Source organism: Nansenia antarctica (assembly GCF_963989245.1).
Source record: "Nansenia antarctica genome assembly, chromosome: 16".
Lineage (NCBI taxonomy): Eukaryota > Metazoa > Chordata > Actinopteri > Argentiniformes > Microstomatidae > Nansenia > Nansenia antarctica.
In genome coordinates, this window is record NC_137686.1 from 7359951 (window position 1) to 7431396 (window position 71446).

At 46.7% G+C, this 71446-nt stretch overlaps 6 protein-coding genes across 6 annotated transcripts; 3 read left to right on the top strand and 3 right to left on the bottom strand.

The window, feature by feature from the left end:
• Positions 1-4041: 4041 nt before the first annotated feature.
• LOC308171719 (semaphorin-4E-like) lies at positions 4042-16454 on the top strand (the record flags this gene model as incomplete). The annotated part of the gene is made up of 14 exons (XM_080546591.1): positions 4042-4275; positions 5410-5555; positions 5769-5828; positions 8356-8454; positions 9808-9907; positions 10471-10581; positions 11855-12006; positions 12750-12928; positions 13301-13457; positions 13961-14183; positions 14501-14616; positions 14918-15081; positions 15565-15617; positions 15706-16454. The coding sequence occupies exons 1-14, from the start codon at positions 4167-4169 to the stop codon at positions 16452-16454; spliced, it is 2418 nt and encodes an 805-aa protein (XP_080402717.1). The 5' UTR covers positions 4042-4166.
• A 1267-nt stretch (positions 16455-17721) lies between these two features.
• On the bottom strand, positions 17722-26441 carry cactin (the record flags this gene model as incomplete). The annotated part of the gene is made up of 9 exons (XM_080546592.1): positions 17722-18658; positions 20351-20703; positions 21188-21298; positions 21623-21815; positions 23638-23752; positions 24407-24569; positions 24701-24846; positions 24990-25085; positions 26091-26441. 9 exons carry the CDS (start codon positions 26439-26441, stop codon positions 18168-18170), a joined length of 2019 nt encoding a protein of 672 aa, XP_080402718.1. The 3' UTR covers positions 17722-18167.
• Positions 26442-26732: 291 nt separating this feature from the next.
• On the bottom strand, positions 26733-27754 carry LOC308171721 (uncharacterized protein; the record flags this gene model as incomplete). The annotated part of the gene is made up of 2 exons (XM_080546593.1): positions 27478-27754; positions 26733-27072 (listed from the first exon to the last, which is right to left on the bottom strand). Coding segments are annotated over exons 1-2 (597 nt in total), but the record flags the coding sequence as incomplete, so codon positions are not given.
• A 1130-nt stretch (positions 27755-28884) lies between these two features.
• Positions 28885-33007, top strand: cdc34b (cell division cycle 34 homolog b). Its single transcript, XM_080546469.1, has 5 exons — positions 28885-29618; positions 30052-30138; positions 30264-30361; positions 31074-31208; positions 31375-33007. The coding sequence occupies exons 1-5, from the start codon at positions 29433-29435 to the stop codon at positions 31586-31588; spliced, it is 720 nt and encodes a 239-aa protein (XP_080402595.1). The 5' UTR covers positions 28885-29432; the 3' UTR covers positions 31589-33007.
• A 1958-nt stretch (positions 33008-34965) lies between these two features.
• On the top strand, positions 34966-49211 carry LOC308171722 (NAD-dependent protein deacylase sirtuin-6-like; the record flags this gene model as incomplete). The annotated part of the gene is made up of 7 exons (XM_080546594.1): positions 34966-35038; positions 40593-40775; positions 42140-42199; positions 44068-44163; positions 44793-44873; positions 46625-46748; positions 48765-49211. The coding sequence occupies exons 2-7, from the start codon at positions 40615-40617 to the stop codon at positions 49209-49211; spliced, it is 969 nt and encodes a 322-aa protein (XP_080402720.1). The 5' UTR covers positions 34966-35038; positions 40593-40614.
• Positions 49212-66598: 17387 nt separating this feature from the next.
• Positions 66599-69582, bottom strand: LOC308171723 (relaxin-3 receptor 1-like; the record flags this gene model as incomplete). The annotated part of the gene is made up of 3 exons (XM_080546595.1): positions 66599-67234; positions 67913-68353; positions 69394-69582. 3 exons carry the CDS (start codon positions 69580-69582, stop codon positions 66599-66601), a joined length of 1266 nt encoding a protein of 421 aa, XP_080402721.1.
• Between the last annotated feature and the right edge of the window lie 1864 nt (positions 69583-71446).

Here is a 71446-nt window from a genome sequence, read left to right on the forward strand (position 1 = left end):
GGCATCTGTTTGGACAGGATGAGGGATAATGTTTCACAAACCGTCCTCCACAATGTCTTCTTTTTTATATTTTTTTTATTAAAAAATTTATCGGAATTTCCAATAGACTTGAGGCCAGACTACAAACACACTGGCCCAACTGCCATCAAATAATTGTTTAATTAATCAATGAATTAGCCGACATTCCCTCAATGAATTAGCCTACATTCCCTCAATGAATTAGCCGACATTCCCTCAATGAATTAGCCGACATTCCCTCAATGAATTAGCCTACATTCCCTCAATGAATTAGCCGACATTCCCTCAATGAATTAGCCTACATTCCCTCAATGAATTAGCCTACATTCCCTCAATGAATTAGCCTACATTCCCTCAATGAATTAATTGTATGGCCATTTCACCACTAGTATCTCTATTTATGAAATACATTCCACCACATCTCTCTATCTATGAAATACATTTCACCACATTTCTCTATCTATGAAATACATTTCACCACATTTCTCTATCTATGAAATACATTTCACCACATTTCTCTATTTATGAAATACATTTCACCACTTCTCTCTATCTATGAAATACATTTCACCACTTCTCTCTATCTATGAAATACATTTCACCACATTTCTCTATCTATGAAATACTTTTAACCACATTTCTCTATTTATGAAACACATTTCACCACATTTCTCTATCTATGAAATACATTTCACCACATTTCTCTATCTATGAAATACATTTCACCACATCTCTCTATCTATGAAATACATTTCACCACATCTCTCTATCTATGAAACACATTTCACCACATCTCTCTATCTATGAAATACATTTCACCACATCTCTATATCTATGAAATACATTTCACCACATTTCTCTATCTATGAAATACATTTCACCACATTTCTCTATCTATGAAATACATTTCACCACATTTCTCTATCTATGAAATACATTTCACCACATGTCTCTATCTATGAAATACATTTCACCACACGTCTCTTATCTATGAAATACATTTCACCACATTTCTCTATCTATGAAATACATTTCACCACATTTCTCTATCTATGAAATACATTTCACCACATGTCTCTATCTATGAAATACATTTCACCACATTTCTCTATCTATGAAATACATTTCACCACATGTCTCTATCTATGAAATACATTTCACCACACGTCTCTTATCTATGAAATACATTTCACCACATGTCTCTATCTATGAAATACATTTCACCACATTTCTCTATCTATGAAATACATTTCACCACACGTCTCTTATCTCTGCCACATCTCTGTCGGGACTCGTCTGACACCTGTGTGAGCGGCGCACCTCAGCGCTTCCTGTCCCGTAGCCTGGGTACACGCACAGATCTTCCTGTCCCGTAGCCTGGGTAGACGCACAGATCTTCCTGTCCCGTAGCCTGGGTGGGTAGACGCACAGATCTGGGAGCAGCTTCCTCGCGCCTCCTCCCCAAACGGACCTTTGTCACCGGTTAGAAAGCAAAGCGCACCAACTGTCTTGAGATCAGCGCCTAGGGGCCAACTTGTTCCCCATCGCTGACAGAGGGGACAGTCTGGCGGGGCAGAGAGGATCCCGCAGCAGCAGCAGAGGTGTCTATTGAGGAGCTTCTCTGCGGGACGTTTGGCGCTTCAATGAGACCGACCACAGCTCCTTTCACCGGACCCGACAGAGCCAGAGGGGGAGCGGGACGGCCGTGACTCTTTGTGGGGGAAGCACTTTGGTGTGTTTTTGTGTTGGCGTTTGAACTAAGAGAGTCTGGAGAGGGAGGGAGAGACCTGGGGCGTTTTCTCAAGCAGAATCAAAAGGAATAGGAGATAGTTTCACTTTTCAAGGTATGTGTCTGATGATTCTTATTGAAGTGCATGTATTGACGTTTATTATGATACAACGTTTGACATGTGTGCTGTATTGGGCGGGGGGGGGGGGGGGGTATGCAAATGTTGCAAAGGTTGCATTGTATGTATGCACTTCTCTGTTTGAAAGACGCTTCACTCACGGGTGTACTATATGGGTGTGTCCACCAATGGCGGAGAAAGGTGAGTGAGTTTGAACAGGAGGTGTTTCCTGTTGTTACTCGGAGGCATGATTTATTTATTTATATGTTTATGACTAGGAAAGACCGTACCTGCAATCTAGGGAGACACTACCTCCAGGCTACGATTAGAATATTATGGTCTCTGTACTTGGTCATCTTGTCCACCACCAATCACCACTTCAGGCATAACAACAACAAAAATATTGATCTGTTTGTTGAACCTGCAGCCTTGGACTACGGACCACAACAATGCTAATAGACCAGTCCTGTGTGTGTGTGTGTGTGTGTGTGTGTGTGTGTGTGTGTGTGTGTGTGTGTGTGTGTGTGTGTGTGTGGGGGGGGGGGGGCCATGATATGTTGACTGATAGGGGCGGGGGGGCTCGCCTCGGGGCCACATAATGTGAAACATCTTATCAGAGCTGCATTCTTTGACATGTTACAGCTCATCACAACGACACACACACACACACACACACACACACACACACACACACACACACACACACACTCTCTCTCTCTCTCTCTGAGGCGACAGTTAGGCACACCCACCCAGCTGTCGTAAGACAACTCCAAAAAATGCCTCGAGCAAAAAATACCAAATTCCAATTGATTACTGTAATTAAATTAAAAAGAAAAACATTTACATTATTACAACTAGGTGTTTTCCACAACTAGGCTTTTCCGTACTAAATCTTATAGTCATTCTTATATTATTTTGTTGTTTTGTTAAAGCACTTTGAGCTGCAACGTTTGCAGGAAAAGTGCTATACAAATAAAGGTTATTATTATTATTATTATTACCAGCGGTAAAACTGATCAGGGGACAACTCACTTTGAATATGTTGCTATAGAAAACGCGTCTGTGTCCTGCTTTCTTTGGCATATTGAGTAGTTTTTATTCATACAAGGATTACTATTATTCTTCTGCAATGATAGGCGTGGTGTCTGTGGGCATTATCAAGTATCTCTGTTGAACAGAGTCTATTCTCTCTGAAATGTGGAACAGCCGCTGTTTGTCCACACACACACAGACACACACACACACAGACACACACACACACACACATACACACACACACACACACACACACACACACATACACACACAGGCTTTGGTATTCTATGTGGATCTCTTTTTGTTCGGTCGTGCAGGAGAGCTGAAGTCGACATCCCTGCGCCCCCCGCTGAAAGGCTTTCACGGCCCTCCATTACCATCACTATGGCCGTGACAGAATTACTGCTGCTCACACTGTAGCTCACTTGGCGCCCTTTATCCATCCTTCACTCTCATTCGTTCACTCTCTCGCTCTCTCTCACCACCGGTTCTCTCCTTTCTCTGTCTCTCTCTCTCTCTCTCTTTCTCTCTGCATTTTTCTCTACTCTGTTTCTCTTCTTTCTCTCTGTGTTTCTTCTTCCTGCTCTCTCTCTCTCTTTCTTTCCCTCCCTCCTATTTTCCCCCCGTCCTCTCCCTCGTCGCTCTCCTTTCTTTATACTGTACCCCTCCTCCCCCCTCTCCCCCCCACACGCCTTCCGTCCCTCTCAGAAGGGGTCGGTGAAGTTTTGTATTTCCTCTTCATGCTCACCTGTTTTTGAGAACTCTAAAGACCTCTCTCTCTCTCCCCCCGCCCCTCCTTCCCTCTTTCTCCCTCTCTCTCTCTCTCCATCGCTCTCTCTCTCTCTCTCTCTCTATCACTCTCTCTCTATCTCTCCCCCTCCTTCCCCCTCTCTCTCTCCCTCCTTTTCTCTCTCTCCTTCTCTTTCACAGAGGCCAGCAGGGCCATCCATCTTACCATGGTCTCCCCACTGAGAGAGGCCAGTGAAGGGGACAGCAGCGGCCTGTGTTGGAAACTGACTACATCACCCAGCCGTCGATCCCCCGACCTGAGATAGCCCCCGCCCCCCCCCCCCTCTTCCTGCATCTAGGACCACCTGCGTTTTACACTGGCTGGGACACACTAGACCGGACTGGATTTTGAAGAAGGTCAATGACACAGACTCTGCGGTAGCGACAGGAGGATCCTCATAGTGTTTGGAATCGGCTCAGCCCCCTCGTACGTCTACCGAGAGGGACCCCCCCCCCCCGTCGTGTTGGAACACAGCCATGCATCTCCTGGTGACCGTGTGTGTGTGTTGGCTCCTCCCCCTGGGCTCGACGCTGGAGGAGGACTCGCCGCTGGACTGTGAACCTCGAAAAACCATCCCCTATCATGGTAAGACATGTAACACCATCCCCTATCATGGTAAGACATGTAACACCATCCTCTATCATGGTAAGACATGTAACACCATCCTCTATCATGGTAAGACATGTAAAACCATCCTCTATCATGGTAAGACATGTAACACCATCCTCTATCACGGTAAGACATGTAAAAACATCCTCTATCACCTGTACCTGTCAAAACATCCCCTATTGAGTAGAACTGGTGTAAAAAGTGTGTGTACGCACGCAAAGCAAGAACATTTACGCACACCAACATTCCTTGCGCAAGTTCCACGCCTTCTTCCCTTTATAAATCACAATCAACTAAATGTTGCGCGTAATAATAGATAGGGCGGAGATATGTGCGGTGTGCACGTATATTCTTTGTGTGCATTCCTTCATATATAATAAGTGACAGGTAACATTTCGATTTATGTTGGTGGAAATGGTATCCATTTCAAGGTATCCTTCTGCCAGCGGAGTCGCAGTTGCTCATTTCTCCAGTTTCTGTGCGTACACATGGGTACCAGTGTGCGTAGAGGTGCACACAGTTTCACACCAAGTTCGTTTTTTATAAATCCCAAAATTGCAAGCTTGTAAGCAAGCTTTATAAATGAGGCCCCTGGTGTGTGGATAGAAACAGTAAACAGAACATTGGATACCTGTATTTGCGACCACAGGTGTCCTTCTGTGTCACCTCCAGTGAATAGACATAATAAATAATAATGTATTATTATTATTATTATTATTATTATTATTATTATTATTATTATAGACGTGATTGTACTACTACAGCCAGATACCAGTCAGTGTAACCGCATGTCATGTGTTATAACCGTTGTGTGACCATGGCCGTTACTCAGTGACAGTGTACCTGCGTACAGGTAGAAGAAAAAAAAGGTAAAAATTGAAAATAATTCCTTCTTCTAGTCTGTCGACTGCCAATGGCCCCTGGCCTGAGCATAGATGACTTCTTCCTACGGTGACTGGTGAATGGATGATTGATTCACTTACTTAGTCAAATGTATTTGTTGTAAGTCGCTTTGGAGTAAGGTGTCTGCTAAATGCTGATGGTTTTAACATGTAATGACAGTGAAGGTGTTGTTGCTGGGTGTAACTGGTGGCGTGTCGCTGTGTTCAGAGGACAACGGGCGTCTGTTCCGTGAGGAGGGGGTGTGGAACTACTCCACCATGCTGCTGAGAGAGGACCTGGGGCTGCTGGTGCTGGGGGCCAAGGGCAATATCTACGCTCTGGACATCAACGACATCTCCAACAAGAAGGCCGCCGTAAGACCACCTCAGACACGGGTGGGGGAGGGGAAGGGGGGGGGCTTTGTCCAATCTGTTGGAACCAAAGAACCTTTTTTTCTAAGACGGTTATGAATAAATATATATATATACTAGAACCATCCTTCTCTTTAGTCTTTCTCATGCTCCCAGTGTTCAAATGAGACCCCGTAGCTGAAGTATCGCTCTGCCATAAATGATCCTCTCTTTCAGGTGAGCTGGAAGGTGACTGATGATCAGCTGGAGGAATGCAGTTACAAAGGAAAGGACGAGGTATGTCTCATGACTCAGTGAACAGGCATTTCTTTTACATCCATTTGTCTTTGTCTTTTTTACTGATGTATTGCCATTGCCTTCAACTTGTCAGTCAATTGTTGGAACGTGGTATTTTTTGCTCTAGGCACAGAGTCAGCCATATTCGGCGCCCCTGGAGCAATTAGCGGTTAAGTGCCTTGCTCAAAGGCACATGCAGCTCGCTCCTGAGGCAGGGGGATCGAACCAGCGACCATTCCGATTGCTAGCCGGCCTCTCTAACCCTCTAGGCTACCACCGTGTACTTTTACTTTCATATGGATATCTAATGGGGCTTTTCCACTACGGTGCTGACCCGGGTCAGCCCGGGCTGGCCTGCTTCTTTGGCGCTTTTCCATTTGTCGGCCTGGGTCGGTTCGGGTCGGTTCTTTAGCTACCCTTCGATACCAGGAACCAAATTGAGACCCGGAACCTTTTTGCCAGGCTGCGTGTGACGTGTGACGCTGCACACCGTTGATTGGTCAATGGAAATCGTCACAACATCGTCATCGTTTGTGTTCACTGTACACCTCTAACCGCCATCTTTAAATACCACATTCGCTCTTGAAAAATGTCACTACAGTTTCTGTAATAGCTTATTAATAAAGATTCGAAAAATTATGCTGACCATCGTATTATCTTAGTTTAATGTCATTTCAATGCATCATAGAACTTTTATTTACAACAAGCATAACACAAAAATCGCTATTATGCACCGTCTTTGCCCGTGAATAACACCGGCTATGGAGGTGGTACAATCACAATACTCCTTTGCTAACTTCACCATTTGAGCCCTTAACCACCGCGCTGACACCCCGAGAAGTTATGCTTTTAACCTTAAACTCAATGAACCGGGAGTTCACCCGCTGCTGCAAGCGTATCTATAACGAACGCGGAGATTGAATGAGCCCCGCGTCAGTCAGCCTTTCCGTAGAAATACATCGCTCCGTTATATATCTAACGTTACATGTTTTAAGGCTGATCTGTGCATGATAGTGCTGCATTATGTTGATCTATTTATATCGATCTATTCTTGCCAATTCCTTATTACCAGTGGAAAGGGGGAAGGCTAAAACACTTTGAATGGGATAGATAGGACTTTCCGTTCAATGAAGCATTGATACTCGCGAGTTCATCTCGCTTTTCCCCCCGTTGATGTATTAAACAATCTAAGCAATCTTAATCAGAGCAGTTGTTATTATGTAATATTATTGATGGATGTGCCATTTTTGATGGACAGCAGTGAACGGATGACTTGATGTGAGCATGTATTTGACTAATGCCGATAGTAATAAATCAAGTAGAGATTCCGACCCGTGTTGAACATCCTATTTCCTTGTCAAATCGTGTATGCTGTGCACCTAATCTATCCTGAGATGACACAACGCATTTAAGATCACAATCCTCAATAGATTGATTCCATCGTTTTACCGACAAGAAGATTCTACAATCTATCAGCCTTTCCGTAGAAATACATCGCTCCCTGTATAACGATATATATATATATAACGTTACATGTTTTAAGGCTGATCTGTGCATGATGGTGCTGCATTTTGACATAATTCTTATCGCATTTCCCCCCGTTGTGTTGTGCCGTTCCATATTCCAGAGCTTCATCATCCCCCTTCACCCCTTTCTATCCCTGGCGTCATTTTATCAATGAACGTGGTATTATACATATTTACATATTACATATTTGTTGTTATTTATGGAAGTGTCCGGTTGCTGGAGGAACCAGGACGCCGGCTACACTGCACAGTTTAGCCCGAAATAGAGAGAGTGCTGTACACCCCGAGAAGTTATGCTTTTAACCGTAAACTCAATGAACCCGCTGCTGCTCGCAGCACCGCGCCAGCTGGTTGAAACTCCCGTTGACAGCGGGGGGAGAGAAAAGTTTTAACAGGGAATTCGCTCCGCGCTGTGTCAACGGTGATAGCAGTGTTGTATCGACACCATTCAAATGGTTTTGGATTCCCTGTCCTCTCCCCTATCCGGACACGTTTGAATTGTTATCCTAACCCACGGTAAACCGAAGTTATTAACCCGCAAAGGGTGCCTCCGGGCACCGTGTTTGTCTGTGAATAACACGGCACACAATGATACTACAGTTCATAAAGCAGACAAGTGAAGGCAGTGGTTTTAAGGGTTCAAAAAACATGACTTTATTATGTGTACATAGCTTCCTCTCTCTCTTTCTCTTTCTCTCCAAAAAAATCACGGTTAATAATATACCACATGCCGAGGAAAAAGTATACGATAGCTTAAAGTTCCTCCATGTTGCTATTGTTGTGGCTTTGTTGTGTCTCGTGAAAATATACGTCACCACCATGGCGCGCTTTTATGACGCGTAACTCCGCCTACTATCGCCTACTCCTCCTACTCGTTCCTGGTCTGTTGTGTATAGTGGAAAACCAGAACTGTTCAAAAGCGTGCCGAAGCGATCCGGGCCGCTGGTGGAAAAGCGCCATAAATATGCGAATGAACGGATGAATGTAACGTACTATTACAGATAGAGTGCCAGAACTACATCAGGGTGTTGCATACGATGGAGGATGGGAGGATGTACGTGTGTGGAACCAACGCCTTCAACCCCGAGTGTGACTACATGGTGAGTGTGACTACATGGTGAGTGTGACTACATGGTGAGTGTGACTACATGCTGAGTGTGACTACATGGTGAGTGTGACTACATGGTGAGTGTGACTACATGGTGAGTGTGACTACATGCTGAGTGTGACTACATGCTGAGTGTGACTACATGGTGAGTGTGACTACATGGTGAGTGTGTCTACATGGTGAGTGTGACTACATGCTGAGTGTGACTACATGGTGAGTGTGACTACATGGTGAGTGTGACTACATGCTGAGTGTGACTACATGCTGAGTGTGACTACATGCTGAGTGTGACTACATGGTGAGCGTGACTACATGGTGAGTGTGACTACATGCTGAGTGTAACTACATGGTGAGTGTGTCTACATGGTGAGTGTGACTACATGCTGAGTGCGACTACATGCTGAGTGTGACTACATGGTGAGTGTGACTACATGGTGAGTGTGACTACATGGTGAGTGTGACTACATGGTGAGTGTGACTACATGCTGAGTGTAACTACATGGTGAGTGTGTCTACATGGTGAGTGTGACTACATGGTGAGCGTGACTACATGGTGAGTGTGACTACATGCTGAGTGTAACTACATGGTGAGTGTGTCTACATGGTGAGTGTGACTACATGGTGAGTGTGACTACATGCTGAGTGTGACTACATGCTGAGTGTGACTACATGCTGAGTGTGACTACATGCTGAGTGCGACTACATGCTGAGTGTGACTACATGGTGAGTGTGACTACATGGTGAGTGTGACTACATGGTGAGTGTGACTACATGGTGAGTGTGACTACATGGTGAGTGTGACTACATGCTGAGTGTGACTACATGGTGAGTGTGACTACATGGTGAGTGTGACTACATGGTGAGTGTGACTACATGGTGAGTGTGACTACATGCTGAGTGTGACTACATGGTGAGTGTGACTACATGGTGAGTGTGACTACATGGTGAGTGTGACTACATGGTGAGTGTGACTACATGCTGAGTGAATGGATCACTGGTCTCTCACGGTTCTTCGGCTGTGCCTGAGGGCAGCAGAACCCTTTGAAGTATCATTTCGGGTTCCATGTCGAACTCTCTGTGGAAACGGTTCTGCTTTACTGGAACCCAAACAGAGTTTTCAAAGGGTTCTGCCAAAGGGACAACCAAAGAACCTTTTTTCTAAGACGGTTATGAATAAAGATATATATATATATGTATATATATATATATATATATATATATATATATATATATATATATATATATATACTAGAACCATCATAGCACTAACACTCACAACTTTATCTCCTGTCATAAACTGTAATAACCATATCATTTGTGTCTGTCCGTCTGTCCGTCTGTGCAGTCATACGCAGACGGAAAACTGACTCTGGAAAACAGAAAGGAGGACGGGAAAGGGAAGTGTCCGTTCGACCCGTTCCAGAGATACTCCTCCATCATGGTCGGTGAGGAACGTTCTGGAATCCTGATAGGAATCACAGAGGGAATAACAAACTGTCTTGGAGAAAGAAATACTATTCTTTTTTTTTTTGTGATGCTGGTGTCTTTACATGACATTGGTGGTTGTAGCCATAGGATTGGAACTGTGTAAGTGTCTGGTCTGATGGCCTGTATGTGACAGCAGCTGGCGAAAGCGGGAACAAGTTGGCAACCTAGCAAAATGTTCTGAATTTTATTCAGAAAAATGTAAATACATTTCGACATTGTTGAAAGTCAATGACACACTCGCTAGTCAAGCCAAAATACTGCAATACAATGGATTCGGTGAGTAATCCCCACTGCTACCTAGTTAACTATCACACTACTTTACATTTTTAGCTGGCTCACAAAACAAGCTGTGTTAGTTGACTAGCGATGTGTGTCATCGATTCTCAACAATGTTGATGTTTATTTAAAACTTTTCGGAATAAAAGTCTTTATTTGGTCGGTTGCCGACTTGTTCCTGCTTTCACCAGCTGCTGTCACATACTATGGCCAGCCTAACCCTCTCTACCCACAATCCTCTCAGGGGAGGACCTGTACTCCGCCACTTCCATGAACTTCCTGGGTTCTGAGCCGGTCGTCATGCGCAGCTCTCCCGTCTCCATACGGACCGAGTTCAAGAGCTCCTGGCTACATGGTACTGTGTTGTCACCCACTGCTTTCATTTTAGTATTATTTTTATTTGTGACACAGTCAGATCTTTTGGTCCGCATGTCGGCAACCAATCAAAATGTTCTGACCTGTCTTTTGAAACATGTAACTACGTTTCAACGTTGTTGAGAACTCGCTAGTAGCCAAAATGCTGCAACGCAATGGATTGGGTGAGTAATCCCCACTGCTACCTAGTTAACTAGAACACTACTTTACATTATAGCAGGATTACAGGATTACAAAACAAGCTGTGTTAGTTGACTAGCGATGTGTGTCATTGAATGTATTCACAATTTTTCTAAATAAAAGTCAGATCATTACGTCAGATCCCAACATGAGGACCAAATGAAAGTGTCACATTTAACCTTTATCTAACCAAGGAGTTCCCTTGAGATTAAAATCTCTTTTTTCGAGGGAGACCTGGCCAAGAAAGCGCACCAGTACAGACATAAGTTACAAAATTGGCGAATAAAACATAATAAATAACAGACAAGAGATAACAGATAAATATTATTAAAATATTCAATATAAAAAATATTGTGGGATCGTTCTGATAATGTAGAGTTGGCTCTCATCTGCCCTGTTCTGTTGTGATAATACAGTTAAGAGGCGAGGACTTTGCAAACATTGCAAACGGAACCTTTCTTTGTACAGAAACCTGTACCCAAGAACTGTACTCCTTGTATCCGTACATAAAAGCAATTCTGATTCAGATTCTTTGCAAACGGACTATGCGGTCGATCAGGCTGTGTTTGAATCAGAGTTAACATAATAATCTATCACCACAATCAGGGTTCCCAGTGGTCCTTGAAATCTTGAAAGTTTGTGAGAAAAAAAAAGTCAAGGTCTTAAATGTTTTTGAAAATAGACGGGTCATTGAAAGTGCTTGAATTCCCCCTCTCTCTCTCGCTCTCTCTCTAAAAAAATATCTATATTAAAAAATGTTTTACTTAGCTCGTCAACTAGTAAACAAGTCTCTGTATTGCTTAACTTTACACATATTTCACAATATATTGTTTTGCTGTGCTGTGGTAGAGAAGGCAAGAGACCATCAAGTGTTCACACTCTTTTTAATTGTCTGTGAGCGGATAGTTCCTATTATATAAATTCTCATCTAGATCTGTCTCAAACTATGCCGTGTTGGGTCCTTGAATTTGAGGGAATTGAGTCTTGAAAGGTGCTTGAATTTGAGGTTTCAGAAGGTGTGGGAACCCTGACAATGGAAACCTGACCTGTCCGTCTCTCTCTCCCCCCCCCAGAGCCGACCTTCATCTCCATGGCCCAGATGCCTGAGAGCCAGGCCAGCGGGGAGGGGGACGATGACAAGGTCTACCTGTTCTTCAGCGAGACGGCCGTGGAGTACGACTTCTACAGCAAGCTGGTGGTCTCCAGGGTGGCCCGCGTCTGCAAGGTGTGTGTGTGTGTGTGTGTGTGTCTCTGTGTGAGTGTGTGTGTGTGTGTGTGTGTGTGTGTGTGTGTGTGTGTGTGAGTGTGTGTGTGTGTGAGTGAGTGTTCGTGCCTGCGTATGTGTGTGCGTGCGTTTCTGTGTGTGTCTGTGTGCATGTGCATGTGTGCTTGTCTGTGTGCTTGTTGTAAATTTCTTTTATTAGGATAACCCCTTGAGATGAGCCATCTCGTTTTCGAGGGGGTCCTAAGTTACAACACATAAAGCATAATCATCATAATACAATAATGATGTATAATACAATACAATAATACAATACAATACAAGTATAATAATACATATTGCATAATACATAATCATTACATATTACATAAGAACAGGAGAAACAATAAAAGACACACACATGACAGAACACAGACAAACAGGAGACAAACAACAACACACATTGCCAGTTGAAAACATTGAGAACATCACAACCATAACACGACCAAAATGGATAGCAGAACAAGGGAAGGCGGATCTACATACAACAATATACATACTATACTTTACAATAAAATGTAATAGGTGAACATGTAAGTGGTGACAACTTCAAAGGAAACACGAACAATCAGTCAAAAGGTAAGACTTGTCTGTCTGTGTGTGTGTCTCTGCATGCATGAGTGTGTGTCCCGCTACAACAGTCTCACTTTCTCACATCCTTGTCCCACCGTGCCTCCCCCCCCCCCCCCCCTCCCTCCCTCCCCCAGGGGGACGTGGGCGGCCTGCGGACCCTCCAGAAGAAGTGGACGTCGTTCCTGAAGGCGCGGGTGGACTGCCCCGTGCTGGAGTCTCAGCTGCCGTACGTCATCCAGGACACCTACCGCTGGTGTGACCCGGGCCAGGCCTGGACCAGCTGCCTGTTCTACGCCGTGTTCACACCGCAGTCGTGAGTCAGGACGGACGGTCCATTACGGTCGATTGTGTGTGTGTGTGTGTGGGCTGGGGAATGGGGTGGGGGTGGGGGTGGTGGGGTGTGTGTGTGTGTGTGTGTGTGTGTGTGTGTGTGTGTCTCCATGCAAATAGGTATTAGTATCTAATACTGTGTGTGTGTGTGTGTGTGTGTGTCCATGTGTGTCCACGTGCGTGCGTGACCATGTGTGTGTGTGTGTGTGTGTGTCCACATGTGTGTGTGTGTGTGTGTGTGTGTGCATGTGTGTGTGTCCACGTGTGTGTGTGTCCGTGTGTGTGTGTGTGTCCATGTGTGTGTGTGTGTGTCCATGTGTGTGTGTGTGTGTGTCCATGTGTGTGTGTGTTCCAGGGACACGTCAGACCTGTCGGCGGTGTGTGCGTACAGCGTGGCGGACATCAGCAAGGTGTTCTCCGAGGGGAAGTACAAGACCCCCGTCACCGTGGAAACGTCCTTTGTGAAGTGGGTGATGTACAGCGGGGACGTCCCCTCCCCCCGGCCCGGCGCCGTGAGTCTGCCTGCTACTTCCTGTTTACTACATCCCTAGGATATGGTGATTCATATTCATTCATTCATTAGTAGTTATTATGATATGACTGTTGATAGCACACTACTTTTTTCTCTTCCTCTCTCTCTCTCTCCCATCCCTCCTCTTCTTCCTTCTCTCTCTCTGCCTATCCTCTCTCTCTCTCTCTTTCTCTATCTCTCTCCCTCTCTCTTTCTCTCTCTCTCCCTCCCTCTCCTCCCTCTCTCTCCCTTTCTCCCTCTCCTCTCTCCCTCCCTCTCCTCTCTCTGTCTCTCCTCTCTCTCTCCCTTTCTCTCTCTGCCTCTCCTCCCCCTTTCTCCCTCTCCCTCTCTATCTTTCTCTCCCTCCCTCTCCTCTCTGCCTCTCCTCTGCCCCTCCCTCTCTTCTCTCTCTCTCCCTCCCTCTCCTTTTCTCTCTCCCTCCCTCCCTCCCTCTCCTCTCTCCCTCCCTTCCTCCCTCTCCCTCCCTCCCTCCCTCTCCCTCAGTGTATAAATGACGAGGCTCGTGCGGAGGGCATCAATCAGTCTCTGGACCTCCCAGACCGGACCCTGCAGTTCATCAGAGACCGGCCCCTCATGGACCAGGCCGTGCTGCCCCTGGGAGAGAGACCCCTGCTGGTCAGGAGGGGCGCTGCGTTCACACGCATCGTGGTACACAGGACCCAGGCCATGGACGGAGAGAAGTACCACGTCATGTTCATAGGGACAGGTGCGTGTGTGTGTGTGTGGGTGTGTGTGAGAGAGACCATGATGTGTGTGTGGGGGGGGGTGTATGTGTGTGTGTGTGAGAGAGAGACCATGATGTGTGTGTGTGCATGTGTGTGTGTGTGTGTGTGTGTGTGAGAGAGAGACCATGATGTGTGTGTGTGTGTGTGTGTGCATGTGTGTGCGTGTGTGTGTGTGTGTGTGTGTGAGAGAGACCCCGATGTGTGTGTGTGTGTTTGTGTGTGTGTATGTGTGTATGAGTGAGAGAGTGTGACACAACTACTATGTGGTCATGTGTGCTGTGATTTGTCTCCTGGCCAGAGGGGGGCAGCGTGTTGAAAGCGGTGAACTACGACGGAGAGATGTTCATGATAGAGGAGGTGCAGCTCTTCCAGCCTCCAGAGCCAATCAAAGTCCTCCGCTTCTCCAACGCTACGGTAACACAACTGCTCTGTTCAAACTAGCGCCACTGTCACTGACTCTGTGTGTGTGTGTGTGTGTGAGAGAGAGAGAGAGAGAGAGAGAGAGAGAGAGAGAGAGAGAGAGAGAGAGAGAGAGAGGAGAGGGAGGGAGGGAGGAGATGGAGGGAGGGAGAGAGAGATAGAGAGAGGGAGAAAGGGAGAGAGAGGAGAGGGAGAGAGAGAGCGAGAGAGAGAGAGAGAGACATGTACAGTACATGTACGTATATGTGTGTATTTAATATTGTGTGTGTGTATGTGTGTGTGTGTGTGTGTGTAGGGCCAGCTGTATGCAGGCTCTGAGCACGGGGCGGTCCAGATGCCTCTGGCCAGCTGTGGACGGTCCCCCTCCTGTGTGGACTGTGTCCTGGCCCGGGACCCCTACTGTGCCTGGGACAAGACCACCGCCCTGTGTACCCCCCTGTCTGCCACCACCACACACAGGTACACACACACACACACACACACTGTCTACCACACACACACACTGTCTACCACCACCACAAACAGGTACCCTGTCTACCACCACCACACAGGTAGGTACACACACACTGGAGTTTGAGGTGGAGTTTGTCTGGAACGCAGTTGCTTCTGTAACTTGTTCAAATGTTTGTTCATGGCGAGCGGAGTTGAGAACATGGCAACAGTTTGAGGAAGCCCCGGATTGCTACAAATCTGCGTTGTGGGGTCATTTTGGTTTTGGCACTGAAGACAATGACGAGGGAACAAAAACAGTGAGCAGAAGCGTTAATTGCTTCATGTGTGTCGTATATGTGTACACACACGTACACACACACAGACTGTACTGACACTACAATGCATTCTATTGTATTTCTGACTCACCTATGGAAGGATACAGATCATATAAAACTCAATTCATATATAATAATAATTAATATATAATAAGTGTGTTTGTTTCTCCCTCAGTGAGCTGATCCAGAGTGTGAGAAATGGGGACGCCTCTCTCTGCCCAGATTCTGGTGAGTGTGTGTGTGTGTGTGTGTATATGTGTGTGGGCGTGTGCGCATGTGCGTGTGTGTGTTTCCTAACCTATCCTAACCGTTCCAGACCCCGTGAAGCCTGTGAACCGCACCCTGTGGACGGGGGGCAACCTGAAGCTCCCGTGCCCCCCCACCTCCAACCTGGCCCAGACCCGCTGGGAGCGCGACTCCCTCCCCCTGCCCCCCCACCCCCGCCTCCAGCTCCTCCGCGACGGCCTCCTGGTCCTCAACGCCACGGCCTCCGACGCCGGACGCTACCGCTGCCTCTCCCTGGAGACCTCCGCCTCGGGCGCCTACACCTCCGCCGTGGCCGACTACCGCCTGAGGATCTGGGGGGGGGCGGGCAGGGACGGGAGCTCCGGAGGGGTGGGCCTCCCCACCCTCCCCCAAGCCCAGACGGAGGGCCCGTCCGTGGGCGCGCTGCAAGCCACCGTGGGCCTCCTGGTGGTCCTTCTGGTGGTCTTGCTGGGCTGGAACTTCTACAAGGGACACCTGGCTCTGCCTCTCCCCGGGCCGTGCGAGGGTCTCAGGGGAACGGCGGCGGGGGGGAGAGGCGGGGAGAACCAGGACGCGGCGGGAGAACCAGGAGGACAGGGGGTTTCCGGGGCGGACACGGCCCACCGAGAGGCACCGGAGCCTGGGTCGACGGAGGAGGAGAGCAAGCCCCTGGTGATCGGGGCAGGGGGGAACTGCAGTGGGAACAACAACCACGCCGGGGAGGATGTGGAGGGTGGGGGGGGGGAGGAGGGGGGGGTGACCCCCCCCAAAGGGACGATCCTCTCCATGCAGGTCATCGACGACGAGTCGGAGATCTGATCGTCGTCGTCCGCCTGCGGTGACGTTACTATGGAAACGTAGCCACGAAACGGGTCGCGTCGGTGTAGCGTGTAGACGTGGAACAGTAGGTGATGTCGTTCAACAGCCAATCGCTGGACAGAACGGACCGCGGTGGAAGATTCTGCCCAGAGCACATATTTGGCCATATTCGGATCTGAACTGTGACAGTTGTGATACTTTGAGAACACGATATGATAAGAGAAGAGAAGCTTTCCACTGCTGGTCTGACCGCTCTAACAAATATAAGCTGTGTCTATTCACAAACGAATGTGAACTCGATAGCGAGGACTTTTGGCGTTTTTTTTTTTTTTTTTCAACACTGGGATATACTTTATGGATATGTTTGTTTTTCATAATGTTTGTATGATTTTATTGCCTTCTTCTTTTTCTAGTCAATCACCACTTTGGTTGTTTCCCTTAATCACTGCAACATGTAACACAGGTAACGCAACGTGTTTATGAGTTATGACGGGCCATGTCTTTATCCTTCCTAGGGGCCAGGAGTTGATCCTGACCTCACTCACTACCCACCCCACCCCCCTCCTTTCTAACCCATCTAAACCCAAGGTTTCCTCAGGAGAACTGTGAATCGTATTAGTGATTATTAAAACTCTTTTCTACCCCGACACATTTCTGACTCCTCCTCTTTGTTTGTGAAAACAATAAGCTGACAGGCTCGGCTGGTTTCAGGGGGCGAGAATAGACTTGTCAAGAATGTGACTAGTCCAGGTGACTTAACTCTTAAGACAGCTGTTGTTGCTGACAGAATGAAGATAGCTAATTTAACCGTAGTGATGACCATGATTACACTGGAACCTGAAATGTAAATACAACCGGTCATATGACCTTTTTATGAGTCTCTTACGCCGCTGTACTAAGATCTCTTTATGGTCTGTCTATTCACAAGGAAACGTCTTTTTTTTCTTTTTCGGAGTGGGGCAGTCCCACTCATATACAGTATATATATATCTTAATTTTATTATTGAGAGATACAGTGAAGATTTAGACAGGAAGGATGGGTGAAAGAGACAGGAGGGATGACATGCAGGATATGTCCCCGGACTTGGAGATATATAGATGATTACTGGAAAAGTAGAGTGGATAAAATATATCTTACATCGGACAACGACCCCATGTGTCTATTGTTTGGGTTGCCAGACAAACAACTTAAAAGTATGCATTCCAAAAGACTTCAGAAAGAAACGTCTAAGACAGCGAACACCCTGAAAAAGAAGAACAGACCAGATAGGAAAAGCATCTTTATTGTGTTCAATCGGAGAAGGTTCAATACATTGAAAAACCTTGTACATGAATGGTCACGAAAAAATTACAAATGACTGTTTGTGACAGAATGGTCGGAGGGTGTCTGGCGAAGTAGCAACATAGAAAGCGGTGTTTCCCACATTTTTGTGAGACTATGGCGAAAAATCAAAAGACAGGAACAGTAAAGAATACTTTCGTCCGTCCGCGGGACAAATGAGACTAGCCTCGTCTACGTATGGGAAACACCGAAAACATGACTCGTACGATCCAGTAGCTAAGAATCAACATCACTAGATCAACATCACTAGACATCCCTCCAGAGACGGCCCCTGCACTTGGAACATCTAGGATCTAAAAAAAACAAACCCAACAGTTGGGGGCTTGTCGTTAAACGGTCCGTCATAGGTTCCACCGCTTCTAAACCACGTTCTACCTCCTGTAGCGGTACCGCTTGAAGTGGAACCACAGCTGGAAGATCCCGTTGGCGAACTGGCATCGGAACCCGTGGCGGTGAGAGTACTCCCACTCGCGGTTGACGATCTTGAAGGCGATGTCCTCATACGGGGGTCCCGCGTGGAACCGCAGGACCCCGAAGTCCTTGTTGTCGGCACTGGGCTCCAGGAAGTACTGCGGGGTGGACCGCTTGTTGATCAGGTCCGGGTAGAAGATGTTGAACTTGTAGCCCTGGACGATCTTGGGCGGGGGGTTGTCGAAGTCGTAGTGGGTCTGGTTATACTTGTTCCACTCGAAGCCCGTGTGGACCCGGTTGAAGAAGCGGGGCTTGCGCGGCCGGTACTTGTCGGCCCACAGGTACATCTTGCCCGTCAGGGGGAGCTCCACGCTGAACTGGGCCTCGTCACCCCCCATCCCTTGCTTGGCCCGCCGCACGAAGGCGTCCTCTGCGCTCTCGCTGGTGTCACCTGGAGGGGGGAGGGTGGGGAGGGGGAGGGTGGAGGAGGGGGGGGGGAGGGATACAAGAGAAGGAGAGCATGAGTGTGACTGTGTGTGTGTGCACATGTGTGTGAGTGTGTGCGTGTGTGTGTGCAAGAGAGACACGAGAGAAAGAGAGTGTGAGTGTGTGTGTGCGCAAGAGAGAGAGAGTGTGTGTGTGCGCAAGAGAGAGACAGTGTGTGTGTGTGTGTGTGTGCCCAAGAGAGTGTTTGTGTGTGTGCATGTGAGAGAGAAAGTGTGTGTGTGTGAGAGAGAGAGAGAGAGAGAGAGAGAGAGAGAGAGAGAGAGAGAGAGTGCGAGAGAAATCGACAGATATGTATTTGGGTAGAGAGAGAGGGAGAGTAAGTATGTGTGCGTGTGTGTGTGTGGGGGAGAGGGAGAGAGAACTTGATAGTAGGGATGCACCGAAATGAAAATTCTTGGCCGAGGCCGAAGCCGAATTTAAGGAAACACTTGGCCGAATACCGAATACCGAATGTGTATCGGCAGTTTTTAATTGTATCATTGCATAAACTAAATACATTTAGCTTTTTATTCATGCTTCTCAAAGAAAGAAATTGAGATTGAAAAAAAAAACTTTTATTGAACATTCCAGCAGACATCAGTCTATACCAACAAAGCACAATAAATAAAATAAATCAGTCAAATTAAATGTTTTTGTTTTCCCTGAATAGCTGCTGAAAGAAAATCTTTGTAGGCCTACAACAAAAAAGTGCATTGGGATAAAAGTGCTTTGAGCCTACTTTTTACTAGGCTACTTCTTTTCGTAAAAGACCATATTTAACATTAGTTATATTATATATAACCATTTGCTTCAACACTGACGAAATTGTGACGTCAGCCTACACTGTGACTGTGCTACAGTACAGGCTGCAATGTGGAACGGAAGGGTGCGTTCGTAAATTCGCTTTGGAAATCTGATCAGCACTCATGGAAGGCCTCTTGTCCAATCAAATTACTTGGTCCCTTTATGACGTCGAACCCAGTGTGCGCTCCGGCGCTCTCGGGGCGAATTTACGAACGCAGCCAAAATGAGAAAGCGCGTGTCCGCTTTTATTCCGAAGTCAATTGTAGCCTATGCTATAGCACACAAGGGAAGAGGTCGGTAATAACGATTGTGGGTAAACACACACACACATATATATATATATATATATATATATATATATATATATAATACATAGTGGCCACTGGCAAGGCTGTCATAATTATAAGATGTAGCAGCATGCAGTCAATGCTCGTCTCATTCGCTGAGCAGCATGGGATGCTTACACTGTTTGATTGCGTCATCAAAACACGCCCACTATTAGGTGGTAAACATTCGGTGTTTTCACACATTCGGCCGAATACCGAATGTGCTTTATTTTGCGATATTCGGCCGAATACATTCGGTGGCCGAATGTTCGGTGCATCCCTACTTGATAGATATGTATTTGGGGGGAGAGAGAGAGAGACAGACATAGAGAGAGAGAGAGAGAAAGGGGGAAGAGGAAGGGAGGAGCAGCTTTCTCTGGTGAGAAAGTGTGAGAGAGAGAGAGAGAGAGAGAGAGAGAGAGAGAGAAAGTGTGTGTGCGCATTTCTCTTGACAGAACTCGACAGATATGTATTCGGTGCGCGCGCGCGTGTGTGTGTGTGTGTGTGTGTGTTTGTGCCCCTCCTACCCGTGTGGTGCAGCTGCCTGCGGGCGTGTTTGGTCTTCTGGGCGTCCTCCTCCGGGGTGACGGCGTGGGCCTCCAGGGGCAGCTCTGATTGGAGCAGCAGGGTGGGGCTGTAGCGCCCGGAGTCGTACTCCGCCTGGCTCTGCTGGATCAGGTCCTCCTCCGTCAGCACCGCCTCCACCACCTCCCCCTTCTCCTCCCCCTCCCCTCCCTCCTTCTCTCCGTCCTTCTTGTCTCCTTCCCCGGAGGTGGAGGGACCCGCCTCCTCGGCCCCTCCCCCGCCCTCCTCCCCCTCGGGGTGTGTGCTGGGGAGGGTGGAGGAGCCGGGGTCTTGGGTGGAGGTTTTCTCTGCAGCGCTGGGGAGGGACAGGAGGAGCAGGGTGAACATGCAGCTCTGTGTGTGTGTGTGTGTATTCAGAGGTGTGTGTGTGTGTGTGTGTGTATTCAGGTGTGTGTGTGTCTGCATTCAGGTATCTATGTGTGTGTGTGTGTGTATTCAGGTGTGTGTGTGTGTGTGTATTCAAGTACATTTGTGTATATATTCAGGTATGTGTGTGTGTGTGTGTGTATTTAGGTATGTATGTGTGTATGTGTGTGTGTATTCAGGTATGTGTGTGTGTGTGTGTGTGTGTTAACCCTGTGTGTGTGTGTGTGTGTGTGTGTGTTAACCCTATGTGTGTGTGTGTGTTAACCCTATGTGTGTGTGTGTGTGTGTGTGTGTGTGTGTATTTAGGTATGTATGTGTGTGTGTGTGTGTGTGTGTGTGTGTGTGTGTGTATTCAGGTATGTGTGTGTGTGTGTGTGTGTGTGTGTGTGTGTGTGTGTGTGTGAGAGACTCACGCAGGCTCCTCCTCCTCCTTGATGGGGAACAGCGGCTCCGTCTCCACGCCCTGCTCCTGCTTCAGCTTGAACAGCTTCTGACGCAGCACGTCCTGGTGACGCTCCCGCAGCCTAGAACACACACACACACACACACAGGGTTAACACACACACACACACACACATTTTAGTATCTTTATTTGCGTTCCCATTTTACAATAAAATTATTGAACACAAACATTAGTAGCTGCATCAGCATAGGACACTCGGTTGCTCAATGTGTTTCAGTCTGAGTCTCAGGGTACAGGTAACACCTTCTCCTCCATATGTGCCGGCTGCCAATTATTGCAGATATTGCAGATACACACACACACACACACACACACTAACTCATTCACACAATCACACACTCACTCACTCATTCATTCATTCCTCCCCCCCCCCCCCCCCACTCACCTGGCTCTGGACATGTAGACCCTGACTTGCTGCATCAGACTCTCCCAGTAGCCGATGTCCAGGTTGGAGCCCCCCGCCCGGATCTTGGTCTCGATGTTGAGGTTGAGGGCCTGCAGCTGGCTGTACGTCTTCCCCTTGAACACGATCTGCACGTCCGTGCTCACCGACGTGTTGATGCCGTCACGCCGGTCGCCTAGCAACAGAGAGGGGGGGTCAGTCAACAACACAGAAACAACCCAGTGTTTCCTCTATATGCATTTATTCGTGGCGGGCCGCCACGAATGAATTTCCTCCGCCACTAATTGATTCAGACAGTCCACTTTGATTCAGGCTGCGCAGAAAGGCAGCGAGTTATTATGACCGGAGAACAGAAAAAAAAGCAGATTGAAGCTAGATTTAGGCCGCTTCCAGACCTACATTTCGTTACGATTTAGGGCGTAGTTAGTTACAATATGTTACAATGTTGCAATTAACCTCGTCGTTTGTGTTCGCACTGCAATCGAGACTGAATCGCTCTCAACAGGCGCGCGGCGCGAGGCGACGCGCTTTCAAAACAGTTTTGTGATTGGTCCGAATTTAGCGGGACATTTGGATTTCTCTCTTCGCCCGTCGCCGGTCCCTTTAATCCCGTAAACGTATCCTAATCGAAAATGCAACATGATCAGCGACGACTGTGGGTTATTGCATTTACTGCTGTTCCCTGGTTCATGTTCTTATACCAGTGCTCAGTATAGAGTATTTTAAATGAACATTCGTAATGTATGTCTCTGATGTTCATGGTCAATTAAATCAGCCTATTTTGTGAAACAAATAATGTTCCCGCTAATGGGTTAACCGAGCATTCTCGCACCTAACGTGCAAGCACCTAGCTTCGAACTATTCATAGCAATATGCGCGGGGCAAAAATAATCTATTGCCTCTAAAATCACCACGAACAGAATGGCGGAGGTACGGGTAAGCAGGGCTCATGTTGGTGTCCTCAAAGGTAAGAGTTGGTTTTCTTTAACTCAACTGATAGCATTACTTTGCTGTTGTTGTTTACCGAATGCTCCATCTGACTGTCACACTGTGATTTTACTTGTGTAAACAGTTAATGAGTAACGTTAGCCGGTTTTGTGCGTGTACTCTCATGTAGGCCTACTTCGTATTGATCTTTCTGTGTGTGTGTGTGTGTGTGTGTGTAATGCGCGTTCCGCATGTTCCGCTGCAGCTGTCGGATATATTGGTATTTGATCACCTTCTATATAAAATCACCTGCTCGGCTTTAATGACTTAACCGCTATTTAAGAAATTATAATTGTTGCCACCCTCTAGTTTTTGGTGAAATTACGTCTTTGTTTTGAGCGCCAGTGCGCGTTTTATGCGCGAGCACGCTGAAAAAAATCGCGCACACTCTGCGCACGGAAAATGACCACTCCGCCACTAATGTGAAAAATCCTGGAGGAAACACTGCAACCGCAGGAGAAACCGAGTGATGCCGATGAGGAGGTAAGAGAAGGAGTTGGTCCCCAGCTGTCTGAAGGCCCAGTCCCATTTCTTCACCCATACCCCTCGTTTCCGAGGACCACTCGCTTTTTTTGGCTTGCCCCCTCGGAAGAGTCACAAGGGGGTTAGTGGTTGAAAATCTTATGAAACGGGACAACCCTTCGCAGGGTTCCCACACCTTCTGAAACATCAAATTCAAGCACCTGTCAAGGACTTTAAAGACTAAATTCCCTCAAATTCAAGGACCCAACACGGCATAGTTTGAGACAGATCTAGATGAGAATTTATATAATAGGAACTATTCGCTCACAGACAACAATTAAAAAGAGAGGCTTGAATGTGTGAACACTAGATGGTCACTTGCCTTCTCTACCACAGCACAGCTAAACAATATATTGAGGAGAGGAAGGGAGGGAGAGGAAGGGAGGGAGAGGAGGGAGAGGAAGGACAGCCAGTGGGAGACAGGGATACTGGAGAGGAGGCGCTATGGGAGCTGAGCCAATGAGAGAGGGCGGTGTTGCCGTAGTTACCGGGTCCTTTCTCAGACGCCTCCAGCTTGCGCAGCTTGCTGATCTCGTCCTCGGTGATGGTGGTCATGTCTCTCCAGAAGTCCACGTTCTTGCCCTGCTCCAGCTCCATGTACACCTGGACACACAGCACAGGGTCACACACACACACACACACACACACACGGCACAGGGTCACACACACGGCACAGGGTCACAGTCACACACACACACACACACACGGCATAGGGTCGCGCACACACACACACACACACACACACACACACACACACAGCACAGGGTCACACACACGGCACAGGGTCACAGTCACACACACACACACACACGGCACAGGGTCACAGTCACACACACACACACACACACACGGCATAGGGTCGCGCACACACACACACACACAGCACAGGGTCACACACACGGCACAGGGTCACAGTCACACACACACACACACACACACACACACGGCACAGGGTCACACACACACACACACACACACGGCACAGGGTCACACACGCACACGGCATAGGGTCACGCACTCGCACGCACACACACACACACACACAGCATAGGGTCACGCACACACACACACACACAGCATAGGGTCACGCACACACACACACACACACACACACACATACAGCATAGGGTCACGCACACACACACACACACACACGCACACATGGCACAGGGTCGCACGCACACGCGCATGCACACACACGCGCACTTTATTTCTGTCTCTCTCTCTTCTCTTTCTTTCTGTCTCTCCCCCCCCTACCTTGATGTCCTCCAGCAGATCGTCCATGTCGGTGGCGGTGAGCCCGTTGAGGAAGGTGTAGGGCTCGTGCATCTCCACCGCCAGGTCGTCGTCCTCGGCGCTGATGTACTTGGCCAGCAGGTCGATGGGCTTGGCCCGGCCGTCACGGATGCGGATCTTGGACCTGCAGAGAGAGACACACACACACACACACGCAGGGTTTGAGTTCGTGAATACGGAACTGTGTGTACCGGGGTGCTGAGGGGTGAGGCTGCCGGGGGGACAGTATTGGAGGACACACACACACACACACACCTGAGCTTGGCCTGGTGCAGGTGGAAGTTGTCCTCTTGCTCCGCCCACGTCTTGAAGTGCTCCGCCTCCTTCTCCCTCTGCAGCATCTCCAGCTCCGTCTCCCTCATCGCCTTCTCCCGCTCCCTCTCCAGACGCAGCTGCTTCACCTGCACACACACACACACACACACACACCGTTCTTTATCTCTCTTCTTCTCCGTTTCACTCTCTAAACGCAGATGCCGGACCTTCGTAACACACGATCACACAGCGCGCTCGCGCACACACACACACACACACACACACACACCTTCTGCAGCTCTCGGCGGTTCTCTTCCTGGATGTGTTTGTTCCTGTCCTTCAGGTCCTTCTCTCCCAGGTGACCAATCCCCTTCTTATCCAGAGCCTGAGCAGCACCACCACAACAACAACAACAACAACATTATTCAGTGTGTGGCTGCAAAAAACAAACGCACACTTATACTCTTACAGGGTTCCCACACCTTCTGAAACATCAGATTCAAGCACCTTTCAAGGACTTTCAAGACTCAATTCCCTCAAATTCAAGGACCCAACACGGCATAGTTTGAGACAGACCTAGATGAGAATTTATATAAGAGGAACTATCCGCTCACAGACAACAATTAAAGAGAGGCTTGAATGTGTGAACACTAGATGGTCTCTTGCCTTCTCTACCACAGCACAGCAAAACAATATATTGTGAAATATGTGTAAAGTTAAGCAATACAGAGACTTGTTTACTAGTTGACGAGCTAAGTAGAGAGATTTTAGAGAGAGAGAGAGAGAGAGAGAGGGGAATTCAAGCACTTTCAATGACCCATGTCTATTTTCAAAAACTTTTAAGACCTTGATTTCTTTTTCTCAAATTCACAAACTTTCAAGGATTTCAAGGCCCCGTGGGACCCCTGGCACACTTCTACTGCTCTTAATACAGAGATGACGCGACGTCGAGACAGGACCTTCGGCAGGCCGAGTTGAATCAGGTGCGTTCATGAACATTAGGGCCAAGGCAAGTAAGTCCCGATAAAAGCCAAAGGTCTAAGTTCTCAAATGTTTTTGTTGTTTCATGTTTCTATCTGCTACAGAGGCTGAGAAATCAAGGTTTTAGTGAACCTTGACAGTTCTGTCAAGTTTTTCTGGAAAAAGGTTTTAGGAGGTAGTTTACAGGTTTTAGGAGGTAGTTTACAACGACGCCTTCGGTTTTAGACGGCGTCTTTAGCGGGCGTTTGAGGTCTAAATGGGTTAATTGAAAAAGTGCTGGGCTGTAAAAAAAAAAGCATGCACATCCTATACAGTCAAAGAATGTGATGCCTTGCTTCTCTCTCTCTCTCTCTCTCTCATCTCTTCTCTCTCTCTCTCTCTCTCTTCTCTCTCATCTCCCCTCTCTTACCTTCTGCCACTTGAACGTTCCCAGGAGGTTGTTGTCTCCGAAGGGGTTGTCAGCGTTGGTGTAGCCCATGTACTCCTCGCTCCACCCCATCTTCTCCCTCTTCTTCCTCTCCTTGGCCTCCTTCTTGGCCAGCCGCCGGGCCCTCTTCTCCTCGGGCGTCTCCAGGGCCTTCAGCATGTCCCTCTGCTTCTTCTTCTGGTCCCTGGCCGTGGGCCTGGCCCCCCCGGGCCTGGCCCCGCCCCCGCCCTCGTCAGAGCTCACGGAGGACACGGAGGAGCCCGAGCGATGCCTCTTCCTCTCCCTGGGTTCCCCCCCTCTCTCTCTTCTCCCTCGCTCTCTGTCTACGCTCATCCTCCCCCCCCCTCCTCCTCGCTCTCTGTCTTCGCTCATCCTCCCCCCCCCTCCTCCTCGCTCTCTGTCTTCGCTCCTCCTCCCCCCCCCTCCTTGTTCTCTGTCTCCCCCTCCTTGTTCTCTGTCTCCCCCTCCTCCTCCTCCTCCTCGTTCTCTGTCTCCCCCTCCTCCTCCTCCTCCTCCTCCTCGTTCTCTGTCTCCCCCTCCTCCTCCTCCTCCTCCTCGTTCTCTGTCTCCCCCTCCTCCTCCTCCTCCTCTGTCTCCCCCTCCTCCTCCTCCTCCTCGTTCTCTGTCTTCCCCTCCTCCTCCTCCTCGTTCTCTGTCTTCGCTCCTCCGGCCTCGGTCCCGGCTCGTCTCCCTGTCTAGGCTCCTCTTCCTCTCCCCCCCCTCTCTCTCCCTCCTCTGTCTCTCCCCTCTCTCTCTGCTGGGGCCTCTGCTCTCTCTGTCGACGCTCTTCCGCATCCTCCTCTCTCTGTCACTGCTCCCTCCATCCCTCACTCGCCTCTGGTCCACGTCGGATCCCGAGTCGGACTGAGACGGACTCCTGCCCTTCCTCCTCTTCCCTTTGTCTTCTCTCCCTCTCTTCTTTTCCTTTTTCTTCTTCCCCTGTTTTGGATCATCCGATTCGGAACTGAGGAACGAGACATTTTGTTTAGTAGTTGTTAAGTATTTCTCTTTAATATCAATTAAAACTATTGCATGTGTTCAAACTACTTGATACCAGAAGTTCCATGGCAGAGGGGATTATTGGAGCAGTGTACTGATGAGGCCATGCAGCCACGTTCTCGTAACTACATACCCAGCCATCACCTTGTCTTGAGATGTCTTAAGATGTCTTAATTAACCAAAATAAGTTGTCTGTCAAGATGTCTTAAGTCGTCTTAAGACCGAACCTGAAGACATGCACATTGCACTCACTTAAGACATGGAGCATAAGAGCCATATTTTCTGTGTCTTGAAGACAGTGTAACTCGTCAATATCGGTACATCGGTGGTAATAAATGTGCGATCTGATCAGAACTATAATAATACATACCCGGATCGGTCTGTTGATTTGCTCTTCTGGCGGGGGGGTCCGGCCCGTTTCCTGTCGTCTTCCGATCCGCTTCGTGACCCAGGATCGGGGTCTCTCCGGCGAGGTCTGTTCCGATCCACCGATCCACTCCGGCCTCTCTTCTCATCGGGGGATCGGGGGGATCGGGGGGTTCTACTCACATGTGAACTCTGTGTGTTTCTGTCCCGGTTACGACTGCGAGAGCCAGAACGGGACCGGCGACTCTCTTTCGAAGCCATCGTCAAACTCCCTTCTCTCCCCCCTGGCCGCGAGGGTCCGATCTCTAGTCTAGTCGCGTAAATAGTACCTCGGAAATATGTTGATTTTTGGGGCAGCTCACTCACAACCATGGTCTGTTGAATTATTTAGTTAAGCGTGTATGAAATGTAAAACAGCCGCAATGACGTCGATATCACGGAAGCTCTCCTCCTCATTGTGAATGGTATATTAATTCTGTTCTTATGCTTTATTACTCAGGCACATAACAGGTCAGCAAGATCTGGGTCCTGCCACGAGTCTCGACGCAGCTTTTTAACGTCACACTGAATACGCTCGGCAGGGGGCACATAGTTATTATACAGCTGTGGGATATCGTTGACCTTAAATAAATGATATGTGTAATTAGTTACATAGCTATTAGATTAATCAATTCGAGTTTTCGTGTATTTTTTTGACTTCTAAATGTACGCTGGAGGTACTTTCCAACAACACAAACAAAGGTTAACGTTGATGGTGACGTCACATCCTTGGCTCTACTCCAAACATCCCGCTGTAGTTCTTCTCCAAACTAACTCTAACTAACTTAGATAGACCAAGTCACTCCAGCAACACCACCCTCTATTGGAATTCATAACAGTGATATATTCACAGTATCTATCAGGAGTTGAGCGAGACATTTCACGAGTTGATATCAGAATGACACGTTTGATGTTCCGATGAGAACTCCACTACCCAGGGAGCACTGCAGTCTATTGACTGTTTTTGAGAGTACAAGTTGGCCGTGCGTTCGTCAAATCCGCTCCGAGAGCGCCGGAGCGCACACTGGGTTCGACGTCACAAAGGGACCGAGCGATTTGATTGGACGAGAGGCGTTCCGCGAGTGCTGATCAGATGTCCAGAGCGAATGTACGAACGCACCCGTAGACTGTCTGCTAGAACTTCACTACCCAGGGAGCAATGCAGTCTATTGACTAGTTCTGAGAGTACAGTTGGCGTGCGTTCGTCAAATCCGCTCTGACAGCGCCGGAGCGCACGCTGGGTACGACGTCACAAAGGGACCGAGCGATTTGATTGGACGAGAGGCATTCCGTGAGTGCTGATCAGATTTCCAGAGCGAATGCACGAACGCACCCGTAGACTGTCTGTGTCTCAACACTCTGAAATCCGCCAGTGGCCAGCAGCTGTAGGGACTCGCACTCCGGGTTTATTTCCTAATTTCTCTAATTTAACTGACTCGTTATAGAATTATAAACATATATACTCTCATTCTACGCGTCGCTTAGTGAAGTTACATGTATTGAATACTTTGGGTGTCTCTGTTCCGAGCTTAGTGTGTGTGCGGATATATGTTACATCCAGGGCTAGCCTCGCTAACCACCGCTAACCACAAACACGACGATTCACTGGCAGTTTGTCCCCTTAAACGTGTCAAACTGGTCCTGACAGACACATCTGAGAGGTATTGTAGGATTCCATATCTTCACATATTTGTGTTGTGTGCGTAGCAGAAGACAGACCAGGGGGTGAGAGGCTCGTCATTGTGCTGAACAACAAAACAAAGAAAGACAGAAACACAACGGGTTCAGATCAGCTGGCTGAGCCTAGCCTCGCTGAGCTTAGTAAACAACCAGGCCTCTCTCTCTCTGCCAGACCTGCTCGTGTGAGTACATCATATCAGATCAGTTTAGCTGGTCCATCTAACCACCAGAACCGCCGCCATGGCCCAGCCCGGCCCGGCCCACGTCGCCTCCTCTCAGAAGGCTCTGATGCTGGAGATGAAGTCCCTGCAGGAGGAGCCCGTGGAGGGCTTCAGGATCACCCTGGTGGACGAGGCGGATCTGTACAACTGGGAAGTGGCCATTTTCGGACCCCCCAACACACATTACGAAGGGGGGTATTTCAAGGTAAGTCGTGGGTAAGTGTGTGGGTCAACGTGATTGATTTGCTAGGGGGGGGGGGGGGGGGGTACGTTCGTAAATTCGAACGTAGCGCCGGAGCGCACACTTGGGTTCAACGTCGCACACAGGGACCACGTCATTTGATTGGCCCAAGAGGCGTTCCGTGAGTGCTGATCAGATGTCCAGAGCGTGTTTACGAACGCACCCTAGCCTAGGACACGCTTCGTTCTCCAGTAGGCCCTGGCCTGTCCTGAGTGGTAAGAACTGCAACTCTTGTCTATCTGCCCTGTATGTCTATCAAGTAGCGCTTTGATAAGGAAGCTGGTCATGTTTTGATCAAGTCGCAACATGAGATTATCATCCAACTAGGTCAGGGGCAGAGGCTTGCAAAGAGCTTCAGACCAGTTGCTGATTGTTGTCTTATCTCTCTGTTCCCCAGGCTAGGATCAAGTTTCCTATCGACTACCCATACTCGCCACCTGCCTTCCGCTTCCTCACCAAGATGTGGCACCCCAACATCTATGAGGTAAATGGACTACTTTACTGCAGTGACACTGCAAACTATTGACTCATCTAGGCTCAAATCTGAGTGATACCTTTCGTGTTGTGTCGCACACGATTGTGATTGCAAGCCCCTCTCTCCTTTGTTAGAACGGGGATGTGTGTATCTCCATACTGCACCCCCCTGTCGATGACCCCCAGAGTGGGGAGCTGCCTTCCGAGAGATGGAACCCTACCCAGAACGTCAGGTATGTCCCGTCCCCCCCGCTTCTCTCTGTCGCTCTATGCCTCCATTTGCTTCCCTTTACCGACTCCCCAGTACATCAGGGACACATCCCATCTCCATCTGTCTCTCTGTCCCTCCTCAGATTCTCCCATTGACCGATGACGTAAAATACTCTTTCATCATCTCTCTGTCCCTCTCTCCTCCCCCCTTTCACTCTGTCCCTCTCTCCTCCCCCCTTTCACTCTGTCCCTCTCTCCTCCCCCCTTTCTCTCTGTCCCTCTTCAGTTTCTCCCATTGACCGATGACTCTTTCATCATCTTTCTGTCCCCCTCTCCTCCCCCCTTTCTCTCTGTGCCCCCTCAGTTTCTCCCATTGACCGACAACGTCAAATACTCTTTTCTACATCTCTCTGTCCCTCTCTCCCCTCCCCCTTCTCTCTCACTCTGTCCACAGTTTATTTCCCCCCCCCCCCTCCTCTTTCTTGTTTTTCCTCTCTGTCTGGCATTACCTGCTCCCTCCTTCCCCGATCAAATGACACCGGTCCTGGTTGTTTTAGTGGAACCTTTCCAGGGTTTTCCTGGAAGGGAACACATGTTCCGGATCGGTCTCCTTGTGTCTACGTCCAGTCCTATTTATGTTACGACATAGTTGATACAGCTGCTGCTTATAAAGTTTTTTTTTATGTGAATGCTTTGACGGTCTTCTGATGTTGTTGTTGATGTGGCCATGTGTAGGACCATCCTGCTGAGCGTGATCTCTCTGCTCAACGAGCCCAACACCTTCTCCCCCGCCAACGTGGATGCCTCGGTCATGTACCGCAAGTGGAGGGACAGCAAGGGCAAGGACAGGGAGTACGCTGAGATCATCAGGTAGGCAGGCTGGCACGCACACACACACATGCACACACGCACACAGAAAATAACTAGACTTGGATGACCTTTTTAATCACCCACTCTCTCTCGTTCTCCCTCTCTTTCCCCCTTTCTCTCTCACTCTCTCTCTCCCTTCCACCCTCTCTCTCTCCCTCTCTAACAGGAAGCAGGTGTTGGCCACCAAGGCGGAGGCGGAGCGCGACGGCGTGAAGGTCCCCACCACCCTGGCCGAGTACTGCATCCGCACGCGCGCCCCGCCCCCGGACGAGGGCTCGGACCTCTTCTACGACGACTACTACGACGACGAGGACCTGGAGGACGAGGACGGCGACGACTGCTGCTACGCCGAGGACGACTCCGGCACGGAGGAGTCGTGACATGGTCCGGACCTCCAGGACCACCGCAGCCGGACTGACGCATGCCACTCACGCCCTCTTTTTTTCCTTGTCAGGAGGGAGCCAGAGGGGGGGGGGGGGGCCTGACAGGACTCGGACGCAGAAAGAATTTAAAAACAAACCTCTCTCTCTCTTTTTTTTCTATCTGCCTAATTTTTGTTTTGTTTTAGTTTTTTCCTACCAGAATACAAGCACACTTTAGGTAAGGGCCTGGTAAGCTTTTACTCCAGTTTCAACAAATTTGCACCTGGTTATTCCCCCCCCCCCCCAAAAAAAAGGGAAAACAAAGGGAGAGACTTTAGTATCACTTGGCCATCGCACCGTATTCCTGCTCTTCTCCTTCTGTTTTCTCTGGGTTTTCAACATGCTAGGTTCTATCCTAACTGGGCAGAGGTGCAGTTTTTGGACCGGTTACCGAATCATGCCTATGAAGTCTCCGGTCTTGTATTATTATATTTTTTTCAATTTCCTTTCTCAGTTCTCTGCCTGTAATTGGGTCTCTTCACCTGTCGTAACCAGGTTCCCATTGACTGAAACAGGAGACAGAGGACTTCACCTGATGTTGTGTGTGAGTGATGCTGCACCATTGAGCTAACCCGCTACGCTTACATCTCCAACATGGAGGCTCTGCCTCACTTTCTCTCTCTCCTCCCTCCCTCCCATTTTTGAAGGAGGGAATCGAATCTTCGGCAAGACGTGGTGATTCTGCATGTCATGACATCTTGGAAGCGTTCCCGCCCCCCCTCCCCCTTATAGACACTGTGTTGCTCTCATCATTCTGGCTCGATCTAAGAAGAAAAGAGAAAAAAAAGAAAAAGACTTGATTTAATCATGGAAAAACGCCAGTGATTTGCATCTAGAAGACATTGCGGTGAACTCGAGGCGTTCGGGTCAAACCCCAGTGAGAACTTTTCAGCTGCGTGTCACGCTTTGGTCTTCTGGTCTGGCGATAAACTGCCTGGTTCTGATGTGTTGTGTTCCGTGGTTTGAGAGTGGAGTGTGCGTGACTCAAAGGGGCTCGCGATCATGTTGTCTGGACAGACTCTCTTCGGTGATGATGACCCCTCACGGTCCTCCACTGTGAAGCCTGATGGAACCCCAACGAGGGAAATGTTGTATTGGTTGTTTAGCTTCACAATTTTGCTCTCTTGCAAGCTTTTTCGCTGTTTTATTCGACTTCTTTGATTCGAAGTTCTGCCTGTGATTCTTTGTTCCCCGAATTATTTTTGAATGGTCTATGTTTGTTATGGGGTTAGTGGGGTTTGATGGGCAGTGGGGTCTTTTGTAGAAAGAGTGTATCTGTGTTGAACTATGTTGTCGTGGCAGTTTCAGTCAGAGAGCCTCCCGAGAAGGAAAAAGAAAATGGCCATCGCAATTTGGTTCTTACTTATTTATTTTTGTGTGTGCTGGATGAGGGTGGGAGGGTGCTAATGATGACTATCTAGGCAAGTGTGTATGGGGGTGTGTGTGTGTTTATTTTGTATCAGCAATATTGGATGTTTCATTTATTAAAATTGGGACTTAATTTAACTTAAACTCTCAGGATATTTAAAGATGAGAAATACATTGATACATTTAAGATAGTGAGTAGTATAGTCTTGGTGGGCTTCAAAGATGGTTTACAGTTTCAACATTACTGATATGCACATGTGGCTGTATGGACGATCACCTTTTTCATTTTATTTACCTGTATGTATTTTTTATGGTTTTTTGGCCTATTTAAAATGGAAAAAATAAAGATCTTTATTGAAAGAAGAGTTCTGTTTCTTCCCAATAGGCCTGCTTTCAAGTACTACGACTTTAAACCTACACTATACCAAGGAGGGCTATGCTTATGGGCAGAGATCTGTGCCACTAGAATCTGAATCTGAATTACTGACTAAGTCAGTAATTCAGATTCTAGTGGCACAGATCTCTGCGCTACACTGAATGTGATCGCAGCAAATGGCTGTTCACGAGAGATTTCCCGCACTGCGTGTTTGGTTGAATTCCACCAAGTCGCGTGTAGATGACGTAAACAGCATGGGACCAGGAACAAGCGGATATGAATGAAAGACACCAGCGGCTCAACTCCATCTGAAACCAGAGGGCTTTAGAGAACAATTTAGATTAATTCTGTTTACATTGGTTATTAAAAACCCAGTCATGTCAGTAAACTACGCCGCTGGACTCTCTCCCTATGCAGACAAAGGTGTCTGCGGGCTCCCCGAGGTAGGAACTCTGCTAACGTGATTAGCTTAATGCTAGCTAACAACAACAATAGTTATCTCCATGGACACTGCGTGACGTTAGAATTATAAGGTTCTATCTCCATTTTTGTCAAAATTGAGTTTTTTTTACATAATCTGATCCATTAGGTGTTTATTAATGCCTGTGTGGTGTTATTTTTTTTAAACGTTGACATTTTTGAGAGTAATTCATAAAATACAAAGGTTCCATCTCACAAAACATAATGGAATGTAAAAACTTTGACGCTCAATATCTCTGAACTGCCCTAAACGGAGATAGAACCTTCTCATTCTAAACGGAGATAGAACCTTCTCATTCTAAACGGAGATAGAACCGTATCATTCTAAGCTCACTATCTGTTGGTGATGATATCCAACTAGACAACATATGGAGGCTGGCCAAGGAGCCATGAGACATAACAGGGTTAGCACAGACAGTCATTGGCAGGCTGGTATTGTTTTTCCTAATATGATGGGCCTTTCATAATGTCCACTCCCTGCCTTCTCCCGTCCCACCCTCTCATCTCCTGCCCTCCCCTCTCCCCCCTCTCTCTCCCCTCTCTCCCTCCTCTCTCCCCTCTCTCTCCCCTCTCTCCCCTCTCTCTCCTCTCTCTCCCCCCTCTCTCCCCCCTCTCCCCTCTCTCCCCTCTCTCCCCCCTCTCCCCTCTCCCCCCTCTCTCCCCTCTCTCCCTCCTCTCTCCCCCCTCTCCCCTCTCTCCCTCCTCTCTCCCCTCTCTCTCCTCTCTCTCCCCTCTCTCTCTCCCTCTCTCTCCCCTCTCTCCCCTCTTCCCTCTCCCCCCTCTCTGCCCTCTCTCCCCCCTCTCTGCCCTCCCTCCCCTCTCTCTCCCCCCTCTCTCTCCCCTCTCTCTCTTCTCTCCCATCTCTCCCCTCTCTCCCCCCTCTCTCTCCCCTCTCTCTCCCCTCTCTCTCCCCTCTCTCCCCCCTCTCTCCCCCCTCTCTCCCCTCTCTCTCCCCTCTCTCCCCTCTCTCTCCCCCCTCTCTCCCCTCTCCCCCCTCTCCCCTCTCTCTCCCCCCTCTCTCCCCTCTCTCCCCCCTCTCTCTCCCCTCTCTGCCAGACGTTCAACAGCCCAGAGGAGTTGAGGGAGAAGGTGGAGGCTCTGGCTCAGATGGTGAAGGAGTCTCAGTACTTTGTGGTCCACTCGGGAGCAGGCATCAGTACCTCTGCAGGCATACCAGACTTCAGGTGAGATAGAATCCGAACCACACGAAGGAAGCTTCCCCCTCCTCATCTTCATTGAATACTGAACCGAACCTGACATTCCAATATGTAGAATAAGGTTAGGTGAGTGCAACAGACATCTCAGCAAAGTAACGCAACACAATCCTGCTCTGCTGAGCTGCAGTACCACCGTGTCAACAACGGAGGGCGATAGAGCTCTTTCAGGAAAGCACTGATAACACACGAGTCAAATTCTTTGGCTCTGGTTCCTCAGCATTGGCATTGCAGAATTCAGATATGAAATCATAGTAAATAAGTCAAATCAAAGGCATTTTTTAGCATGGCATTTCTGGAGGGGCAGTTTTGTGTCCTGTCACCATTACAAAAAAAAATAAAGGTACCTGTCTCCGGAGGCATATGCTGTTAGTGCCAGGAAACAGAAAGATTTGGAAACTGATTTCACTTCATACGCTTCAGCGCTCAGCATTGATGTTGCCTATACTGCATCAAAGATGAGACAAACACGTGTCTGTCTCAGTGCCACTGAGACTGCCAATGGCCCCTGGCCTGAGCTAGATTACTGTACTGATTAAATGTGTCTTCAATAACTTGCATGCTGCATGGCAAGGCATGCGGCACTTAACTTGTAGGAAAGTTTGATCAAGTTTTGATCATGTTGTAAATGTCAAATAATCACGGTCAGAGCAGAGGCTATAACACACTCCAAAAGCCACGTTAACATTTAGGCTAGGCTAATTAACAGAGCTATATCAATACAAAGCCTGAGCCCTGTCCATGGTTCTGAAAGCGACAAGTAACAAGTGTGCCCATCAAAGGTCTAGGGCAGGGGTCCCCAAACTACGGCCCGCGGGCCGGACACGGCCCGCCCCCACACTTGGACCGGCCCTTTGAACAACGTCGCCCCCGCACACTCTCAACAATGCCAGAAACATATTTTGAAAATTAAACTTTAAATATGTTTTAATCATATCATATCTGTATTTGATATTAAAGGTTGGCTTTCAAATAAAAATTTCCCTTAGTTATAAACTATTTTCATTAATAACATTATTAGTTCATTTCACCCGCCCACAGAATGCGGTACATTCAACGTAACGTTCCATAGTGAACGGGCACGGATCTGTAGCAGGTGCACGCGAGCTAGAACGAACATTCAGAGAGATGAAAAACGGTTGGTAAAGAGAAAAGTTGATTCAGAATGCAGGGGATTTAACCAACAGTGCACAAGTGATTATTATTGTTAAATGCAAAGAAGTTTGTCAATAAATGTATGAATGTGATCGCGGAGGAGGTGTGTCCCGCGGTGTGTCTGTCAGCAAGTAGGCACCAGATGAATTGAAACAATGGGGGATTAGATAATGTAGATGCCCAGCTGCAGGAGAAAACGAAATAATTTTACCGATATGTTCATGATCTGTGTCAAGCAGGGTTTTTCCTGCATAGAGAATTATGAGGCGGCTGCCTCCAGCTCTCAACAAAACTCTGACGGTCGTATTTTCTACAAGCGCTGCACTCGGTGGATTTCTGTCGTTTCTAACTGCAATTGCGGCATTGCACCGACGTGGTGGCGGGGGCGCTGTTTCGCAAATAAGTTAGCTTTCGTTTTTGCTAGTGAAATAGCTGATAGTTGATGTTGACTGCTCAAGGAGAATACATATTTGAAAGTACAGAATGCCTGAGAGCCTTATATTGCATTATATTACATTACATTTTGAATGGTCATCTGGTGCCTGAATATTGTGTTTTCCTTTACATAAATAATGACATGTCCACCATAAATTGATGCAGAAAGGGCACAAATTGCATCTAAATTCACCAGAATGCAAGAAATTAAGTGTTTGATGCTCGTTTAAGGACCCCCAGACAGCCCTGCTTCATGGGTCCCCCCGTGTATGATGAGGGTCCTCCCTCTAGTATCAGACTGTAAAACTGATTATATTTCATTGACATATCACTATAGGTATACATTCCATCCAAATTCAACTGTTTAGACTTTGTTTGCATCCACCAGTGCTCTCCTGCGCGCAATTGCTTTGCGCAACCGCCTCCATTCCACTCCGTTCCATATTATTTTATGTTAGAGACCGACCCAGGCCCCCCATCACAGAAAGGAAAAATGATGTGGCCCTCACAGAAAAAAGTTTGGGGACCCCTGGTCTAGGGGCATTAGTTCTACGCTTAACCGTAATCCTCCACTTTATATCACAGCCAGTAACACGTTTAAAATTACTATAAAACAGAATCAATATAGTGTACGGTGAATGGCCATTTGTCATCCATTTTTTCATCCATTTGTCATCCATGTCCAAACATACCTCACTTGAATAGGAAGGTAGCGCAGTGGTTCTTTGCGTAAGCAAATCTCTCAATGACTTTACTGTTGAAATCCATCTGTCCCTGGATCAACGGATCTTCAACAGAAAGCATGGCAAGGGCGTTTGTTCAGTCGCTGTTGTCCCATTGTGTTTGTTGCGAATGTCTTAATCCTCTTGAAACCAGCCGATGCCCAAACAGAGTCTCCATCAAAAAGCATCATGGGAAACAGAACAGCACTAGCAGTTAGCGAGGTGCTAGCAGTTAGCCATCTCTTTTTGTCAAACCATTCGTGTTTCAACGTTCACTTCATCCCCAGCCTGAAGCTGGACCAAGTCTTCTGGTCTGTGTGGCCCTAAACGTATTATCTCCAACTTCTCTTCCAAACTCAATGTCATAAATCGCCACGATTCATTGTTAGCTAGCTCGCATTAGCGACACACCTACAGTAGATCAACTGAATTGCTTTGTGATTATTTTTTTTCCTGTCACGTCAGGCCAAGTCTTTAGCGTTTAATATTTTTTCGCCACCTGTTGCTAATAGGGTTGGGCGGTTTCCAATTTTTTATACTGTTAAACAGTCCCCAAATGTTTGGGGTTTTACTGTGGGATTGAAAATCACATTGTAGGGCTTTGACGGAGCCACCAATTTCAAATGATGAATTTGTGACAGCGGCTGGGGAAAGGTGGGCCTTATTTACGTGTGTGTGAGATATGACACAATCCTGACAGCATAGCCAAAGCCCTAGCCTTTCCGCTAACCTGCTCAAACACTTTCCACAAGCAGTGCTGAAAAATGGGCTTAAAAGAAGTAAATAAAAACAGCGCTAAAAATACTTTTGGTTCGTAATGTCACTATGTCGGGACAAATGAGACTACCGGTATGTATGGCCAACACTATTCTTCTGAGGAGAGGCGGTCATGTGACGCGCGATTATGATTGCTTCTAAATCGTATTTTTTGACAGGTTAGTTATTTGACAAATTAAATTGTTTACAAAAAGTTCTGTCATCACTTTCAATGCTGAACAAACACTCTTAAGGCGTTTATTCTAGCAACCATGGGACAGAGTGCTCCACCGCCCCACAGCAGAGAGATAGGACAGGGAGCGCAGTCCGCAGCGCGAGAACACACACACCACACACACACACACACACACACACACACACACACACAAACACACACACTAGAGAAACTACTCCAAAACATCACTACTGTATAAGGATTGTGAGTCAAGTTTATTATACTTATACACACCAATTTCACCACTAAATACATTTTGTGTATTAAATGTAAAATCCATGTTGACACAATGTTCAGATGTAACGAGCATCTTGCCCCACCTGCACATAATGTAAAAAACGCCACTGAGTAAAATAAGTAGGCTAATCCTACAGTGATAAAGTGATGGTTTTAGTGGCTTCTTTAGTGCAAAAAAGCTGTGCAAAGTGAAGAATCTTCTTGTCGGTAAAATTATGTAATGGATCAATCTATAGAGGATTGGTGATCTTAAATGCGTTGTGTCATCTCAGGATAGATTAGGTGTGCAGCAGACACGATTTGACAAGGAATAGAACTTCAACACGGGTCAGAATGAGTACTATATGATTTATTAACATCATAGCTTCTTCAGCAGCGTCCAGCATTCCACATCATTATGAAATACAGACAGATTTAAATACTTTTCATGTTATCTCAGATGTTACGTTGTGAATGAGCTCACCATCCCTGGCGCTTATCACCCCCCAAGGACTTAAGATAACAACCCCAAATCTGTCTATTTGTGGCATCACTGCTAACCGTGAAGATCATGCTGACCTGGAAGAAGCAGAATGTGTGTGTGTGTGTGTGTGTCTGTGTGTGTGTGTGGGTAGGTGTGTGTGTGAGTGACATAAGCATATATGTTTTTAGAAAACCCCACCTAGATCCAACAAAAGTATGATGATGAAATACAATATAATACAGTACGGTAGGTAAGTAGTCCAGTGGTATACAAGTAATCCATTAGTGTGCAAGTAGTTCATAATGATATACTCTGTTCATTTTTGTAGTGTGCGTAGTGTTGGTTTGGGGGGTGGCAGTCTTTTGTATTCTATCAGTGTATTTCCCCAGGAGCCTGATTGCTTGGGGGAAACAGCTGTTTGACCACCTCTGGGTTATAGCCCCGAGGCCTGATACAATTTCCCCGGCGGCAATAGCTCGAACAGTTTCTGATTAGGGGTGGCTGGGGTCCCTAATACTCCTGAGGGCCTTTCTGATTCTGACACATCGGTCCTCGTCGGTGTCGCGGACGGAGGGAAGCTCGCATCGCGCCGATCTTCTCAGCTGTCCGCACTACCCTTTTGCACCCTTTCTTTATTCCTTCTCTCTGTCCGTCTCCATATCTGTCACATTCCCTCTGCCTGTGTCCGCCGCTTCAGTTTTTCTCTCTCTCTCTCTCTCTCTCTCTCTCTCTCTCTCTCTCTCTCTCTCGCTTGCGTCATCGTTCGCTCGCCCTGTTTAATGAGCCTCAGCCCTCCAGAGGGCGTCACATTCATATTTAATCAACGGTCTGTCACGAAGATAAAGCCTACCGAATCGACCGCGCACACCCACACACTCACACACACACACTCACACGCGCTACACACAAAGGAACGGCTGTCAGGGAGATTTGGCCTTGAACGGCCCACGCGTTGTCAAAATAACATGTTCCCCCCCCCCCCCCCCCCATCCCTAAATCTAATTTGCAGACATCGCAGGCTTTCATGTTCACCCGGAGCCTGTATATCAGAGAGATAAGTGCGCGCGACTACTGACGTTCCACCGACGTCTGCTGTCGGGGAGAACCGGCCTTTGAACCGGTCGTTGGTGATTGACGGGATGTCTCGCCTCGCGTCTCCCATGTATATATATACACGCGTCTCACGCCTCCATGGTCTCGCTGACTCATCATCACGCGCTGCCCCACGTAACAGCCGTGTCGTTTCGGCAAGTAGGAAACCAAACAATTTCCTTTTAAAGTTTGATTCGACGTGTGTTTTGTTTATCCTCGATTAACTTCCCCCGCTTCTTCCTGTCCCTCGAGCTCCCCGCTAAACGTTCTCCAATGAAACGTTTGTGTGTCTGTCTCTGGTGTTTATTAGCGGATGTGATACTGCGGAGTGTCCTTTAGCCCTGATGAAGACCTTAGCTAGGGGGGTTGTGTGTGTGCGTGCGTCCCTACCTCTCAACCTCATTAGCTGTCGTCTCTCTTGTTTGCCAGGGGTCCCAAGGGCGTGTGGACCATGGAGGAGAAGGGCGAGTCGCCCCGCTTCGACACCACGTTCGAGGATGCCCGGCCCAGCCTGACCCACCTGGCTCTGCTGGGCCTGCAGCGGGCCGGCTACCTTAAATACCTGGTCAGCCAGAACGTGGACGGCCTGCACGTACGCTCAGGGTTCCCCAGGTAACACCCCCCACTAGGCCCCTCCCATCCTCCAGGTAACACCCCCCACTAGGCTCCTCCCTGAGGTAACACCCCCCACTAGGCCCCTCCCCTCCCCCAGGTAACACCCCCCACTAGGCTCCTCCCCGAGGTAACACCCCCCACTAGGCCCCTCCCCTCCCCCAGGTAACACCTCCCACTAGGCCCCTCCCCCAGGTAACACCGCCCACTAGGCCCCTCCCCCAGGTAACACCCCCACTAGGCCCCTCCCCCAGGTAACACCCCCCACTAGGCCCCTCCCCCAGGTAACACCGCCCACTAGGCCCCTCCCCCAGGTAACACCCCCCACTAGGCCCCTCCCCCAGGTAACACCCCCACTAGGCCCCTCCCCCAGGTAACACCCCCCACTAGGCCCCTCCCCCAGGTAACACCGCCCACTAGGCCCCTCCCCCAGGTAACACCCCCCACTAGGCCCCTCCCCTCCCCAGGTAACACCCCCCACTAGGCCCCTCCCCTCCCCAGGTAACACCCCCCACTAGGCCCCTCCCCTCCCCAGGTAACACCCCCCACTAGGCCCCTCCCCTCCCCCAGGTAACACCCCCCACTAGGCCCCTCCCCTCCTCCAGGTAACACCCCCCCTGGACCGTTACGCCATACATTAGATATAAATCAGAGATGTGTGTCTGTCTGACGGCGTCTACGTGGATGAAATACCCAATCCGGCGCAGATACCAGCCACTAAATGTCCTCTGAATGGGGGATGTTCTCTAATTCCCTCTCTAGCTTCGCCTCATGAATACTGAATCGTGTTTCCTGGTAGCCGTTTCTCAGCTGTCCTGCCTTCCGAGCCGGGGTCATTAGCATATTAATACGTTCCTGTCCAGTCACAGAGACACCGCTGGTCTCCAGATTATAATTAGTCAGCGAGAAAGTGCCGCCAACTGAAGCGGTAGTTTCGTCTACTTCGCTCCCACCGCCCCCCCCCCCCTCCCAGCCGACCATGAATGTGTGAACATGAATGGATGGAATATTCGGCGGGAAATTAGAATTAATGAGGGTTGAAAATGAGAGGAGGTTTCAATCCCAAAGCGTAAGAGAAGTGTCTGTCTGTCTCTCTCTGTCTCTCTGTCTCTCTCTCAAAGCTTCTCTTTCTGTATATGTATTTTGCTATTGTACTGGGAACAGATTCCCCCCCCCCCCGTCTCTCTCTCTCTTTCTCTCTCTCTGTGAAATATAGACAATGCTTCTCTTTCTGTATGTATTTATGCTATTGTACCGGGAACAGATTCTCTCTCTTCCTCTCTCTCTTTCTCTCTCTCCCTCCCTCCCTCCCTCTCTCCCCCCCCCCCTCTTTCTCCCTCCCTCCCTCTGTCTCTCCCTCCCAGGGACCTGTTATCGGAGCTCCACGGGAACATGTTTGTGGAGGAGTGTGAGAAGTGTGGCAGGTGAGTGTGTCAGCCCACCTCCGCCCACACCGAGAGCCTTCCACCCCCACATGAAGAGAGGCTATAGCGTACACACGGCCGCCTTCAATAATACATCAGACTAAAATATTCCAGCAGAAACCACGCAGAATCCACAACCATAAATAAAGCAATAAAGTCATCGCACACTTGGAAGGACCTCAAACAACCTTTGGGGGAGGGTTTGTTCTTTTTACCTTGATGATGGAGTGTTCTTGTGTCGTGTACCCAATTCCCAATTCCGGCTCCCTCCCTCTTCTCTCAAAAAAGAGAAGGAAGAAGAACAGATCTTTTTTCTTCTTCTTCTTCTTCTCCTTCTTCTTCTTCTTCTTCTCCTTCTTCTCCTTCTTCTTCTTCTTCTTCTTCTTCTCCTTCTTCTTCTTCTTCTTCTTCTTCTTCTTCTCCTTCTTCTTCTTCTTCTTCTCCTTTTCTTCTCCTTCTCCTTCTTCTTCTTCTTCTTCTTCTCCTTTTCTTCTTCTTCTTCTTCTACTTCTACTCCTCCTTTTCTTTTTCTTCTTCTTCTTCTTCTACTTCTTCTTCTCCTTTTCTTCTTCTTCTTCTTCTTCTTCTTCTACTTCTTCTTCTCCTTTTCTTCTTCTTTTTCTTCTTCTTCTTCTTCTACTTCTTCTTCTCCTTTTCTTCTTCTTCTTCTTCTACTTCTACTCCTCCTTTTCTTTTTCTTCTTCTACTTCTCCTTTTCTTTTTCTTCTTCTTCTACTTCTTCTTCTTCTTCTACTTTTCTTTTTCTTCTTCTTTTTCTACTTCTTCTTCTTCTTCTTCTCCTTTTTTCCTTCTTCTTCTTCTTCTTCTTCTTCTTTTTCTGCAAGGGCATTGCACTTCAAAGCATCGTAGCCAACCTTCCACTAGCATTTTAAGAACTGCCTCAGAGCTCTACTCCCTCCTATTGGCATGACAACGGCAGTCGTTCTCATCGACCTGTCTGGACCGGTTCTAATCAAGCCCATTACGAGTGCCGTCAGGGAAACGGTACCGTAGCCTCTGGGCTAAAACCCAGAGGATGTCGAACAGCTATTTCCCACATTTTTATTCATTTTTATTTTCTCCTAGGGAAATGCACTGGCGTAAGGCAAAAGACTGTTCCCCCCCATACCCCCCCCACTGAAGAATTTGACTCTGTGTACCTGTACATTAGATGTAATGTAACTATTGTAACAGTCTCCTTTCTGGTCTTCCGAAGAAAGCTATTGGCCAGCTGCAATTAGTCCAAAATGCAGCAACGAGAGTTTTAACCAAAACAAGCAGAAGAGCTCATATAACTCCCATTTTAGAGACTCTACACTGGCTTCTTGTTAAGTTCAGAATAGATTTCAAGATCCTTCTGCTTGTTTATAAAGCTCTCACTGGCACAGCACCAGAATATCTGAAAGACCTTTTGCGTTTAGCATATCAGCCCAATAGAGCTCTCAGGTCTTCTGACGCTGGTCTTCTCTGTGTACCACATGTACAAAAGAAGAGATTTGGTGAGGCTGCATTCTCATTTTATGCACCCAAATTGGGAAATGCACTGCCAGTTTACATTAGAGATGCAACCTCAGCAAATATGTTAAGTCAAGACTAAAAACTCATATTTTTAATATTGCCTTTAAATGACTAAATAATTAAATTATGATTATATAATGATTGGAGCACTTTGAGCTGCAAAGTTTGCAGGAAAAGCGCTACACAAATAAAAGTTATTATCATTATTATTATTATTATTATTATTATTATTATTATTATTATTATTATTATTATTATTATTATTATTATTATTATTATTATTATTATTATTATTATTATTATTACATTAAATAGTAAAAGCAGTTGTGGTTGTGGTTGTGGCTCTTCAGGCAGTACGTGAGGGAGAAGGTGATCGGCGTGATGGGGCTGAAACCCACCGGGCGGTACTGTGACGTGATCCGCTCCAGAGGCCTCAGAGCCTGCAGGTGTGAAACACACACACACACACACACACACACACACTCCTGGATGGGCGCACTTGTGTGTGTGAGAGAGAGAGAGAGAGAGAGAGAGAGAGAGAGAGAGAGAGAGAGAGATGGAAAGACAGACAGAGAGAGAGTGGTGTTTCCTAAACCGTCTGTCTGTCTGTGTCTGTCTCTGTCTGTCTGTATGTCTCTCTGTCTGTCTGTGTGTGTGTGTGTCTGTCTCTCTCTCTCTGTCTGTGTGTGTCTGTCTCTCTCTGTCTGTCTTTCTGCCTGTCTCTCTTTCTGTCTGTCTCTCTGTCTGTGTGTGTGTGTGTGTGTGTGTCTGTCTCTCTCTGTCTGTCTGTGTGTGTCTGTCTCTCTCTGTCTGTCTGTCTTTCTGTCTGTCTGTATGTCTTTCTGTCTGTCTGTATGTCTCTCTCTGTCTGTCTGTATGTCTCTCTGTCTGTCTGTGTGTGTGTGTGTCTGTCTCTGTCTGTCTGTCTGTCTTTCTGTCTGTCTCTCTCTGTCTGTCTGTCTCTCTCTGTCTGTCTGTATGTCTCTCTGTCTGTGTGTGTGTGTGTGTGTCTGTCTCTCTCTGTCTGTCTCTCTGTCTGGCTCTTGTTTGACTCAGTGTTGATGTCCTCTGACAGGGGGAAGCTGATCAGCACCATCCTGGACTGGGAGGACGCCCTGCCTGACGCAGACCTCGACAGAGCAGAGGACGCCAGCAAGTAAGGGGGGAGGGGGTGTCTGTGTGTTACTGTGTGTGTGTGTGTGTGTGTGTGGGGGGGGGGGTCTGTGTGTTAGTGTGTGTGTGTGTGTGTGTGGGGGGGGGGGGGGGTTGACAGTTGTCGAGGTCTATTATGTCTCTGCCCTTGCCCTATAATCACGGTATTAACATGTGTCCATGATCGGCCTCTGAAGACGTCCTGTATCACTCTCACACACATACACGTACACACACACACACATACACGTACACACGCATATACACACTGTGTGTTCCTGTGTGGTCTAGTCATTTGGATGATTCCATTTGGCTGTTCTATGACCGCATATTAAATGTTATTGGCTGTGTGGGTGGTGTTCTGGGTCGTGGCAAGGCAAGTTTATGAGTATAGCACATTTCATACAGGGGCACTTCAAAGTGCTTTACATACAGCATTAAAAAGATACAGAAAAAGAAGGATAGTAAGAAAAAATTAAAATGGCAAGAATAGATAAATAGAGAAACATTTAACAACATAATAAGACAACAAATAAAAAGAGAGAGATAAAAGTGTTATTACTGCAACTGTATTCAAGCGCTTCTGTGTTCTGGGAGGTGTTCGGTGTTCTGTGTTCTGTGTTCTGTGTTCTGTGTTCTATGTTCTGTGTTCTGTGTTCTGTGTTCTGTGTTCTGTGTTCTGTGTTCTATGTTCTATGTTCTGTGTTCTGTGTTCTATGTTCTGTGTTCTGTGTTCTGTGTTCTGTGTTCTGTGTTCTGTGTTCTATGTTCTGTGTTCTGTGTTCTGTGTTCTGTGTTCTATGTTCTGTGTTCTATGTTCTATGTTCTATGTTCTGTGTTCTGTGTTCTATGTTCTATGTTCTATGTTCTGTGTTCTATGTTCTATGTTCTGTGTTCTGTGTTCTATGTTCTGTGTTCTGTGTTCTATGTTCTGTGTTCTGTGTTCTGTGTTCTGTGTTCTGTGTTCTGTGTTCTATGTTCTGTGTTCTATGTTCTGTGTTCTGTGTTCTGTGTTCTGTGTTCTGTGTTCTATGTTCTGTGTTCTGTGTTCTGTGTTCTATGTTCTGTGTTCTGTGTTCTGTGTTCTATGTTCTGTGTTCTATGTTCTGTGTTCTATGTTCTATGTTCTGTGTTCTGTGTTCTGTGTTCTGTGTTCTGTGTTCTATGTTCTGTGTTCTATGTTCTGTGTTCTATGTTCTGTGTTCTATGTTCTGTGTTCTGTGTTCTGTGTTCTATGTTCTGTGTTCTGTGTTCTGTGTTCTATGTTCTGTGTTCTGTGTTCTGTGTTCTGTGTTCTATGTTCTGTGTTCTGTGTTCTGTGTTCTATGTTCTGTGTTCTGTGTTCTATGTTCTGTGTTCTGTGTTCTGTGTTCTGTGTTCTGTGTTCTGTGTTCTGTGTTCTATGTTCTGTGTTCTATGTTCTGTGTTCTGTGTTCTATGTTCTGTGTTCTGTGTTCTGTGTTCTGTGTTCTGTGTTCTGTGTTCTATGTTCTGTGTTCTGTGTTCTGTGTTCTGTGTTCTGGGTGGTGTTCTGTGTTCTGTGTTCTGTGTTCTGTGTTCTGTGTTCTGTGTTCTGTGTTCTGTGTTCTGTGTTCTATGTTCTGTGTTCTGTGTTCTGGGTGGTGTTCTGGGTGGTGTTCTGTGTTCTGGGTGGTGTTCTGGGTTCTGGGTGGTGTTCTGTGTTCTGGGTGGTGTTCTGTGTTCTGGGTGGTGTTCTGTGTTCTGGTGAAGTAGTGTGGGTCTCCTCCCCCGCAGGCGAGCGGACCTGGCCCTGACCCTGGGCACGTCTCTGCAGATCCGGCCGGCCGGTAACCTGCCTCTCACCACCAAACGCCAGGGAGGCCGGCTGGCCATCATCAACCTGCAGGCCACCAAACACGTGAGTCAGGGAGACACACACACACACACACACACACACGTGAGTCAGGGAGACACACACACACACACACACACACACGTGAGTCAGGGAGACAGACACACACACACACACACACACGTGAGTCAGGGAGACACACACACACACACACACACACACACACGCACACACACACGTGAGTCAGGGAGACACACACACACACACACACACACACACACACACACACGTGAGTCAGGGAGACAGACACACACACACACACACACGTGAGTCAGGGAGACACACACACACACACACACGTGAGTCAGGGAGACACACACACACAAACACACACGTGAGTCAGGGAGACACACACACACACACACACACACACGTGAGTCAGGGAGACACACACACACACACACGTGAGTCAGGGAGACACACACACACACATACACACAAACAAACACGTGAGTCAGGGAGACACACACACACACACACACACACACAAACAAACACGTGAGTCAGGGAGACACACACAAACACACGCACACACAGACACACACACACACATCTTCATCTTGTGCCTCCGTCTATATTGTAGGGTGTCCACCCACTGGTCATAGAACGTGCGAAAACGGGGTTCTGCCAGGGTTGCGTGACCTAATCACCATAAAAAAATACATTTTTGGAAGATTCTGTCTGACATGTGTCAACATACATGTCCATATGTATTATAGTTTTAGCTCTGTGTACTTGTTTTCGATGTACTTATTGTTTTAAGACTGTAATTTCAACGTGACCGTTGCTACTCACTACCGCTTTCAGCGGCGCTGTTCTAATCCCTATCTCCGGTGATTTTCGACTATTTACAAGCTCTCTTTCTTGCAATTTCCGCGGCTCGGACCAATAGTAATCAATGTAATGGACACGTCAAATGTATGTAAGGCACCTTGACATCCTATTGGTGTACCCGCAATTCTCCTCACATCAGTTTTTTTTTCCTATGGCGATTTTAAGGAGACACTTGAAAGATACGCATCGTTATTTAAATCTGATCGTCTTTGCGGATGGTTTTCTATTAAATTCAACTTGTTTTCTATCTAGAAATATATACATATAGATACATGTTTTTCTTGTAGCCAGCGGCTTTTGATTAGAAAATGTCTCCTCCTCAAGCTCCGGTTGTAACTTCTAGCGGAGCCCCGTCTACTCTCGCCCGCTAGACGCTGTTTGTGTGAATGGTCTGGCTAACTTGTAACGTCAGCTGACTCTCTATGAATAGCGTGATCAATGTTCCCATTTGCTATTAATATAGGTCTTAAAATTCTGAAAAGAATGATATATAGGGTTGTGTAATAAAAATGTATAGTTTAAAAGATAAAGCTGAATTTCATAACTTTTTTTTCTTTTTTTTTAAATTTGTTTTTCAGATTTTATCCCTTTTTCACCCAATTTGGTATCCAATTGAACCCAACCTAGCATCCAATTATCCCCTGCCTATTGCGTAGGATCCGCCGCACGACCCCGTGGCCGGCAGCCCCAGAGGAGATCGCCAGGCAGACTAGCTGACTGGCTCCTCGAGCCCAGCACCGTTATTCCGGCACCCCGGGGGCGCTGTTGCGCGACGGATCCTTGTCCGGAAATAGTCCTATCCCGCCCTCGGGAGCGGCCGCTCAATATGCCGCTCCCTGTGTGCCTCGGCCATATCCGGGTCTGGCGAGACCGGGATTCGATCCCAGTCCCCGGTGGGCAGCTTGCACTAGTGGCTAGTGCTTAGACCGCTACGCCACCGCGGGGTTGTGCGTTCCATTTCTGCATAGCAGTGACCACTTGTTAGGTCTGGATTCTATTGAGATAAATTCCAGTAATTGGCATGTGTATGTAAAGAGGTAAACCTTGATAACTTTTGAACCACACATGATAGAACCATGGGGTTTGGACCATTGTTTTTCTCATACAATTCTCTATGTGATGATGCATTCCCTGTAATCTCAAATGAAAGCAAACACCCTATATATTGTTTTTTTTCCTCTCTGCCAGGACAAGCACGCGCACCTCCGTATCCACGGTTATGTGGACGGGATCATGAGCCAGCTGATGGAGCTGCTGGGATTGGACATTCCAAAGTGGGAGGGGCCGACCGTCTGCGAGAGCTCCACGGGCGCCACGGAGCCCGACGCCAAGCCGCCGCGCGCCGCCAAGAAAGAAGTGAAAAGGGAGGTGAAGAAGAAGGAGAGGAAGAAGAAAAGGCCGGCGGATACAAAGAAGGAAGAGGAGGAGGAGGAGGAGAAGGAGGAGGAGAAGGACATCATCGCTGTCAAGAGAGAACGGACAGAAACGCCGCCGGAAACGAAGGAGGAGAAGAAAGACCCTGGAGGTCACAGCCTGAGGGGGGGCCGGGAGAGGGGACCCCAGAACCAGCGCCCCGACTCCCCGTACCCTGAAGACTACGCCCCGTACCCTGAAGAGTACGCACAAACACCCTGAGTGGTGCAGTCACAGCAAAGACTGAGCCAATCGTCTCCTAGTGAAACACACCCACCCCACCCCCACAACCCCCCCCATCCTCTCTCAAAGTAGTCTAAAAATACCCCCCCCGCCCCACCTCTCTCCTTCCCCTCCCCCCCTCCCCTCCCTACCTTTTAAAGTTTACCTTCAGAGAACGAGTGAGAGAGAGAGAACATTTTTTGTTGTCGTTTTTTTCACTTGCGTATCTGAACCTGAAGTCGGATGAAGGGCACCCAAATCTGTCAATCACCAACCAACCGGTCTGACACGGCCAGACAGGGGTGAGACACTCACACGGCGCTGCGTTAGTTGATAGTCTTGTCACCCAAAGAATCGCGTCGTGAGGGTAAACAATGTCGTAGAGCGTCCCGAGAGGCGCGTCGTTTTTTGGGTTACGCAACTGACATAGGCGGTCTCAACTTTTTGGTTTTCAAAAAAAAATGTTGTCAGTCGTCATACGATGACTCTTTTTTATTTATTTTTTACCTTCTAGAAAGTTCTCTTCCACCCGTTTAGGTGACAGCTTGGTGACACGTCTCCGTCACCGCCAGTCTCTCTGTCTCCATTCCCCTTGAGTACTTTGTCTTTTAGAATAATCCTACAGTTTATTATTGCAACCAGGTTTTTTGTTGTCGTTGTACATTTGTTTGTTTTTTGTACTGATATCTTTGCAATAAAACACGGAAATCTATTTGTGGACTTTTCTTGTGCTTTTCCATGTGTTCTGGAGCCTATGTGCTTCAAGTATTTCATTTCATTCCATTTTTGCCATTTAGCAGACGCTTTATTCCAAAGCAACTTACAATCGATACATTTGACTAAGCAAGTGAATCACCAATCCACCATTCGTAGCAGGAAGAGTAATCTAGCTCAGGCCCGGGGCCATTGGCAGTCGTTGTGATAAAAGAAGAAAGAACGTTTTTTTTTCTTTCTTTCTTTGTTTTTTTTCTTTTTTACACAGGAGAAACAGTACAAGGGGGGGAAGTAGAACTCTTAGGAGACACAGTATAGGGGGAAGCAGGTGTCTCAGGAGACACAGTGCTGGGGGCTAGTAGATGTCTCAGGAGGAGCAGTTAAGGTGTAGCCTGAAGAGATGGGTCTTCAGTCTCCGGCGGAAGATGGGGAGTGCCTACAGTTCTGACAGCCGTGGGAAGACTTGGCAACAGCTCCTCATTCTAACTGATATTCTATCCTCATATCCTCATTCTAACTGATGTTCATTTGAAGTTCATGTAGACGTATGCCTCTGCAGTGGTTACTGACAGTGAAAGGGACTAATATAGAATACAGACTAATATATCATATATATATATATAATATAGAAGAACACAGGGCTGCCAAGTTTCACCAAAAGTTTGGAGTGAGATTTTTTGGCGGTGGAGCAACCCAAAACTGTGCACGTTTTGTCAGCGGCAGCCCCTCTCTCCCACCCAATTATTTGTGCTAGTTTCCTGCAATTTTACATTGTTGTTCATAATACACCAGCACAAGAAATGAAAATAAGTGGAACATTTGATAAAACAAGACAAATTCAGACAATATATCGTATTTATGAAATCTTAATAAACAAATACAGTAGCCTATAGAGTCTAAAAGAAAATTTGGCCGCATCAACAGGACTCAGCCCCTTGGTCAGCAGCAGAAAGACCCTTGGTCATCATCTTATATACAGTGCATTGCTCATAGATGGCTATCATGTTATACAGTACATACCAGGGTTTTTCTTGGGTCAGAATGAGGTTGATCTTGTGCGCGCCAATTTTTTTTTTTTTGAGGGACCCACAATGTTTGTATTGTAAATTGTAATTAATAATAATAATAATGATTATTATTTTCGTTGCCAGTCGGAATTGACAATTTCCAGCCCAACCAGTCTAAAAGCTGCCAAATCCACCCGTCCAGTGTGACCAAAAGTAGCCCAATCTGGCAACATTGCTTGCTACGTTCTAACATTACATGCAGCTCACGTGAACACAGGTTCTTCCAGCAGCGCTCGCCTCCCGCTTCGATTGCAGACTCAAGTTAACGCGCGTGCAGAAAGATGCCACGAAACTCGTGTCCGGTAGCTTTATTTAAAGGAATTTCAAAAATAAAAGTCCCGCAAAACAATTGTTATTTCTCGGCGTGAGAAATTTGAGGTGTGGCGTGTGAGAGTGTGAACTGGTTGATATGCGTGTGTCTCACGGCCAAAGCGCGTGAGACTTGGCAGCTCTGAGAATAGTAAATAGGACGTGGCAAACAAAAAGTACTCGCTTTATAGTTTCTGCATGACCGATATTTTGGCAATAAACACTGAATTTGTTGGTGGGCTTTGCTGTAACGCCTTTGCATGTGTTTGAGTGTGCGCCTGTTGTGTTTGGGGGGCCTATGTGCTTCAAGCAGATAAGATTATTGGCATGACAAAGTTGACGACACCTGATGCCAGCTGAAGTGCTTCACGGTGGAACTGCAATGAGCCTGTTTGCAGCTGTCAGCATGGTTGGCCTCCTCCAGCCATCCCACAGCCTATGGAGACATGAGGAAGGACAGCAGAGGATACACAGGAGAGAGGAGAGGAAGACAGACCTCTTCCGTGCCTCCAGTCCAGGGGCGAGGTGGTCCGAGAGAGGCCTCAGGTGCTGGTGTGTAGTCCTCTTTAGCCAATCAAAACAAACCACCGGTCCCAGAACGCCTCTTAACAAGCACAGCCCCGGGACCTCAAATGCTATCATCGAGTAAGCAGACACACACACACCAACACTCATGTACCGGCAAAGTGTACACCACCCCCCCACACACACACACACATACATGCATTGTCCATGTGTGGCTCGAAGCCCTGGAATACTCTGCGACCCTGATATCTGCTTGTGAGGCGCTAAGCTGTCCTGAGATGTCATGGGAGTTAGGGTCTGCGGATGACTTAATGGAGTCCGTGCTACCGGGCTTTTGGACAGCAATCTGCCATGCCTCTTCTCTCTCCAGGCCTTTTCTCTCTCGACGACCGCCACCGTCTTCCCTATCTCCTGTCTAGACCAGACCTGATTGGACCGGCCGTGTCAGCGTGTCTCACAACAGGCTTCCTCTCCTCACCTCGCTGCCAACTATCCATTTGAAAGGAATCTTCCTTCCATCTTTCTCTTTTTCCTTCCTTTCTTCCTTCCTTCCTTCCTTCCTTCTTTCCCTCCTTCCTTTCTTCCTTCCTTCCTTCCCTCCTTCCTCCTTCCTTCCTTCCTTCCTTCAGTCCTTCCTTCCCTCCTTCCTTCCTTCCTTCAGTCCTTCCTTCCCTCCTTCCTTCCTTCCTTCCTTCAGTCCTTCCCTCCTTCCTTCCTTCCTTCCTTCACCCCTACCCTCCTTCCTCCTACCCTACTTCTCTTCCTGTCCTCCCTTCCTCTTTCTTTTTTGCCCTTCCTTACGTTTTTTGTGTACAGAGTCCGTCAGCGCGGTTAACAGACGACCGGAGTCCACAAACAGGCGTTGAATAAAGATGGGGAAGAACAGCTTAGCTTACTCGGGCTCTCTTCCAACTCTTGTCATTGGCCAGGTGGCTGTGGCTCAGGACACTGGGAATTATTACAGCACGGAACGAACACTCCGTCTTGTCTCTCATCATCACCATGATTACCGGACGGCTCGTATGCACCCTGTGTGCGAGACAGAGAGAGAGAGAGAGAGACAGTTCCATTATGTAGCGTGTGTGTGTGAGAGAGAGAGACAGTTCCATTATGTAGCATGTGTGTGTGAGAGAGAGAGACAGTTCCATTATGTAGCATGTGTGTGTGAGAGAGAGAGACAGTTCCATTATGTACCGTGTGAGGGAGAGAGAAAATGTGTTGTTTTACAACCAAAGATTCCCATTGTGACTCCTAAGACACACAGATTACGGCTAATCGGAGGAGGCTACCGTCACGCACGGTCGTCTCTGTCATGTTCGATGACTCCACCTGGAGGTGATCCTCGTCCCCCACGGAACTGAACCCGAGTCGGTTCCACACCGTGTCACAGGAGATGACGGCCGACACGGGGACTAGAACACGCCAGAACAGATGATGACAGCAGTTCCTCTCTCTCTCTCTCTCTTTCTCTCTGTCTCTCTGTCTCTCTCTCTCTGTCTCTCTCACTCTCTCTTTCTCTCTCTGTCTCTCTTTCTCTCTATCTCTCTCTCTTTCTCTCTGTCTCTCTCTCTCTTTCTCTCTGTCTCTTTCTCTCTCTCTCTCTCTGTCTCTGTCTCTCTCTCTCTGTCTCTCTGTCTCTCTGTCTCTCTCTTTCTCTCTCTCTCTCTCTCTCTCTCTCTCTCTCAGCTAACCGGCGGCATCTGTACTGCTCCATGCTCAGAGCCTCCATACAGCTGACTCTAGACACACACCTATACCCACACACACACACACACACACACACACACACACACACACACACATACATACACACACACAAATCATTGGACAGTGAAACGGTCATTTGCTCTGTCAGTCTCTCTCGCTCTCTCTGTCTCTCGCTCTCACTCTCTCTGTCTCTCTCTCTCTGTCCTTCTCTCTCTCTCTGTCTCTGTCTCTCTCTGTCTCTCTCTGTCTCTCTCTCTGTCTCTGTCTCTCTCTCTCTCTGTCTGTCTCTCTCTCTCTCTGTCTCTCTCTGTCTCTCTCTCTCTCTCAGCACTTGGACCCTCCACGTGACTGTTCATGACAGGGTCAACATTACCCCTCCACGTGACTGAAAACCCAGTTTCGCGAGACTTATCGCAACGTTGATGGAATACCCCCCTCGAATTCATTCGATTGATGATGATTCGAAAATCGTCTCTCTAGATTTCAGGTGCGCACATCTGTAGGCTTCTTCGATAGTGCCATCAGCACCTTTACAGGGGCAAACACACATTTCACAAAATCACAATAATATAATGAAGTAAAATAAGTAAAGTAAGTAATAATAAAGTAGAATAAAGTGCTAAAGTGATGGTAGGATGTATTTGTGGAACTACGTTTGCACAACAGTTGAACTAATTAAAATGCAAATACAACTGCAGCATTTTAATTAGTTCATCTGTTGTGCAAACATAGTTCCACTAATTTAAATGCAAATACGACTGCAGCACTCTGATCTTAAAACCTGGAAAGTTACACACCAAAAGTCGCGCCATCTCACTTTTGAACTCCGACACAAGTACTTTTTAAAGCTCTTGTGGGGAGGTTGGAGGGCTCTATTCCGGTCATGGTGGGAAAGGACCAAAATGGCTTCATTCAGGGTCGGCAAGGTTTCCATAACATCAGGAGAGTGCTGAATATCTTACACGCCAGAAATGGGTCCTCAGACACTGCAATCCTGTCGTTGGACACGGAGAAGGCCTTTGATGCGGTTGAGTGGCCCTACCTCTTTGAGGTGTTAACTCGCTTTGGCTGCAGGGACAATTTTTGTAATACTAGTACTGTACATAACTAAAGTGTTGCCTCTCTAGTGTTATTCCACAACCAGCTAGGGGTGAGGGCATTGGGACACCCTACCTGTCTGGTGAAGGAGTCTGAAGACATTGGGAAGACACTGTGAAGACTCTGTGAAGACGTTGGGAAGACACTGTGAAGACATTGTGAAGACATTGTGAAGACATTGAAGACATTGTGAAGACACTGAAGACATTGTGAAGACATTGTGAAGACACTGAATACATTGTGAAGATATTGTGAAGACTCTAAAGACATTGTGAAGACACTGAAGACATTGTGAAGACACTGAAGACATTGAAGACATTGTGAAGACACTGAAGACATTGTGAAGACATTGTGAAGACATTGTGAAGACATTGAAGACATTGTGAAGACATTGTGAAGACACTGAAGACATTGTGAAGACACTGAAGACGTTGTGAAGACATTGTGAAGATACTGAAGACGTTGTGAAGACATTGTGAAGACATTGAAGACATTGTGAAGACATTGAAGACATTGAAGACATTGTGAAGACATTGAAGACATTGTGAAGACACTGAAGACATTGTGAAGACATTGTGAAGACATTGAAGACATTTTTAAGACATTGGGAAGACATTGTGAAGACACTGAAGACGCTGTGAAGACATTGTGAAGACACTGAAGACGCTGTGAAGACATTGGGAAGACACTGAAGACATTGAAGACATTGTGAAGACACTGAAGACATTGGGAAGACACTGAAGATGTTGTGAAGAATCTGTAAGGACCCTGAACACGACATCTGTGCTAGGCTCTCCTCGCCAGCCTTCACTGAGAGGGATAATGTATCAGGCCTGATTCAGTCAATCAGGGGATCACCAGGGGGGGCTAATGGAAGTAGCAGAAGTCGTGACCCATAGTAAATACTGTCTATCGGGTGGTCTTCCACTAGAACACGAGAACTGATGGTCAGTGGTCTCTCTCTCTCTCTCTATCTCTCCCTCTCTCCTCCCCCCCCCCCTCTCTCTCTCTCTCTCGATCTCCCTCTCTCGGTCTCACTCTCTCTCTCGATCTCTCTCTCTCGCTCTCTCTCTCGCTCTCTCTCTCTCGGTCTCACTCTCGATCTCTCTCTCTCGCTCTCTCTCTCTCTCTCTCTCTCTCTCTCGATCTCTGTCTCTCGCTCTCTCTCTCTCGATCTCTCTGTCTCTTTGTCTCTCGCTCTCTCTCTCTCCAGTGGTTGTCCCCTTTGTTGTAAGCAACATTGAATAAAAGCATCTGCTAAATGAAAACATTTAAATGTATTGGTTTTGGTGGGTCACAGCTCTGAGTGCACTCTCCACCGTACCTACAGGAGTCTAGTCCAGGGAACATGAACTTGAACCACGATTTAAAGCGGTGCATCTCATTGTAGATTAATATGACATTATGTAAAGACTGTTTACCAGCTAGTGAATATGGGACATCGCCATGGTTACCTCATAGTAGCAGGTGTTATCATTTTTGAAGCTATGGGTCTTAGCTTATGGGTAATTTTCACATAATTTGTTCCCGTAATGCCGCATGTCAGTGAACATTGACAACACAATCTGTTCTGCTCAAAATGTGGCACCGACCACCTGTGTCTCCCTCTGATGTTGTTAGTGGTGATGAATGTGTAATTGACATTAGTCACAGGTGGCAACTCGTATATGACATACTTGACGTCAACAAATTGATGAACCGACATTACATTGTGTCGTATTCATCATGATGACAACCTGAGTGGTGTCTGAGTGACTGTGTCTGAGTGACTGTGAGTTTCATATCCAGTAAGGCAAGGCAAGTTTATTTGTATAGCACATTTCATACTACAGGAGCAATTCAAAGTGCTTTACATGCAGCAAAAAATGCAGCAAGAGGAGGATACTAAATACTAAATAAAAATGACAAGAATGGAATATAGAACATATATATATACAGTATATAATAAATAGATAAACATTTAACAAGATAATAGACAATAAATAAAAAGGTATAGATTAAAGTGTTATGTCTCTCAGAGAGATAAACCTTTGCACCTTGTAATCTTACGATGCATGATTAAGGTTGCGGATCATCACGGATAGTGGCTGCACGTATGAATATTTCAAGACGTCAGCTCCGACCTTGATATTTTTGGTTTATTACTGCATCTGTATTCAACCACTATCTTGCCTGATACGTTGTGTGAGATCGCAGTGTAAAATGACGCGTTTGATACTGCATCCTGCCCGATGCGGTAAGTAAGTAAAAGTAAGTAAAATGTATTTATACAGCACCTTTCCCAGACCAAGGGTCACAAAGTGCTTTACATACAAGGAGGAAACACAAATAAAACATAATACAAGATCGAAAGCCACAGCAGGTTAAAACAGGCAAAACAAGTGAAAATAAAAACAAGTAACGGACACAGAAAGACAGGCCCTAGGGGCTATCCAAAAGCCTGTCTATACAACACAGTCTTTAGCTGCTTTTTAAAAACCTCGACCGAGCCAGTTGATCTAAGATCCAAGGGAAGAGCATTCCAGAGCCTGGGGGGCCACGGTTTGGAATGCTCTATCACCCTTGGTCTTCAGTCTGGCACGGGGGACAACCAACAAACCCTGGTCAGAGGACCTGAGAGACCTACTGGGGCTGTAAGGACGCAGTAGGTCACAGATGTAGGCAGGTGCGTGTGTGAGATCGCAGCGTAAAATGACATGTTTGCAAACACATTTCATCTCAGGATTGGTGTGATGTGTTCAAACTTCTTTGTTTTTGTTTGGAACCTAGCTGCGGAATTTGGATGAGCTGCAATTTACAAACAGCTCCTTTAGATAGGCCTGTTAGTAGACCAGCTCCTTTAGATAGGCCTGTTAGTAGACCTGCTCCTTTAGATAGGCCTGTTAGTAGAACAGCTCCTTTAGATAGGCCTGTTAGTAGACCAGCTCCTTTAGATAGGCCTGTTAGTAGACCTGCTCCTTTAGATAGGCCTGTTAGTAGACCTGCTCCTTTAGATAGGCCTGTTAGTAGACCAGCTCCTTTAGATAGGCCTGTTAGTAGACCAGCTCCTTTAGATAGGCCTGTTAGTAGACCAGCTCCTTTAGATAGGCCTGTTAGTAGACCAGCTCCTTTAGATAGGCCTGTTAGTAGACCAGCTCCTTTAGATAGGCCTGTTAGTAGACCAGTTCCTTTAGATAGGCCTGTTAGTAGACCAGCTCCTTTAGATAGGCCTGTTAGTAGACCAGCTCCTTTAGATAGGCCTGTTAGTAGACAATAATCAAGTCTACTCGAAAGAAATGCATGGATGAGTTTTGTTTTGTGTGGACCTCTCATTCTTGTTTTTTTTTACAGGTGATAGTAGGCTGATTTAGTTATCGAGTTTATGTGGCTGTTGAAGTTTAGATCGGAGTCTAGAATTACACCAAGATTTCTGACCAGGGGCCTCATTTATAGAAAGTACTTAGATCAAATGTTGATCTTACCCGTGTCGTACGTAGAAAACCACGTCAACGTAGTGATTTATACAATTCCAACGTGAGTCGATTTGACCGTGGAAACGATCGTAGCTCTACGTCGGGTATTGACCTTGCGTACGCACATTACCTACTGGTTATGCGGAGTTATTACAGGCATGTGAGCCGTACTGCCTAGTGTAATTCATGCAAGTGGCTCGAAATAAAATTAACTATGTTGTTATCAGCCGAGAAAATTAGTTTAATTCAAGATTTAAAGGGAACTGATGTTTATGATTGTATTTCAGTCTTTCTTTATATCCCTCCGGAGCTGTCTATCTCCCCTTCAACATGCCTAGTGCGTTCCACAACGGACCTTGAACGGATTTTCTCCAGTGTCTGGGAGTTCGCAAAGGGAGTTCGCAGCCATGTTTTCAATGTCACCTGATAAGAATAAGACCATTATATTATTACAGTATAAGCAGCATTCGAGTTGAGGGGGGATGAGGGGGGATGGCATCCCCCTGAAATAAAAACAGTCAAAAATCGTCCCCCTTCTAAAACGACCATCCCCTCTTTCCATACTTTATGTCATTTTATCAATGAACGTGGTATTACTGCTATTTCAAGGTGCGAGGGGGCACGCACACATGCAATGACATTTTTACCAAGTTACTGACACTGAAGTCACTGACGCTGAGGGGATGCTAAAATTGTCCTCATATGATAAAATCCACCACCTCCCCTGATTTTCTTTTACAACTTGAGTAGCCTACTGAGTATAAGCTGTCATGGTTTCTTAGGTTTTCATTTTAGAGACATCTAGTGGACATTTTATGACATTACATTTGTTACTGCCTTTATTCAGTTTCGGTTTTGATTAGTCACATGACGAACATTAGTCACATGACGTGAGCACACTGTTCAGACGTGATAGCTCGTGCAACAGCTAGTTGAGAGAAAAAGCTCCGGAGAATCTCTTTGTTTACATTCTTGCCCTGGAAAAGGCTTTGCTTGTAAGTTGCCTTTTCTTTTCTTGTTTAACTACAATGTATAATGTATATGTTTATAAATACATAGCTTATATTATTTAAGTATAACTATTTGTATTGCTATATTGATATTATATGTTGGCTACATACTGTTGATGTTGAAAGTGTAACAGTATAGTTTTGAGCATTACAGTAATTGTACTCTTATGTTTATTTACAGTTTTACAAAATAACCAAACGACCACTCATGTTTCTGAGGGTTGAGTAAAGAACTAAACTTTACTCCAGCGTCTGAGGATTCATTTATGTGTCAGTGTGTGTTCGCTATCTGTGGAAGTTGCGCCCTGGTTACGCGCAGTGGGAACAGAATAGTAAAAAAGAGTACAATTACTGTAATGCTCAAAACTATACTGTTACACTTTCAACATCAACAGTATGTAGCCAACATATAATATCAATATAGCAATACAAATAGTTATACTTAAATAATATAAGCTATGTATTTATAAACATATACATTATACATTGTAGTTAAACAAGAAAAGAAAAGGCAACTTACAAGCAAAGCCTTTTCCAGGGCAAGAATGTAAACAAAGAGATTCTCCTGAGCTTTTTCTCTCAACTAGCTGTTGCTACGAGCTATCACGTCTGAACAGTGTGCTCACGTCATGTGACTAATGTTCGTCATGTGACTAATCAAAACCGAAACTGAATAAAGGCAGTAACAAATGTAATGTCATAAAATGTCCACTAGATGTCTCTAAAATGAAAACCTAAGAAACCATGACATAAGCATTTGCCTGGTTGGTTGTCATGATCAAACGTTACAAATGCAACTTACCGAGAAGCCACCCTTCTCTGCCCTCTCCCGCTTCCAGACTACCCTATATTATAGCACTTGTCTTAATTCAGCCGCTATAATTGAGCCGCTATCACAGGGCGTTAATACAAACCTCATTCACCTGCGTTCATTTTACCTGCGTTGGTATTTATAGAAGGAAGCACGTACGCAATTTAAACCATCGCAGCCCGTTTTACAAATAATGCTTACGTCCGTTTAGAAAAATGTGCTTACGTGAAAGTCAAAGATAACGTTCAAGTACTTTTTTATAAATGAGGCCCCTGTTCTTTAGTTTGAAGAGAGATAAGAGAGAATCAAGTTTTGCACTGACTTTCGATCGTTTGTCAGGTGCACAGAATACAATTATCTCCATTTTGTCCTTGTTTAGTTGGACGAAGTTTTGTCTCGTTTATTTGTTCAATGCAATTACAGAGATTGTCGATGGGACTATAGTCATTAGGTCAGAGGGCTATGTAGATTTGAGTGTCATCCACATAGTGGTAGGCAATTTTGTTATTTTTTATGATGTGTCCCAATGGAAGCATGTAGAGAATAGAAGGGGGCCAAGAATTGATCTTTGGCGAACTCCACGTGTGTTAGGATATATCTTTCTTTCAAAGGTTTTATTGTTCATTCTTCTAGCACCAGTTAGTTAGATATCAGTTTTCCTGTTTTAATAGGCACGTTATCAGTATGGTACCCTACACAAGACCAATTATAAGATATTAGGGAGTTACTGTCTGTCTGTTTGGCCTTGAAGCCAGGTGCAGTAGGAAAACTCCTCTTCTCAGCTTTTCATGTCAAACACAAGACAACACTCAATTCATAGTCTTAGAACATTCTAATGAAGGCCATTCAGTGATTACATCATAGTGACCAAAAGGGGAAGGACTAAACGTATATAATATCATGTAAAATCTGAAGAGAACAACCTTTCCTCTGAGACCGCCTCAGGGTTGGGTCCAGCTGATGCATCTCTGTACTCTACGTGTCATTTTCAATAAATATACCGATTGTGCATTAGAGAACTTCTCTCCTCTTTCTTGGGGCAGTCGACAAAAGAACCGGATCTGATTTTATTCTAACACATGTCATTTTAATCTGGTCAGACACAAAGTTGCCAATGGAGACATACGTAGTAGCTTCTGTCCCTAAGGTAGGATCTAAACCAGTTTAGGGCAGTGCCCAAAAGTCCTACCCAAGTTTTTAATCTATCTATTAGAATGTTGTGGTCTACAGTGTCAAGGGCAGCGCTAAGATCTAGTAGTACCAAAACTGAGATTTTAATTTTAATTGCTAAGTTGTTTGTGGGCAGCTATTTCAATTATACAGGAAAGGTTTGATATGGGTTTGTAGTTGTTCAATACAAGTGGGTCTAGGCCGTTCTTTTTCAGTAAAGGCTTAATAACTGCAGTTTTCAGGGTTTCAGGGAACATTCTTGATGAAAGGGAAGTGTTGATTATTTGTATTAGTTCGCTTGCCACTTAGTTAAATGTTTTTTAAAAAGTGTGTTGGCAGGACATCAACGCCACAGGTTGATGGTTTAATGGATGGTGGCATGATTTTATCTAGAGTCTTGTAATTGATGGTGTTAAATTGTAACATGACATGTTATGTCAGCCCTATTTCGGGCTGTTAATGGAGACATGGTTTCATGCCTGACACGGAGGAGCTAATAACTCATTTACTAGTCGAGTAAAATTCCTGAGTAATGTGTGTTGGGGGATTTGTTAGTCTGTCAACAGTATTGAAAAGGATGTGGGCGTTATTGATATTATTGTTTATGATCTTACAGAAAACGTATTGTCTGGGGCTTCTTATTTCTAAGTTATAGTTTCTGAAGATTATCTTTATAGATATCATACTGGACTTGAAGGCTTTGTTTTTCTCTGTTTTACGACATTCTCTTTTCTGGGTCTTTACGGATGGGGCAGTTCTCAGTGGGTTTTTGTCATTTTAAAGTTGAAATCGTGTAGAAGGTTGTTTACTGAGGTTGAAATAGAAGTTTTGGGGGGGCTAGGGAAAAGGCCTCTATGAACAATGCATTGGTGTTTTCATTGATATGTTGTTTGGAAATAGTTTCAGACATAGTTTGAATAACAGGGAAGATAGATACGTCGAGGAATATGCTAAAATTGTCAGACAGGGCAATGTCAGTTACAATGTCAGTTACAATGACATTTGAAATATCCAGGCCTTTGGTGATGATAAGGTCCAGAGTGTGACCTCGATTATGAGTAGGGAGTTTCACATGTTTTTCAAAGATCAAAAACATCTAACAGGACAGAGTCCTCTGAGTTATCTACATGAATATTGAAATCACCAGCAATGGTTAAACCGCTAAATTCAGTAGTAATGATGGAGAGAAGCTCCTTGAGCTCATTGAAAAAGATCAATAACACTCTTTGATGTGCTATCTTTCACGGCAGTGGTTTTCACTCCTGAACAGGCTGTTTTTCTCCAGAACGCCCCTTGTGCCACAAGCCAAATCCATTTGGAAACAGATGGCATAACAGGTAGTTGAAGCTGTCAGAGGCCGGCCGCTATTCTCGGTGAAAACCTCCCTGAGATTGAGGCAATTTCAGAATAAAAAGGCTGGGTGGAGACTGCCGTGACAGACTGTGATTAGGAAGTCGGCCCACGGTTGAGCCTTGAACCAGAGAGTTTCAAATGGTTCTGTGCAGCGGCTGCTTCTACTAGAACTCTGAGAGTTGTAGTGTTGTTGAGGTCCGACAGATGAATGTAGAGATGGTTCTTGACACAGCCTCAGGCTCGCACCAAGGAGAGGAGAGGAGAGGAGAGGAGAGGAGAGGAGAGGAGAGGAGAGGAGAGGAGAGGAGAGGAGAGGAGAGGAGAGGAGAGGTTCTTGACACAGCCTCAGGCTCGCACCAAGGAGAGGAGAGGAGAGGAGAGGAGAGGAGAGGAGAGGAGAGGAGAGGAGAGGAGAGGAGAGGAGAGGAGAGGAGAGGAGAGGAGAGGAGAGGAGAGGAGAGGAGAGGAGAGGAGAGGAGAGGAGAGGAGAGGAGAGGAGAGGAGAGGAGAGGAGAGGAGAGGAGAGGAGAGGAGAGGAGAGGAGAGGAGAGGAGAGGAGAGGAGAGGAGAGGAGAGGAGAGGAGAGGAGAGGAGAGGAGAGGAGAGGAGAGGAGAGGAGAGGAGAGGAGAGGAGAGGAGAGGAGAGGAGAGGAGAGGAGAGGAGAGGAGAGGAGAGGAGAGGAGAGGAGAGGAGAGGAGAGGAGAGGAGAGGAGAGGAGAGGAGAGGAGAGGAGAGGAGAGGAGAGGAGAGGAGAGGAGAGGAGAGGAGAGGAGAGGAGAGGAGAGGAGAGGAGAGGAGAGGAGAGGAGAGGAGAGGAGAGGAGAGGAGAGGAGAGGAGAGGAGAGGAGAGGAGAGGAGAGGAGAGGAGAGGAGAGGAGAGGAGAGGAGAGGAGAGGAGAGGAGAGGAGAGGAGAGGTTCTTGACACAGCCTCAGGCTGGAAACACTCCAATAAAGAGCCTTCTTCATGTCTGAGAGACCAGCGGCTGTCTGTCATCTCATCTGTCATCTCATCTGTCATCTCATCTCATCTTTCTTGAGAGGTTTTCGCTGAATAGAGCACACACATCCACACGCACGCACGCACGGACACACGCACGCATGCACACGCACACACACACTCACGCACGCACACACACACACACACACACATTGGGAGTCATAAATCCTTCATCCAAGTTACCCTCTAGACACCGTAGAAGTTTTACTGCTCTTCTCGCCGAATATGTGACAATAACCCCCACCATGACTTTTTACATTTAAAATAAAAATATATATATAATAATAATAATAATAATAATACATTAGACTTATATAGACACTCAAAGACGCTTTACAAACTGAAAAGATTGACCAGTAATAATAAAAAGAAACAAAAGGTAAATAGGAGAAAGTATAGGGGCCTAATGAAGGTAGTGCTGGGGACACATGGGAAGGGGAGGGGGAGAGGGTTAATTGGTGAAGGCGAGCTTGAAGAGGTGGGTTTTGAGGGCCTGTTTAAATGTTGGGAGGGTGTTGGCCTGTCTGATGTGGTTGGGGAGGGCGTTCCAGAGGGACGGGGCTGCGGCTGAAAAGGCCCCATCACCCCAGGTCCAGAGCTTGGTCCTGGTGGTCTTGAGGGTGGTTTGGTCGTCAAACCTGAGATAACAAAATACCAACAACAAGCAAACCCTAAGGCAAGGCAGAGACATGAGCACTGGAGATGTCACAACTGAGTCTTGTCGAGACTGTGTTTGATGACTCAGCATGCCAGAAAGTGACAAGTAGAGGTTGTTAGAGATAATGGAAAAAATATCGATGCAGCTGCTGTTTTAGAATCAAACCCGCTTTGTCACTGTTTCCCTGTTTCCCCTGGTTCTGTCTGGTTCTGTGTGATTCTGTCTGGTTCTGTCTGGTTCTGTCTGGTTCTGTCTGATTCTGTCTGGTTCTGTCTGGTTCTGTGTGATTCTGTCTGGTTCTGTCTGGTTCTGTCTGGTTCTGTGTGATTCTGTCTGGTTCTGTCTGATTCTGTCTGGTTCTGTCTGGTTCTGTGTGATTCTGTCTGGTTCTGTCTGGTTCTGTCTGGTTCTGTGTGATTCTGTCTGGTTCTGTCTGGTTCTGTCTGGTTCTGTCTGGTTCTGTCTGGTTCTGTGTGATTGTGGGTGAAGCTTTGTGACTCAGGTTCCTCCCAGCGTCAGGTGAGGAAGAACACAGAGATCATGTGAGGAACAAAGCCTGTTGCTGTCCGCGGCTGGCTGCTCCCACTGACCAGACACTATCTACATGGTAATTGGGACTGGTGCGGGTGGGGGGGGGGAGCTGTTCTACACAATGAAAGGAGCGTGTGATGGGGGTCTGTGTGTTGTTGTGTTTACGCATGGGCCCTGTCTGTAGCCAGAGAGAGATGGTTATCCTGGATGAAAGGTTGGAGAAGGGCAAGTGAGTCAAGCTGCCATTACGCCTTGTTCTCAATTTCCTGCTCTTTGTGATTTCCAACAGGGTCGCCTGGATGAATGGGCTCTGTCTGCCACGGCATGGTGAAGCGTGGTCTACCTACACCACCGCCTTGGATGGAACAGGTGGATATACTGAGGTCATGTTCTCACATGAAAGTCCGAATTGAGACCCGGAGCAAGTGGATGAGTTCGCAACATTGTTGCATACATTATTTCTCTGATTTGCGTTCTCACAGCCCTTCCTTCATGTAAACGAAGTAACATACGCAATCGAAGCAACAGACGTGGTAGTTGATTGGTCAGAAAAATTAATTGCCCGTTGTGCCACTCTTATCCAGATCAACACGCGTGCGCTGTTGTTTCTTATGGACTGCCTTGGGCAGCGTTCTCATCAAAAGCGAAGCGAAGCAAACTTTATCCTAAACACCCCCTGAGACTGTTTGGAATTCAGAATTTCTAATGTCATTTCTATATACCATCCTGAAGCTCCAACATTCAGAACAAACAACTTTGGCACATTTTGATTTTATTTAGTATTTACACACATCCACTGTTCTTTACATACATTCACGAATGCGCAGACAAACATGGTAGACGACACAAGCAGACGTCCCAATACTTACATTTCAGTGAGTTACTAGTATTCTGCTGGGTGCTGATGGTGAATTAGTACATGAGGTAAAAAAGGGCGCCATGTCATTGGTTGTTTTTACAGTAGATTCATGAAAGAACCGGGTCAATGCTTCACAGTAATAGTTCATAGTTCACAGCCCCCCTGTATGACCGAGCGGCCTGTGTATTTACATAATATTACATAATAACTCACTATGTCTTGGTTTTGCTTGGAAGGCTACAGCTTGTAAGATACATTTACATTGAAACGATACAACATTTTAATTCCAAAAAGAGCACTGAATCAAATTGGAATAGTAATGACATTGATGATTATATGATGCGCTTTACATTGCATGAGGGGGTTGGATAACTCCCAACGTACAACAACCACTATAGCACCCATTTGACTTGTGTCTCTCAGGTACAAAGAAAACAGTGCTTCACCCTCCAATCCAGATTCAGGCTGTTTGTTTTGAATATTGTTTTTCAGGAGGATTGTCTTCCTAGAGAAGTTAGACGTTGATTCAACCATCTTCTTACGTTTTAATGAGCTGTTATCCCTAGATAATTGCAGAGCGGTCTCTGCAATCACTGTGAATAATGATTAGTGGATTATTGTTTGTGATAACAGGTTGGCAAGGACTCAAGTCAAGGACAGATAAAGGACAAAAATGATTGACATTGATTACTTGATTAAACTAATAGGCTAAGATGAACCTCGTATAATCGTATCCAGGAAATCTGATTGCGAGTTTCCTATGGCTTGCTTATGAATCTCATTTGACAGCACTTTTCATATTTTAGCACACAGACGCAACAACTTCTGATCTGTATATCTATAGAATCCACTGAATATTTAGAGCACATAATATATACTCATATATATACTTTTTAAAATATATATATATACAATTTCCAGAATAGCCTACATAAAACTAACATGCCGGATACAACTACTGAGAGAGAAAAGTTACATCTGGAAGTCTGTTTATCCATTTGAAATGTCTGTACTTTTCGTTAGTATCCATGTCACAGAATACCCCCAAAATCATATCGGTGTGTGTTTACACTTGTTTCATTGTCGTCCTTAGCTTTGAAGAAGAGCTCTCTGTGTCCAGAATGTCACACGTTGATGTCCTTGTGGCCGTGAATAACAGCCAAGCCGGGGGCCGTCCCCTCCACCCTCCTCCCCCTCAGAGCCCGGGTAAGAACATTCCGGATGGAGCGAGAGGCTCTGACCAGCAGCTCCTTCAGTCCCGCCCGGTACTCCTGACGGGTCAGACAGTACAGCACCGGGTTGAGGCAGCTGTTGGTGTGGGCCAGACAGACGGTGAGAGGGAAGGCGTAGGCCTGGACATTGTAGAAGGCCTTGCTGAAGGGCACCAGGTCGAACTTGATCAACACCCCCCACAGAGTCAGCGCCTGGTTGGGCAGCCAGCAGAAGAAGAAGGACAGGACCACGATGGTGACGGAGCGGGTGACTTTAGACCGGCGCCGGTGGCGGCACTTCTCGCCCTCCGACCTGTCCCTGACCGCCCCCCCCCCGCCGACAACGCCGCCGACAACGCCACCGACAGTGCGGCGGTTCAGGACGAACCTCAGGAGGAGGAGGTAACACACGCTGATCACCACCAGGGGGACGACGAACCCGAGCAGCACCTTCTGCGTCTGGTAGAGGCCCAGGAGGAACTGGGGGTCCCAGCGGTCCGAATCAGAACTGGAGAAGCGGACCAGGCACAGTTCGTCATCCGCAGTCAACTGAAGAAAAAAAACACCACCACAATCACCACAAACGGAAATAAGTCCTGTGACTCTATACTGATCCTTGATCGCTTCAAATGTCTTTCGTTCACATATAATATATGATAATGTGCGCTATATAGCTGACGCTTTTATCCAAAGCGACTTATATGCATACATTTTTCAGTATATATGGTCCCAGCGGGAATCGAACCCACGACCTAAGCGTTGTTAGCGCCACACTTTCGATCTTTTATTTGCACATAACAACACATAGGAAGGCATCAGCCCCCTATCAACTCCAAAAAAACTGTTCAAACCAACAAAAATAATAAAAAACATCAATTCAAACCAACAACAAAAAACAAACAAACACAACAATTCATTCAAAATCTTATCCCAACCCTCCATCCTTTCCCACAGTTATAAATGTGCTCCCTTCCCCAAACACCTTCTCAAATGTCTCCTTCCCCACATACATCCTTATCATACTCACATCCCTTCTCACCAGAGCCTTAAACACCTCCCACACATCCACCACCCTCTTTTCATAATGAACCACATTCCTTCTCAGCCTACACTCTACCCACTGAGCTACAGAGGACCACGTTCACGTAGGGTAGGGACATTTAAAGAGGGAACAACTTCTGTATCCCTTTGAAATGATGATTAGAATATGAATGAAATCAAACAAACCTGGGCAGTGGTAGAGTACACCGCGTGGGGGAGCGTAGCCACCAGCGACACCGCCCAAATGGTCAGACTGGCCCACTTGGCCCGGGTGGCGGCCACTTTGGGGCTCCCCATGCGCAGCGACGAGGCGAGGGAGCGGTAGCGCGCCACGCTCATGGCGGTCAAGAAGTAGACGCTGGCGTACATGTTCATGGTGGTGACGGAGCTGACGATCTTACACATCACCCGGCCGAAGGGCCAGCGGAAGTCCAGCGCCGTGTCCACGGCCCAGAAGGGCAGGGTGAGGACGAACTGGAGGTCGGTCAGCGCCAGGCTCATCACGAAGCAGTCGATGCTGGAGTGGTGGCCCCGGTGGCGCGAGTGGAGAAGGAACAGGGCCAGGAGGTTCCCCACCAGCCCCAGGGCGCACACCACCAGGTAGACCAGCGCGATGATCACACGCACCTGGCCATGAGGCAAAACACAGAGGATACAGTCAACTCCTGTGCAAGAAGTACACGTTCGATAAGTGCACACTTTGAAGTGCACTGCCCCGTTCACCAGCCCCATAAAATGAATGTCCTGGATGGATATCTGCCTGCTTCCCAAATAGGGAAGTGTTTCCCAAATAGGATGGCATCATTGCATCTATTTGGAGTCACCTCAATTGCTTTGATTGTCTTTCACTTGAATGATTTAGAGACATTCGAATCAGACTCTTAAGCTGTTCCAATTTTTTGCACTCACCTTGGGGGGGTATTCCATCAACGTCGCTAAAGGACAATCCTGGCTTATTTCGATAAATACCACGAGATTTATTAAAAATCCAGCCTTATTTTGCAAGAGACTGGATTTTCCTTTAGTAACGTTGATGGAAAACCCCCCTGATAAAGCGACAATCTGGAATTCAAACAATAACAAAGCCCCTCCCAGCCACGTTCAGCTCATTATCACCCTCAAATGCATAAACAGAGCTATGGATGACCACATGACTGACCCTCCATGAGATTAATCTGATAGTTTTAACCACGTTTTGAAGCTATAAAGTGTTTGTTTACAGTAAAAAAAAAAAAAAAAAGCTCATTATGTTGGGTTCTGGTGGTGTCAGTTGAAACTCATGACCCTAACCCTATATTCTCCAAGAATCAATGGCTATATAGCATTAACTTAAAAAAAAAATAAAAAACTTTATTCATTCACTGTTAACTGAAAAACTACCTTGCAATGCTGCTCTAAGTGAATGTATTATGGAGTCAAACAAAATGTTGATCAGATCTTGACTCCTAGGTTTAAAAAATGGTTCTTTAAACTTAGTTGGAGGTGGAAGTGGTTCCTATAACCAATACAATATTTTTTTTTCACATATATTTTTTATATAGATGTTTAAAGGATGTGGTAATCACATCCTCCATCCGTGTTATCAATATTGACAATCTTCAGCAAGACCTCATCATGTAGGGCATCTATCTCAAATTATTTAAATTCTTTTGACCATAAACACGCACCGCTAAGTTTGCGCTTTCCCCATACGGTTCCAGAGCGGACTCCCGGGAGAGAAGATGGAGCCAACAGTTTAGAGAGAGGTTGTGAAGAGTTCCCACGGTGTGGTTAGCCTGTCCTGGGACATCACTGTCGTCCTGATTCCCTCCACACACACTCAAACCAGCCAGCATGTTACTGCCGTTGGTCTGCATGCTGGCGCGCTCAAAGTCAACAAAACACTCCCAAGAAAAAACGAGACTGTCGATGTTGTCAGTCACAGTGAACGTTTCTTGTCATGTCACACCTTCTCCGTCTATTTTTCGATAATTAGTTTGGGGTGAATAATGACTTTCTTTCGCAACCCGCCGTAAAGGTTTCCACTGCGCCTTAATTGTCTTGCTGGTCCTTCAATCAGCTAAACTCTCAGAGGAAAAAGTGACCTGAAAATGTTTGCAATATGTTTGCAATCAGCCCAAAGTAAAAAGTAACGGTTCATTCGTTTTATAAAGGCATAGGCTACAGTGCGCCTTGCGCACCAACTGTCACCAATTGTCACCAAAGCGCGTCCCTTGTCCGAATGATTTCTGCGCGCGTCCAATTCGCATTTTATACCTGCTGATGATGATGTGCACGCGCGCTCCCACACTGTTGAGGCTATCGTTCAGCTCATGCATGAATATTCGGGTGTGGGTGAAAAACAAGATTCTTTCATTCATAAAAAGTATGTAGCCCTGAATGGAAAAGTATGTCAATCATTCAGTCAGATGGGTCCGTGTGATAGGCTAAACTCGACAAATGTAAATGTGCAAGGTGCGCACGTATGGTCATGTCATGTGTATGAAATTCCTTACGAATTAAATTGAAATTAATTGATCTAAAATGAAGTGTTTGGTGTGTGGTTAAATGTCTTATATTGACGTCATGTGGATCAGCGCCCAGGTTAACTTTATAGATTGATGACAGAGGAAGATTCTGCTCCAGTGTGTGTACATTATAAGTACTGCACACGCAGAATATCAATTGACACTCAGTTAAAGATATTTTTTTCATTAAAAATCCCCTGTCTCTCCCCCCCCCCCCCCCCCCCATCTCTCTCTCTCTCTCACTCTCCCTCTCTCTCTCTCTCTCTCTCTCTCTCTCACTCTCACTCTCTCTCTCTCTCTCTCTCTCTTTCTCTCAAAGCCTGTGTTTTTTATTTGCATTCGAATCTGGGCCAGTGTTTGTGTCGATATGTCAGAAAGTCATGTTTCCACATGCTCTGCTCATATCCCCAGGCTCGTGTCACACGGGGACAGAGGGAAGGCCCGCGGCATAATGCAGCCAGTGGAACGCTCTCCCCCCTCTTGTATCGGCAGAGCCGTTGATTTTCTACTGCTGTGTCACACTTCACTCTCAATCAGCATCAACCGCTGAGTGCTCACTGCGAGCCAATCACTGATCTGCTGAGTGCTCACTGCGAGCCAATCACTGGTCTTAATTGAGGATTTGTTTCCCAGGGAGATATCCAAACTATCTACCACTGTCTGGAGTTGAACATCTCTGTATGACATTCATAATTCATCAATCAGCCACTGTTGTGGTTATCATAGAATCCAAATTAGTGTTCTATATGCAGCAATACAATATCCAGGATCCAATGTTTTTATCCATTCTAATTATACTAGAATAAATTATACTCTATGCAAGTAGACTATATACTGATCTATATTTAGCAGTATCTTCATCTATCTCTGCTGTCATTAATACTTTAAAATGAATTTGCATTTAATTTCCTGTTAATAAAATGTCATTAGACTATGCAGCAAGAGCTGTGAAACACAGGGCAACGTTTGTCATATCTCCAAGACCAAGCATCCCAAATAACAATCGCAGGAATTAAACATTGCATACCACATAAGCTACCATTTGCCTACCTGTCTGGTGCGGCACAAATGCTCACTAAACATGCACACATGGAGCACAAATAAACATGTTACAGCCCTGTTTGCCATCCAGATTAAAACTGGAAACAACCTGGGGTGGTCCAGTGGTCTAGCACCGTACTCTACAGTCTACATATCGTGACGTTAGAATTAT

Coding starts and splice junctions, on each gene's coding strand:
- cdc34b (XM_080546469.1), top strand. CDS start 29,433: ATGGCCCAGCCCGGCCCGGCCCACGTCGCCTCCTCTCAGAAGGCTCTG. Junction 30,139..30,263: donor GGCACCCCAACATCTATGAG/GTAAATGGACTA, acceptor CTCCTTTGTTAG/AACGGGGATGTGTGTATCTC. Junction 31,209..31,374: donor GAGTACGCTGAGATCATCAG/GTAGGCAGGCTG, acceptor CCTCTCTAACAG/GAAGCAGGTGTTGGCCACCA.